Below are 72,089 nucleotides of genomic sequence, written 5' to 3' on the forward strand. Positions count from 1 at the left end.
CCCATTGCGACCTTTTGGTGTTGAAACTGCGGCGTATTTCAATTTTATTGTTTCTCCCCGAGAAATATTTTTCTATAAATTCTAAAAATAAGTAGAAAACAACAAATGTCATTTGGCACTGGATCAACATAGTTTCAGCAATAGATTACAAGTAGCACCCATATAGCAAAAAGTATATATATATATGTTTTCGGCATATCAGGAATCACCCAACACTTCCTTCTTCTTTTCTTGCTTTGGATCTCTCCTTGATGGAGTGGAGTCGAATGGGATGTTTGTGGAGTGGAGAGCTAGCAGTGAATGAAATGAGTGGGTGGAATGACTTGAGATATTAGTAAACGGTTGCAGGCACAAACAAGCATGGTAGAGATTATAGAGAGGTGGTGAGAGTAAAAATTCTACCGATTACTGAAAAGTAACAATGGGTCAGAAGCACAAGTAGAAAACTAGCCAAAACTACCAAATCAAATCAAATAATTTTGAACAACCAATAAAATGTTCAGGAACTAAATATAGTAATCGGAAGTACGATGGAAAAGTGAGCAGACATTCCAAACACAAAAATGTAGCATCTTTTCTATGAGGATAGAACAGCTCAGAAGTACCAATAAAAAGCAATTGCTCAGTACTACTGCTGCAAATAGAGCAGTTACTTGACTATATAAATTTTTAGAAAAAGCGCTAAGCCACAGCTCCGAAGTACCAGGAAACAAAATCATATGTACCGGACTTGTGCTATGACCCACAGAGAAGCACGTTGAGATGGCTCGGAAGTGCTGGTGAAGAATGTTGTGCACGAAAGTGGCACAACAAAGAGACCAAGTATCAAAAGGAATTCGCTCTGATGTTCTGGAACAAAATGAACGGTGCTTTCGAATTGTTGTAGCTGGATTTGATCTCTAACTCTAAGTATAAGTAACCTTATGTTTCTCTGTAGTACCTACAACAAAACTTCGGAGGTATAGAAACTTAGAGAAATACATACAAATTTTTTCTAGGGACTGGATTTTGCATAAGTTTGTCTTGGAATATGTTCTTGGAGTTCAAAGGAAAGTATTTGCTTGTGCCCCTCTTCATAGAACAGTTGTCCTATACTCAATGTGAATCTTTGATTAAAGCCTAGAAAAAACACACTAAGAACTTGAGGAGGAAGACAACTAGAATTTTTGTTTTCCGAGGGTCATTATTGACCTCTCATTAATAGCCAAGAACCTATAAGTGAAAATTAGTTGACATTTATGTAATAAACTAATGTAAATATTATTAGTCCTGTAAGATGGTTTTTCATAAACCATCAAAATTCACTATGGTACATAATGGAGATGCACTTTTAATAGTGTTAAAAAACCAATGCCAATTGTTCAACTTATACTCAAGAAGTTTCTGTAAACATGATTACCTGGTTATACACTAGAAGCAGCTATTAACATATTTATTTTATTATACACTTTACAGTTCTCCATTGTGATATTTAACAATATTAGAATACATATATGAACACACACACAATCGCACTATATAATATATATGCAAAGTTTTCAACAATAATGTCAGGAGAGTTTTGTACAAAATAAAACTTAAATCGAGCACAACGCAGGTGTATTTCATAATGACACACAATACACATGTATAAGAAAAAAACCTAATAACTAATATTTAGTAACAATATACTCACTAAGATCATAGAATTAAGTTATACATAAATATACAAGTTTAGATGAAATGCAACCTATGTTGAATTTCTACAATGTCTTTTGTTATGTGCGAAAATTAGCTTATAGTATTTTTTCCTTACAGTTAACAACCTGATATATTCAACTACACTTTCTGATGTAATATCTTAAATACAAGCACTGTTTTAGGTGGTTGACTAGCTGCATCTATGTGTCTAACCAATGGAAGTTAATTGGTGGAATTTGTCACTCTTTTGACACCACCTTGCTTGTGAAAAAGGCATATTAGTAGTGATAAAGTTGATAGCCATGTTATTTCAAAGAAGTTCATTGGTAAGGGTAGTGTGAATTTCGCCTCTGAGATTGATTTTAAGGTATTTTAAAGATCTCCTCGGGCTGCTGTATTATTTTTGTATCGTTGAGTTTGGTCAATTATGTTTTCTGACATCAATTTTACTCCAAACCAATTTTGTATTAAAGAGCGAACCCGAAGGAATTTCGACCCTGGTTTTACTCGTGTGAAGTATCTTATGGATTGTTTTGCTCATGTATATTAACTCATGGATAGTTTATGTTTTTATCTTCACGAGTCCTGGTTTTTATCTCAGCTAAGTTGAGTATGCACACATGATTATATGCACTCCACAAGATCTTAGAAAGTATGACTCTCCAGAATTTTCAAAATGACAACTCCCGATTATTGGAGTAGTACTACAATTGATAGAGCCTTAAATTTATTATGTTGATTGTCATAGTCCAGCAATGGTCGAGCATGGTGTGACCAATTATACAAACATGGAAAACCATGGTCTTTGGCTCGGTAGGCATGAGATGGACCAGAACAAACACGCATTGTCAGAAATGCTACACCGACGGATAGTTCCAGTGTTTTACGGGGTGAGTTTTAGCTGGCGACTCGTGATTGGATTAATGGGAGTGAGGGGCCCCACCCACCTGAAAATGGGGGGGGGGGGCGATGTTTAGTTGGTTAGGAAGGAGCCCGTAGAAGCATGTAATATACCGTATGTCTAGCATTTTTGCGCGCATTGTCCATTATTTTACACGATTGTTCTAGAAATGCCAGAAAGCAAAAAATATGCCACTATAGCTTCACGCTAGACCTGACAACCATCTCAAAACACTGACAAAATAGAAAGATCTAGAGATGCAAGGCATCACAATCTGAGGCAAACAAGAAGTTAATCCAATGGTTGCGGATGCTCGGATTTTCCGCCTGCCTGCCGTTGGATGGGAGTAAATCAATGGCTAGTATTCAAAGTTATTCCTACACTATATAATGGTATATATAAATGTGTCCCGGAGAACTATCACCATTTTAATCACCAAAAAGCTAACAAATTTGTTGCTAAAACCTATCACTTTTAGTTAGGTACCGGTTCAGCTGAGACAACCTCGATTGTGAAATGAATGGCCCACCAGCCAGAGCTGACATGGCACATAATGTCAACTTCGTTAGCTTGAACGTTATGTTAGAATAGGGCCCACACGTCAGCGTCAACACATGTCTGTGTCAAAGATATTTTTGTTTTGAGCACTCCATCAAACAAGTGGCGGGTAGGTCGCCGTCATTGCCTCTGTTCGCAGCAGCTCACCGGTCTTCGGCCGAGCCTCACCGCCATGGTTGTTATGACAAGTTCAAGGATGGGTTCCCCTCGCACCGCTACCTTATCGCCCCAACAACATCAAATGTCCGCAAACACGCCTCGACGTGTCCACAGACAGCAGGCGGGGAGCCAACCATCCAACCAGGGACACCAGTTGTCTTTTTTTACCATTGAAGACAGTAGGAGAGGCTCGATCCTACTATGCTATATTAAATCAAATAACAAGTTACACTGTACATGGTGGTATGTTACATCCTAACCAACTTTGTTGGTAGGTAGGAAGAGAGAAAAACTAGCTAATGTATTTATATAAGAGAGTTTGAAAGTTGTTGAGAAAGGAGGATAAAAATCCTCTATGCTTCTCCTTAGCTCAATAGGTGAGGAGGGAAGATCCTACAAGAATCTTCTAGACCAGGAGTCGGTCGTAGGGATCACTCCATGAAAATGTTTATTATTTATTTCTTTCACAAGCTCCAAGACGCTTGTAAGAAAACTTCCATGAACATAGGGTTGCTCCAATCCGATTTGGCCTTGTCAAATCCATTGCAACCTATCGCATGGCTCCATTGCATGTTCAGCTTTTCCCAGCAAGCAACACTAAAACTACATTGGAAGATCATGTGCTCAGTACTGTCGTCTCTTAAGCATGTTTCTTGTATTTAGGCCATCAGAGAGGAGTAGCCATCCAAAACCCTTGATTTTCATGGTCACTGAAGATTTCCACAACCATTTGTATGTTTTGTGTGCCTCTGCGTCTCGGAAGTAGAATTGATAGTAATGTTTGGAAGTATAGATTCCAGAGCCCCAAGCGTAGGTCCATACATCTTTTCCATTGTCACATGCGCCACTACCTATATGTGATGTCCCGGAGTTCTCTGACCTCCGCGTGTGCCTATGTGGAGAGAGGGAGGTGAAAGGCCTCTCCAAGTGTTGTGCTCCTTAAGAAATTTTTAGGGACACCAGTTGTCCACCCCATTTGAAACTGATTGAGCATAAACGCAAACGAATGGAAACTAAACAAACAAAATTCAACAGAGTTTGATATATTCACAATTAAATGGAGGAAATCTGTCAAGTTCAAACTAAAGTATGCGAGGTACTGGACCGTGACCTCCTAGGCATGGCCTCTGAGTCCACCAACACATCAGTCGCCCTCTCTGGCGTCCTTGCCGTTGTCTGAGTCATTGTTGTTGGCTCCGACGCCTTGAAGGTAGAACTCCGCACACACACACACACGTTTGCTAGGGGCGTCAACTAGCTCCCCTCGAATACGGAGCCGCACGACGACCACTAGTTGGACTAGTAGAGTGCCCGTGCGTTGCCACAGGCTCTTGAAATAGTTTGCAAGAGTTACATGTTAAATTTCACACGTACAAACAATATAACACAAACACAATTATTGAATAATTGAAGTCCATTTTTGCAATGTAAATTGATAACGAAAAGAAAGATTAACGACATGTCCATGTAACAAACTGAGCGATGTTCGACCTTAACATCTATTACAAAACTATCAATATCTAGATGATGTGCTTAAAAAATTCTTTCACAACATCAGGAAAGTTACCTTTAGCTTCATTCCCACGATGTTTTAGCAACTATAATAAAAATTGTTTCTTCAACTCATACCCATCCTGCACAACAGTATATGTAGTTAGTATGAAAATTTCACACTGAAGGTCTTAAAACATGTAACGGACAATAGTCATCCCGCAAACTGGCTTGACCAATTCTTTACCGTTCCACCAGAGTATAAAATGAAGAACAAAATAGCCAGACACATTCCTGCAGTTTTTTAAATTAATAATGTAAATAATATAGTGATAACAAAAATAAATGTTTTTATTATGAATTCATTACCCATCTATACACGTTGAAATACCAACCGGAAATAAATGTTGGGGTCCATAATATATAGATGACGTGCCTCTTTGTCGATGACGTATAAGATATATCGGCCGATGGATGCAAAGGGGAGATAAATCTACAAGTGAAGCTATTAGAAACAACAAATAAACCATGATAACAATAGAAAAAATACTTTACTTATCATGTTGCACAATGAGATGTCGTTGTCTATCCCAGGCCAGCTATCAAATAATGTTGCCAACGTCTGGATAGTTTCCTTCTCGCAAAACTTCTTACCTCGTGTTGATTCTAGCATCATGGACTAAGTAAAAAAAGAAATATTGTTTCAACATGTTGATACTAATGCCACATAGAATGAAGAGTTATGATAACTTACACAAAATCTTAGATCCATGTAGTGTATAGGAGGGTCTGTGAACAATACTCCCTCGTCACATGCCAACTTTTCAGAAAAAATGTGTTTGAAATTATATAGTAAGAATATGAAGAGAAATGTTACTCAGTTATGCAGTCAACCAAAACAAATTCAAGAATATTAACACCATGCAGAATGTTGAAAGCTTCTGTTGACCACTGACCACCAACATGTTTAAAAAAAATTGTGCCTCAAACAGTATATGCAAATACAATGGTAGTTTTTCGACCTGCTATGTGCATTACAAATAAGTTCATATCATTTTACTAAGTTGACAATGTTCAGCTAGTTCAGGAAGAGAACAAGTTTTCCTTTCTTAGTTCACCCGTTTGCTCATAAAAAGGAAGCTTAGAATATTTGATGTGCAGATTAACCAGAGACAATATAAGCTTCAGTATAACCCACAGATAACTTGGTATGGAGTGAAACAATAAAGCTCCTTAAACCATGGACGTTTATTTTCATTATAAGCAGTGATCAACATGTACTTACTAATAATTATTATTCAAAACTTGATGTACTACTAATAATTACAAAAATTCCGCAAAGAACTTGAGAGGTAAGCACGGAGTTAATCAATAGTTACTACCAATAATTTTTAAATATAGAGATTCATGAGGGACAAAAATAGGTATAGAACAATAAATGCACAATTGGCATTGTGGGATCAAAAGAATCTTCTATACAATATAATGCACCATCAGCTCGTCGCTAACTGCTTGCAAGAGTATTCTTTAACGTCGAGCATAAAACAATACAATCAGAGTACCATTGCTCTCTTTCCGATGGTAGATATTCACCTAAACAACATGTTTGATAATCTAGTAACATGCAACTTTGTCACAACAATACCCACTCTCCACCCCAGTTAAACTAAAGCAAAAGGCTTCTCTAAAGACATAGACAGAACATTGCTCATATCTAGCAACAACATAACCATCCCCTATCAGCCAATGCCCTCCATCCCTCCCTCTCTCTCTCTCACACACACACGCGCGTGCGCGCGCGCACACACACACACAACAAAGCTACCACAACAACAACAGGTAGCACGACGCGACCACATCCCATCGTCTCATCTCCCTGAGAAGGTGATAGTGCTGCATTGCCATGGAGCCCGTAGAAAGGTTTGACCGCACAACACACAAACACCACCAAATTGTGGGGCCATTCATGATCTACGCTTTCCTGGTTCCCACGGCATCAAGGTTAATTTCTTTTGTGGGTCAAGATTTGCAAGAGAAGATAACCTCACCTCCCAGCCACCATGTCCATCATACACGCTGAGCATCTCTCCTCCCGTGACTTGGCCTTTTACTATTGTAGTAACAACCATGTCATCCCAGTACTTGTCCTTCATGTTATTCTATCGATGGAATAATTTGAGTTTTTCGACCGAACGCTTGTCTGCATTTGAGGACAAATAAATTAGCTGAGACAACCAAGTAAATAAGTTCAAATTAATAGGATCATAAAATATAAATTGAGCACTGAGGCAAGTAATATCATTACCAATCTTGTCTCTTCTTCCGATGTCCAAGCCATATGGTGTGCGATCCTACCGGGCTCTGAATCCACTTCAAGACGGACGACAAGCCATGACCATCTAGACTCATTTAATCCTTTTGAAACGAGGAGCCTATCTGTTAAGGAACGCTAGGTTCAGACATGACTGATAGACTATTCCAAGAAACAATCGTAAAGGCGAAAAAAATACAAACAACTGCATGTTAGGATTAGATGGGAACCCGAGAAGCTACTAAACCTACATATCTACAACTAAGCAGGAATATTCATATGATTATACTGCACACAGTGATTTGTATCTCAGTAAACTCCTTGCAGTCCAAAAGGAATCTGCAGTACTAAGACCTACAGAGTCAGTTATAGAAAGTTGTTTAACTACATTATTATCTCAGAATTTCATTACATACTATAGCAGTAGCAAGAAAGCATCTTGGTTCAGCTTATGCAAGTACTATAATGTGATCTTAAGAAAGAAAAGACTAAATTGGTCAGCTTACGCAACTACCAAAATTTCACCTTACACAATTTTGTTATAGTTTCACGCAAAAAAATTATGGCACAAGTGCACAACCTTTAGGAGCTGAAAAATACTGGATAACATCTCAATGAAAACATGTTGTAACACAACTGCACAAAAAGTATTATGCTGAGAGCACCAGCCCACCTGCAAAAATTGATGTAGGCCAGCTTTAACATTTTAAGCAACACACACAAAACAAATTAACCTTGAAGTCTTGAATTGACCATTGGGCATGCATTTAGCTTCACTATCATACTTCATATGTATGTTTTACTAAAGCAATGATCAAAACATCATTGCTGTATCCAAAAAAACAGAACACGACTTTGACGCTCTTATAGAATATAAATACAATGAAAAAGTTCACGAAATATAAGTGAAGACTTTCAGCTTCAGATGTGTCAAGTATCTTACTGTTACCTCTGTCTTCGTCTTCGTCTACCTTTGTCTCGCTGCTGCCTCTCTCTGGATTCCCGATTTCCCCAGTAGCCGCCGCTCTCCAAAAGCGGTTTTACCTTCCCCTTCCTCACGTCTGGCGATCGCCGTGGCAGCGGGGTGTGACAAGGAAGAAGTCAATAGGTTGGTCTTGAAGATCGAGAGGCTAAATGGCAAATTGAATGAGATGGAGAAGAGTAAGTTGAAGCTCGAGAGCATGATATCCAAGTATGACAACCGTATCCTTGGTGAACAAAATATTTCTTCGGGTCGAACTATCAGAGGCTTCAGGATGGACTGAATATGTTAAAGGCAAATTGAAGTGGGTCTCCACATTGGTGACAAGGAAATGCTTGCAAGTCAACAAAAGAGAAAGGACCCAGAAACTATGAAGAAGCAGCAGTACTGTTCACTGGAACAAACATGAGATGGAGGCAGTAAACAAAAGAGCAGCAGTTGCTTGAGGAAAAAACATGTGACGTGGAGAAGCCATCAGAAGAGTATTTGATCTTGAAGAAATCATTTTCAAATGCAATTATTGAAACCGAAGCCCTGAAGGAGATCATAAAACAAGTGTCAGCTGGAGAGCACTAAACTGGCTATGAAATCTCTGGATGATGAGCATGCTGAACAGGAGACAAGCACTCGTCCTTGTTAGCAGAGAAAGATCTCTTGTGTAGTCAACTTGAGAATCTACAAGATCAGGTGGAAATTATTAGAAACTAACAACACTAAGCTTTGCTCAGGTTGCACCAAATACAGCTAAATGACTTTGAAGCTATACGTTCTTGGAACAATTCTTATAAAGATAGCCATTGACTTGGCAAAAGTGTCAACTTGCCAAGGAAGTGGACACAGGAGGGGCCGAATCGATCTTTTGGCAAAACGAAAATGACAAAGCTTATTGAGTTGAATGAACAGCTGGGGCATGCAAAGGTTGCAGCAAGGCAGTGAAAAAGGAGGAGAGGTTGAAGATTGAACTCCTCATCAGTGGCATGGCATGGCATGGCACGGTTAAAGCACAAGGATGATGAGCTACACAATCACTTATTGCATGAGACAAACCAACCAGGGAGTTGTCAGGGATGCAGAGAGGCTTCTTCTGAAGATGCAAAAGGGGTGAATAAAGGTGAAGTTGAGAAGAAAATAAAGAACGCTAACTGAATAGTTGTGCTGTAAGAGATAGATAATGCTCAGCTTCTTCTTCTTCTTCTTCTTCTTCTTCTTCTTCTTCTTCTTCTTCTTTGCGAGGAGAGGTTGACATTCATAAGCAAAAGGAAGAGAGGTTGACATTCATCGAAAACCGCAATCGGGCATGAGCTCTGGCGACCCACCGCCCTCGATATAATCCTAAACAACTCCACGCACTGGAGCGGTATTGTTTAGAAAACAAGGTACTTCCCGTACTCCGTTCGTTCTTCCATTCGATGTCCTTGGGCGAGCCTGGCTTTGACTTGTGTAAGTTGGCGAATATCGAGCCGTGCGTGTGAATACTTGGCCATTGAAAAGGCTTAGAAACTCCTAATATAGAATGACATACTCCCTCATTTCACTTTTGTAAGTCATTTCAGACAACTCAAAATGAGCTGTTTTGTACATTGTCTGAAATGTCTTCAAGGTCTTATAAAAGTGAACAGAGGGAGTACTAAGTTTCCTGCTCTCTTTTTTTTCCTTTCAGGGTGGCAACCCATTTGACCATGTAGCATTGGTCAGCATGCAATCCACTTGTCTCACAGATGAAATTCTTGAACAAATCGTGGCAAGGTAGTGATTGTTTCCTTTTTTATGTATCTTTTGATCACAGCACAGCACTTGTGATTTATTAGAAAAATATTGGGAGGAGATCCCCCAGATCCATCCATTACTCATGGGAAATGAAAGTCATACATCAGGTTTGCAGGCTGAAGAAGGCTGTTACGTTGTTCAAGGTTCAAAAGCGATCGAGCTAGGAAACAAAATAAACTCCCAACTATCCAGCAAAGAGCAGGCTCATGATCATGCGGAGTAGGCATCAGCACAGCAAGTAAAAACTGAAGAAAGTCTCGAACCTCTGCCTGCATTGCATTGATCTGGAGACAGAACCTGAAAGTCGTCTGAATGTTCCACCAAACCTGTTTGATTGACAGCCATGGAGATATTTGGCCTAGGATTTTGGTGCATGTTTGGTTCCCCTTGCTCCAATTCCTCACATCTCCATGTCTCCTGCATCTATCTAGCTTGTTGAGCCAACCAATTTCAAGTTTACATATCCATGGACTTTTCAAACTCAAACCGTTCGATGTGCGTGCAAGACGTGCAGTTCAACTCCCCTCTTTTTTTTTAAGAGTGTGGAGACGACGCTTTGATATCAAAATAGAGGTAAATACATCCGGAGTCATAGAACTTGCACCTGATGGTTAATTTGGTGTATAAACTTGTAAAATACGTGATTGTGGTCACACAACTTGTCCTCATGTGCACATACAGTCACTTCCGTATCCCGTGCTCATGTGACGTGTCAGCATGAATGTGGCCCACATGTCAGTGGCTGGATTGGTGAGGTATTGGGTGAGCTGCGCATTATCACTTTTTTGCATAAAACAATCTCGGCTTTTATTTAATTACGGACATGTCAGCACATAGTGGCTTGCAAGAAATAGGAATGAAAAATAGCGCCAAGGGATTCGAACCATGGTCCTCGCCTCAATTAGCTAACTGCCTAGCCATTGGCCCGGAAATAAACCAATGAAACAATAACAAACGGACAGTTCTTTAACAGAACGATCGCTCAGCCCAACAAAAATATAAACATGTCGTATTATTCCCCACAGGAATAAATTGATGTAAGAAAAAAATTATTATGTTGTTTGTGACATCTAAAAAATGTTCATGAGTTGCAAAAAATGAATGTGACATTTAGAAAAATGCTTAAACAATGTAGAAAAAAGTTGTGTGAATTTAAAATCATAAGTTACATTTTGAAAATGTTCACGCATTTTTTTATAAAAAGTTCGTGCGGGAAAAGAAATCTTTGTGTGTGTGTGTGTGTGTGTGTGTGTTGTTGTTGTTGTTGTTGTTGTTGTTGTTGTTGTTCTATTTAATTAAACTATGCAGGGACCAGAAATTCGCCACGACATACGCATATTCTCACGGGGAGAGTAGGATCATTCTTTGAGCGGTCTATGTTCTTTTACACATATTGCACATTCATTGTACACATAGAAAACATTCTATACACATTTAACATTTTTAAAATTTTAAATACATGATTAACATTTAGAAAAATATGTATTGGGATGTCTACTGTTTACACATTGTATATTTTTCATATATATCTGAAACGTTATTCTTATACATGCATTATGTTTTTCAAAATATGATTAATATTTTAAAAAAATATGTTTCATGTCTACTTTTACATACACATTTACATTCTATATACATTACAAATATTTTTATACATGTTAACATTTTTAAAATATGGTTAACACTTGCACGGAAATCAATACACCTTATATTCTGGAACGGAGAGATTATATGTTTTGATGTCTATCTTTTTCATGCACATTCTCCGTTTCGGGTATACATCTAAAATATTCTTATACATGTTTAATATTTTTAAACATATGATTACCATTTTTTTAATCAAGTTTTTGAAATGTTTTTCAAATACGTGTTAAATATTTTTTGGATGGTACGAAACATTTATGTAACTATGGGAACATTTTTCTACATTGTACACACATTTTTTTGAAATGCATGAGCATTTTTAAAATGCAACATAAGTTTTTTAAGTACACAAATATTTTTTACAATTTTTAAACATTTTTTAAAATGTCACATACTTTTTTTGTAATGCATGAACATTTTTTAAATATCACAAACAATAGAATATTAGTTGTTTTCTTACATTGAACAAAAGAAATAGCAAACATAAACAATGTTGATCCCTCAAGGACATCATGTGTTGTAGTTGCATGGTAGTTATCTTAGGGAAGAGAGTTCGTAGTTTTGAACTGTGGTGCTCTTTTTTGGGGGTTAGGTTTCGTCTTTTGTTCTTTCGACTGTGTTGATAGGATATAATCAATTGCCGTGCTTTGTAAACCTTAAGCATCATTGGTTCGGTGGTTGATCGTGTGATCCCTCTAGCGGTAGGTTGTGAGTTTGAACACCCACCGGGCTCTTGTTTTTTCTTTTTATTTGAGAGGCTCCGTACATAAATACAGAAAAACCGAGGGCTTTTCTTCAAATCTGTCATGCACGAACAACGGGCCCTTGCCACGCTAGCGGGCCTTGCATGCAGCATATAGGCCGGTGTACGCAAAATGTGATCGTATTTGCACGTCCGTGCGAGTTTGATGACTACAATCACGTGTTTTTACAAGTTTACTAGAAGCATGCAAGGTTCTATCTTTACTCTTTTTCTTCTTCTTCTTCTTAGGTGAACTGGATGCATCACTATTAATTCTCTGAGAATCTTACTCAATTCTTTTATGATGACCTTCAAGATATAGAGGACCCTGAGTCATTTTTTTGCGGGGTGGATCCTGAGTCATTTTATGTCCCCTAGTTATTACTCTAATAACATGATTGTTCATTTTATTGTTCTTTTCATTCAGCAAATCATTTTGTGACTTAGAAACTTGTTGTAACTGAGTTTGAACCATAGATGAATGTTTATGTAAGCCTTTAACGTCGTTTGCAATTCTAAACATCATATCACTCAAGCGTTCAATCATAATAGCATTATGTTTTAGTTGATCATTTATGTATTTATTAAAGTTTTCTTGCTTTATAATGAAGTTGTCAAAATCATCCAAGCACTGACTAGGAGATTTATTATAAGGGATATCACCCTAATCGAATCTAGCTATAAAGAGAATTTACCCCTACTACAGGTGTCGGGATATCGAGTCCATGTATTTCTTCAATAGTGGTAGATTCTTAACATCTTCAGATTTAATACCTTTCTCTTTCATAGATTTCTTTGCCTCTTGCATATCTTCTGGACTGAGGAATAGAATACCTCTCTTGTTTGGAGTTGGTTTAGGTGGTGGTTCAGGAAGTGTCCAATCACTGACATTTCTCAATAAGTTATTCAGTAATTCCTGAGCCCGCTCAACCGATCGTTCCCTGAAAACACAGTATCACAACTATCTAGGTACTCCCTAAAAACATCGGTTAGTCCATTATAAAAGATATCAAATATTTTATTTTAAGAGGATGATCGTGCAAATCATTTAATAATTGGAGAAGCCTCCCCCAAACTTGACGAAGACGATCTTCCTCAAATTGCCTGAAGTTATAAATTTTCCGTAAGTCAACTTGTTTCTTATGAGCTCCGGGATAAGAGGGGGGGGGGGGTTATCTCACGGGATGCTGTGGGATTTTGGTGTATGTTTGGTTAACCTTGCTTCAATTCCTCACATCTCCATGTTTCCTGCATCTATCTAGCTTGTTGAGCCAACCAATTTCAAGTTTATATAGCCATGGATTTTCCTAGGTTTGTTGGCACACGAGGGGGTGGTTCGTTTGCATGGAGCATTCAAACTCAAATCGTTCGATGTGCGTGCAAGACACGCAATTCAACTCCCCTCCTATTTTTTTTAAGTGTGAAGACAACTCACTGATATCAAAACAGAGGTAAATACACCCGAAGTCATAGAACTTGCACGTGATGGTCAGTTTGACATACAAATTTGTAAAATACGTGATTGTGGTCATATAACTTGTCATCATGTGCATGTACAGTCACTTCTTCAATATCTCATGCTCACGTGGCATGTCAGCATGAATGTGGCCCACATGTCAATGGCTTGAGTGGTGAGGCGTTGGATGAGCTGCGCATTACCACTTTTTTTTGCAGAAAACAACCTCGGCTTTTACTAATTACGAACTTGTCAGCACATAGTGGCTTGCAAGAAATAGAAATAAAAAATAGCACCAAGGGATTCGAACAACCTTCCTCGCCTCAATTAGCTAAGTGCCCTAGCCACTGAGTAACAAACGGACAGTTTCTTTAACAGACGATCGCTCAGCCCAACAAAGTATAGAAGAAAACTGGAAACCTGTCATATTATTCCCCACATGAATAAATTGATGTAAGAAAATATTTTTTTATGTTATTTGTGACATTTAAAAATGTTCACGGGTTACAAAAAGTATGCGATATTCTTTTTAAATGTTTAAACATTGTAGAAAATATTTTTGTAAATTTAAAAACGTAAGTTACATTTTAGAAATGTTCACACATTAAAAAAAAGTTCGTGCGGGAAAAGAAATGTTTGTGTGTGCGTGCGTGGATGTGCTTGCGTGTGTTGTTATTCATCTTGTTCTATTTAATAAAACTATGCGGGGAAAATAAATTCGCCATGATATATGCCTATTATCACGGGGATCATTCTTTGAGCGGTCTATGTTCTCTTACACATATTCCACATTCGTTGTATACATAAAAAACATTTTTATACACATTTAACACTTTTTAAAATTTAAAAACATGATTAACATTTAGAAAAATATATCGGGATGTCTATTTTTCACACATTATATATTTTCCATATATATCCGAAACGTTATTCTTGTACATGTTTAACGGTTTTCAAGGAGATGATTAATATATTTTTAAATATATTTTGATGTCTACTTTTACATACACATTCTACATTTTCTGTATACATTAGAAATATTTTTATACACGTTTAATTTTTTTAAAATACATGGTTGACATTTTCTAAAAAAAAAAGATGTTTATTTGTCTCATACACATTCTGCATTTTTGGTATACATCTAAAAACATTCTTATACATGTTTAATATTTTTAAGCATATGATTAACATTTTTCAAATCAAGTTTTTTAAACATTTTTGAAATACGTGTTCAATATTTTTTGGATGGTACATAACATTTTTTAAGTAGGGGGCCATCTTTTTGAAATGCGTGAACATTTTAAAAATGCAACATACATTTTTTAATTAGTCAAATATTGTTTTACATTTTTTTTAAATGTCACATACTTTTTTTGTAATGCATGAACGTTTTTTAATGTCACAAACAAAAGAAATAGCAAACATAAACATTGTTTATCCCTCAAGGACATCATGTGTCATAGTAGCATGGTAGTTATCTTAGGCAAGAGTAACCACAAGTTCGTAGGTTTGAACCACGGTCCTCTTTTTTTTGGGGGTTAGGTTTCGTCTTTCATTTTTTCGTCTATGTTGATAGGATATAAAGAATTGTCATGCTTTCTAAACCTTAAGCATCATTGGTTCAGTGGTTGACCGCGTGATCCCTCTAGCGGTAGGTTGTGAGTTCTAAACCCCATCCGTGCGGGAGGAGGGGCGCGGTGGCGGTGAGAGCGGCGGAGAGATTTGAAATTTGCGTTTTCGGGAGAGGGAAGGGTGGTTTTGGGTGGAGACAACTGGGGGATAGCTACAAGTTTGATAGTGGACAGGGCTACCCGTGGCGGGCGTGCTTAACTATCCGCCACCGCGATATGCTGTCAATAGTGGCCCCGTGGAAGGTAAACTTATGGCGGTCAGTAGAGCAAGCTCGCAATAGCAAAAGCACGTACCTCTGGCGGGTGCTGATGCTTGCCCACCACAAGTGAGTTATACAAAAAACATACGAAGGGACCGCATAAATTCGCCATTGCTTCTGCATAACTTGTGGCGGGTGCCCCGCCGTGCCCGCCACTAATTTGTGATCTCCTATAAGACCTTTCCCAATGTTGTAATGAGATCCGGGGATCCCCAACCCCGCTGGCATCAAACAAAGTTCATTCTCCTCTTGGCCGACCATGGCGTCACTGCTCCAAGCACAAAAAAATCGTCATGGTTGCTCACCATGCCCCGCCAATGAAAGTCGGCGACTGCAGCATCTCTATCTGCTTGGGTATCCCTCGTCTAATCCACCATGGTGAGGCTCGTTTCAACCCATATTTTTGTGTCATCCATCAATGGATCTTATCCTTGGGACTAACTGAATTTTGCTTGTATGGATTCAGATTGCCTGGCTCACAAGATGACCCATCTTTGTTGTTGAATTTTCTTGAGTGAATTTTGGATCTGATGGGTGTTCTTTCCCCATCCTTCAGGTCGCAGCTGTTTTGAACACTCGACAATGACATACGCCGTTCGCACCCAACACACGGTGCGTCACAGATCGTTTATGAACCTTCCCTATTGGTCTTTTGACCACTATGAAGCACTAGATGGATGTGAACTAGTGATGAACATCGCGGTGTTGGAAATATGCCCTAGAGGCAATAATAAAATGGTTATTATTATATTTCCTTGTTCATGATAATTGTCTATTGTTCATGCTATAATTGTATTAACTGGAAACCATAATACATGTGTGAATACATAGATCACAACATGTCCCTTGTGAGCCTCTAGTTGACTAGCTCGTTGATCAATAGATGGTTATGGTTTCCTGACCATGGACATTGGATGTCATTGATAACGGGATCACATCATTAGGAGAATGATGTGATGGACAAGACCCAATCCTAAGCATAGCGCAAGACCGTGTAGTTCGTTCACTAGAGCTTTTCTAATGTCAAGTATCATTTCCTTAGACCATGAGATTGTGCAACTCCCAGGTACCGTATGACCGTAGGAATGCTTTGGGTGTATCAAACATCACAACGTAACTGGGTGACTATAAAGGTGCACTACAGGTATCTCCAAAAGTGTCTGTTGGGTTGGCACGAATCGAGACTGGGATTTGTCACTCCGTATGATGGAGAGGTATCTCTGGGCCCACTCGGTAATGCATCATCACAATGAGCTCAATGTGACTAAGGAGTTAGCCATAGGATCATGCTTTACGAAACGAGTAAAGAGACTTGCCGGTAACGGGATTGAACAAGGTATAGGGATACCAACGATCGAATCTCGGGCAAGTAACATACCGATGGACAAAGGGAATTGCATACGACATTGATTGAATCCCCGACATCGTGGTTCATCCGATGAGATCATCGTGGAACATGTGGGAGCCAACATGGGTATCCAGATTCCGCTGTTGGTTATTGGCCAGAGAGATGTCTCGGTCATGTCTGCATAGTTCTCGAACCCGTAGGGTCTACACACTTAAGGTTCGGTGATGCTAAAGTTGTTATGGGAAATTGTATGTGGTTACCGAAGGTTGTTAGGAGTCCCGGACGAGATCCCGGATGTCACGAGGAGTTCCGGAATGGTCCGGAGGTGAAGAGTTATATATGGGAAGTCCTCTTTCAGTCGCCGGAGTAATTTCGGGGTAATAGGTATTGTACCGGGACCACCAGAAGGTGTCTGGGGGTCCACCGGGTGGGGTCACCTGCCTCGGTGGACCAAGTGGGCTGAGCAAGGGAGGGAACCAGCCCCTAGTGGGCTGGTGCATCCCCCCAAGGGGCCCAAGGCGCCTAGGGTTGGAAACCCTAGTGGGTGGGGGCGCCTCCCATCAAACTTGGGGGGCCAGCTCCCCCTTGGCCGCCGCCCCCCCCCTTAGATGGGATCTATGGGGGCCGGCCCCCTTCCCCCTTCACCCTATAAATAGAGGGGAGGTGGGAGGGCAGCAGCACCCCTTCCCTTGGCGCAGCTCTCTCCTCCTCCAACTCCTCCGTAGTGCTTAGCGAAGCTCTGCCGGAGAACCACGAGCTCCATCGCCACCACGTCGTCATGCTGCTGGAGTTCTCCCTCAACTTCTCCTCTCCCCTTGCTGGATCAAGAAGGAGGAGACGTCCCCGGGCTGTACGTGTGTTGAACGCGGAGGCGTCGTCCGTTCGGCGCTAGATCGGATCTTCCGCGATTTGAATCGCTGCGAGTACGACTCCGTCAACCGCGTTTTTGTGTCGCTTCCGCTTAGCGATCTTCAAGGGTATGAAGATGCACTCCCTCTCTCTTTTTGCTAGCATCTCCTAGATTGATCTTGCTGACACGTAGGAATTTTTTTGAATTATTACTACGTTCCCCAACAGTGGCATCATGAGCTAGGTCTGTGCGTAGATTCTATGCACAAGTAGAACACAAGTAGTTGTGGGCGATGATTTGTTCAATTTGCTTACTGTTACTAGTCTTATCTTGATTCGGCGGTATTGTGGGATGAAGCGGCCCGGACCAACCTTACATGTACACTTACGTGAGACAGGTTCCACTGTCTGACATGCACTTGTTGTATAAGATGGCTAGCGGGTGTCTGTCTCTCCCACTTTAGTCGGATCAGATTCGATGAAGAGGGTCCTTATGAAGGGTAAATAGCAATTGGCATATCACCGTTGTGGCTTTTGCGTAGGTAATAAACGTTCTTGCTAGAAACCCATAGCAGCCACGTAAAACATGCAAACAACAATTAGAGGACGTCTAACTTGTTTTTGCAAGGTATGCTATGTGTTGTGATATGGACGAAAGAATGTGATGAATTATATATGTGATGTATGAGATTGATCATGTTCTTGTAATAGGAATCACGACTTGCATGTCGATGAGTATGACAACCGGCAGGAGCCATATGAGTTTTCTTAATTTATTTTATGACATGCAAGTCAATGTAAATGCCATGTAATTACTTTACTTTATTGCTAACCGTTAGCCATAGTACTAGAAGTAATAGTTGGCGAGAGAACTTCATGAAGACACGATGATGGAGATCATGGTGTCATGCCGGTGATGATGGTGATCATGCCGCGCCTCGAAGATGGAGATCAAAGGCGCAAGATGATATTGGCCATATATTGTCACTTTATTAATTGCATGTGATGTTTATCATGTTTACATCTTATTTGCTTAGAACGACGGTAGCATAAATAAGATGATCTCTCACAAAATTTCAAGAAAGTGTTCCCCCTAACTGTGCACCGTTGCGTAGGATCGTTGTTTCGAAGCACCACATGATGATTGGGTGTGATAGATTCTAACATTCCATACAACGGGTGTAAGCTAGATTTACACATGCGAAACACTTAGGTTGACTTGACGAGCCTAGCATGTACAGACATGGCCTCGGAACACAAGAGATTGAAAGGTCGAACATGAGTCATATAGTAGATGCGATCAATATGGAGATGTTCACCGTTGATGACTAGTCCGTCTCACGTGATGATCGGACAGGGCCTAGTCGATTCGGATCATGTACCACTTAGATGAATAGAGGGATGTCTATCTAAGTTGGAGTTCATTGAATAATTTGATTAGATGAACTTAATTATCATGAACTTAGTCTAAAGTTATCTTTACAATCTATCCTATAGATCCAATGGCCCATGCCAATGTTGCCCTCAACTTCAACGCGTTCCTAGAGAAAACCAAGCTGAAAGACGATGGTAGAAACTATACGGATTGGGTCCGTAACTTGAGGATCATCCTCATAGCTGCTAAGAAAGCATATGTCCTTGAAGCACCGCTAGGTGAAGCACCCATTTTCCCAGCAACTCAAGATGTTATGAACGCCTGGTAGTCGCATAGTGATGATCACTCCCTGGTTCAGTGCGGCATGCTTTACAGCTTAGAATCGGGGCTCCAAAAGCGTTTTGAGCAGCACAGAGCATATGAGATGTTCCAAGAGCTGAAAATGGTTTTCCAAGCTCATGCCCGAGTCAAGAGATATGAAGTCTCTGACAAGTTCTAAAGTTGTAAGATGGAGGAAAACAGTTTTGTCAGCGAGCATATACTCAAAATGTCTGGGTTGCACAACCGCTTGTCTCAGCTGGGAGTTAATCTTCCAGATGACTCGGTCATTGACAGGATCCTCTAGTCGCTTCCACCTAGCTACAAGAGCTTTGTGATGAACTATAATATGCAAGGAATGGAGAAGTCCATTCCTGAGTTATATTCAATGCTGAAATCAGCCGAGGTGGAAATAAAAAAGGAACATCAAGTGTTGATGGTGAATAAGACCACTATTTTCAAGAAAGGCAAGGGTAAGAAGAAATTCAAGAAGGACGGCAAGGGAGTTGCCGCGCCCGGTAAGCCAGTTGCCAGGAAGAAGCCAAAGAATGGACCCAATCCTGAGACTGAGTGCTTTTATTGCAAGGGAAATGGTCATTGGAAGCGGAACTGCCCCAAGTACTTAGCGGATAAGAAGGCCGGCAACACCAAAGGTATATATGATATACATGTTATTGATGTGTACCTTACCAGCACTCATAGTAGCTCCTGGGTATTTGATACCAGTGCGGTTGCTCATATTTGTAACTCAAAACAGGAGCTGCGGAATAAGCGGAGACTAGCGAAGGACGAGGTGACGATGCACGTCGGGAATGGTCCCAAGGTCGATGTGATTGCTGTCGGCACGCTGCCTCTACATCTACCTTCGGGATTAGCTTTAAACCTCAATAATTGTTATTTAGTACCAGCTTTGAGCATGAACATTGTATCAGGATCTCGTTTAATGCGAGATGGCTACTCATTTAAATCCGAGAATAATGGTTGTTCTATTTATATGAGAGATATGTTTTATGGACATGCCTCGCTGGTCAATGGTTTATTTTTATTGAATCTCGAACATGATGTTACACATATTCATAGTGTGAATGCCAAGAAATGTAAGGTTGATAATGATAGTCCCACATACTTGTGGCACTGCCGTCTTGGTCACATTGGTGTCAAGCGCATGAAGAAACTCCATGCAGATGGACTTTTGGAGTCTCTTGATTATGAATCATTTGACACGTGCGAACCATGCCTTATGAGCAAAATTACCAAGACTCCGTTCTCCGGAACAATGGAGCGAGCAACCAACTTGTTGGAAATAATACATACTAATGTATGCAGTCCAATGAGCGTTGAGGCTCGTGGTGGCTATCGTTATGTTCTCACCCTCACTGATGACTTAAGTAGATATGGATATGTCTACTTAATGAAACACAAGTCTGAGACCTTTGAAAAGTTCAAGGAATTTCAGAACGAGGTAGAGAATCAACGTGACAGGAAAATAAAATTCTTGCGATCAGATCATGGGAGAGAATATCTGAGTCACGAGTTTGGCACACACTTAAGGAAATGTGGAATTGTTTCACAACTCAAGCCGCCTGGAACACCTCAGCGCAATGGTGTGCCCGAACATCGTAATCGCACTCTGTTAGATATGGTGCGATCTATGATGTCTCTCTTACCGATTTACCACTATCTTTTTGGGGCTATGATTTAGAGACTGCCGCATTCACTTTAAATAGGGCACCGTCTAAATCCATTGAGACGACACCGTATGAATTATGGTTTGGGAAGAAACCTAAGTTGCCGTTTCTAAAAGTTTGGGGATGCGATGCTTATGTCAAGAAACTTCAACATGAAAAGCTCGAACCCAAACCGGAAAAATGCGTCTTCATAGGATACCCTAAGAAACTATTGGGTATACCTTGTACCTCAGATCCGAAGGAAAGATCTTTGTTGCCAAGAATGGATCCTTTCTCGAGAAAGAGTTTCTCTCGAAAGAAGTAAGTGGGAGGAAAGTAGAACTTGATGAGGTACCCCCTCTTGAATTGGAAAGTAGCGCAGCTGAGGAAGATGTTTCCGTGGTGCCTACACCGACTAGAGAGGAAGTTAATGATGATGATCATGAAACTTTGGATCAAGTTGCTACTGAACTTCATAGGTCCACAAGGACACGTTCCGCACCAGAGTGGTACGGTAACCCTGTCCTGGAAATCATGTTGTTGGACTACGGTGAACCTTCGAACTATGAACAAGCGATGGCGGGCCCGGATTCCAACAAATGGCTTGAAGCCATGAAATCCAAGATAGGATCCATGTATGAAAACAGAGTATGGACTTTGACGGACTTGCCCGATGATCAGCAATCCATAGAGAATAAGTGGATCTTTAAGAAGAAGACTGACACAGATGGTAATGTGACCATCTATAAGGCTCGGCTTGTCGCTAAGGGTTATCGACAAGTTCAAGGGGTTGACTACGATGAGACCTTCTCACCCGTAGCGAAGCTGAAGTCCGTCCGAATCATGTTAGCAATTGCCGCATTCTATGATTATGAGATCTGGAAAATGGACGTCAAAAAAACATTCCTTAACGGTTTCCTTATGGAAGAATTGTATATGATGCAGCCGGAAGGTTTTGTCGATCCTAAGAATGCTGACAAAGTATGCAAGCTCCAGCGCTCCATCTACGGGCTGGTGCAAGCATCTCGGAGTTGGAACATTTGCTTTGATGAAATGATCAAGGCGTTTGGGTTTATGCAGACTTATGGAAAAGCCTGTGTTTACAAGAAAGTGAGTGGGAGCTCTGTAGCATTTCTCATTTAATATGTGGATGACATACTATTGATGGGAAATGATATAGAACTCTTGGAAAAGGAGCTTTTATATCGATATTTATCACATTATGGGCTGTTATTTCACATTATGTCACAATACTTATGGCTATTCTCTCTTATTTTACAAGGTTTACATGAAGAGGGAGAATGCCGGCAGCTGGAATTCTGGGATGGAAAAGGAGCAAATATTGGAGACCTATTCTGTGCAACTCCAAAAGTCCTGAAACTCCATGGAATATCTTAAAAGAAAAATCGTCGCCAAAGATGAAGGCCAGGGGGCCCACACCCTGCTCATGAGGGTGGGGGGCGCGCCCCCTACCTCGTGGGCCCCCTGGTGGCTCTCCGATGCCCATCTTCTCCTATATGAAGTCTTTTGATGAGAAAAAAACATTAAGCAACCTTTCGGGACGAGACTCCGCTGCCACAAGGCGGAACCTTGGCGGAACCAATCTAGGGCTCTGGCAGAGCTGTTCTGCTGGGGACACTTCCCTCCGGGAGGGGGAAATCATCGTCATCATCATCACCAACGCTCCTCTCATCGGGAGAGGGCAATCTCCATCAACATCTTCACCAGCACCATGTCATCTCCAAACCCTAGTTCATCTCTTGTATCCAATTCTTGTCTCCAAGTCCGGGATTGGTGCTAGTAGGTTGCTAGTAGTGTTGATTACTCCTTGTAGTTGATGCTAGTTGGTTTATTTGGTGGAAGATCATATGTTCAGATCCTTTATGCATATTATTACCCCTCTGATTATGAACATGAATATGCTTTGTGAGTAGTTACGTTTGTTCCTGAGGACAGGGGAGAAGTCTTGCTATTAGTAGTCATGTAAATTTGGTATTCATTCGATATTTTGATGAGATGTATGTTGTCTAGCCTCTAGTGGTGTTATGTGAACGTCGACTACATAACACTTCACCATTATTTGGGCCTAGAGGAAGGCATTGGGAAGTAATAAGTAGATGATGGGTTGCTAGAGTGACAGAAGCTTAAACCCTAGTTTATGCGTTGCTTTGTAAGGGGCTGTTTTGGATCCATATGTTTCATGCTATGGTTAGGTTTACCTTAATACTTTTGTTGTAGTTGCGGATGCTTGCAATAGAGGTTAATCATAAGTGGGATGCTTGTTCAAGTAAGAACAGCACCCAAGCACCGGTCCACCCACATACCAAATTATCAAAGTACCGAACGCGAATCATATGAACATGATGAAAACTAGCTTGACGATATTCCCATGTGTCCTCGGGAGCGCTTTTCCTATTATAAGAGTTTGTCCAGGCTTGTCCTTTGCTACAAAAAGGATTGGGCCATCTTGCTGCACTTTATTTACTCTTGTTACTTGTTGCTCGTTACAATTTATCTTATCACAAAACTATCTGTTACCACTTATTTCAGTACTTGCAGAGAATACTTTGCTGAAAACCGCTTATCATTTCCTTCTGCTCCTCGTTGGGTTCGACACTCTTACTTATCGAAAGGACTACAATAGACCCCCTATACTTTTGGGTCATCACTTACATTTAGGCATCAAGATCTATAGAGATAGATCGAGATGCCTCATTGGTCTTTCACAAAGCACATACCTTGACAAGATATTGAAGAAGTTCAATATGGACCAGTCCAAGAAGGGGTTCTTGCATGTATTGCAAGGTGTGAGATTTAGCGCAGCTCAATGCCCGACCTCGGCAGAAGATAGAGAAAAGATGAGCGTCATCCCGTATGCCTCAGCCATAGGCTCTATTATGTATGTCATGCTGTGTACCAGACCTGATGTGAACCTTGCCATAAGTTTGGTAGGGAGGTACCAAAGTGATCCCGGAATGGAACACTGGACAATGGTCAAGAACATCCTAAAGTACCTAAAAAGGACTAAGGATATGTTTCTCATTTATGGAGGTGCCGAAGAGATCGTCGTAAAGGGTTACGTCAATGCTAGCTTTGACACATATCCGGATGACTCCAAGTCACAAACCGGATACATGTATATTTTGAATGGTGGGGCAGTCACCTGGTGCAGTTGCAAGCAAAGCGTCGTGGCGGTATCTACATGTGAAGCGGAGTACATAGCTGCTTCGGAAGCAACACATGAAGCAATCTGGATGAAGGAGTTTATCACCGACCTAGGAGTAATTCCTAATGTGTCGGGCCCGATGACTCTCTTCTGTGACAACACTGGAGCTATTGCCCTTGCCAAGGAGCCCAAGTTTCACGAGAAGACCAGGCACATCAAGCGTCGCTTCAACTCCATTTGTGAATATATTCAAGATGGAGACATAGATATCTGTAAAGTACATACAGATCTGAATGTTGCAGATCCGTTGACTAAACCTCTTCCACGGGCAAAACATGATCAACACTAGAACTCTATGGGTGTTTGATTCATCACAACGTAACTAGAATATTGACTCTAGTGCAAGTGGGATACTGTTGGAAATATGCCCTAGTGACAATAATAAAATGGTTATTATTATATTTCCTTGTTCATGATAATTGTCTATTGTTCATGCTAGAATTGTATTAACCGGAAACCATAATACATGTGCGAATACATAGATGACAACATGTCCCTTGTGAGCCTCTAGTTGACTAGCTCGTTGATCAATAGATGGTTATGGTTTCCTTAGCATGGACATTGGATGTCACTGATAACGGGATCACATCATTAGGAGAATGATGTGATGGACAAGACCCAATCCTAAGCATAGCGCAAGATCGTGTAGTTCGTTCGCTAGAGCTTTTCTAGTGTCAAGTATCATTTCCTTAGACCATGAGATTGTGCAACTCCCGGATACCGTAGGAATGCTTTGGGTGTATCAAACGTCACAACATAACTGGGTGACTATAAAGGTGCACTACAGGTATCTTCGAAAGTGTCTGTTGGGTTGGCACGAATCGAGACTGGGATTTGTCACTCCGTATGACGGAGAGGTATCTTTGGGCCCACTCGGTAATGCATCATCATAATGAGCTCAATGTGACTAAGGAGTTAGCCACGGGATCATGCGTTACAGAACGAGTAAAGATACTTGCCGGTAACGAGATTGAACAAGGTATAGGGATACCGACGATCGAATCTCGGGCAAGTAACATACCGATGGACAAAGGGAACTGCATACGGGATTGATTAAATCCATGACATTGTGGTTCCTCCGATGAGATCATCATGGAACATCTGGGAGCCAACATGGGTATCCAGATTCCGCTGTTGGTTATTGGTCGGAGAGATGTCTCGGTCATGTCTGCATAGTTCCCGAACCCGTAGAGTCTACACACTTAAGGTTCGGTGACGCTAGAGTTGTTATGGGAAATTGTATGTGGTTACCGAAGGTTGTTCAGAGTCCCGGATGTCACGAGGAGTTCCGGAATGGTCCGGAGGTGAAGAATTATACATGGGAAGTCCTGTTTCAGTCGCGAGAATAATTTCAGGGTTATCGGTATTGTATCGGGACCACCGGAAGGTGTGCGGGGGTCCACCGGGTGGGGCCACCTGCCTCGGTGGGCCAAATGGGCTGAGCAAGGGAGGGAGCCAGCCCCTAGTGGGCTGGTGCACCCCCCAAGGGGCCCAAGGCGCCTAGGGGTGGAAACTCTAGGGGGTCGGGGCGCCTCCCACCAAACTTGGGGGGCAAGCTCCCCCCTTGCCCGCCCCTAGATGGGATCTAAGGGGGCCAGCCCCGTTCCCCCTTCACCCTATAAATAGAGGGGTGGTGGGAGGGCAGCAACACCCCTTCCCCTGGCGTAGCCCTCTCCTCCTCCAACTCCTCCTCCGTAGTGCTTAGCCAAGCTTTACCGGAGAACCACGAGCTCGATCGCCACCACGCCGTCGTGGTGCTCGAGTTCTTCCTCAACTTCTCCTTTCCCCTTGCTGGATCAAGAAGGAGGAGACGTCCCCGGGCTGTACGTGTGTTGAACGCGGAGGCGCCGTTTGTTCGTCGCTAGTTCGGATCTTCCGTGATTTGAATCGCTGCGAGTACGACTCCATCAACGGCGTTCTTGTAACGCTTCCGCTTAGCGATCTTCAAGGGTATGAAGATGCACTCCCTCTCTCTCATTGCTAGCATCTCCTAGATTGATCTTGGTGACACGTAGGAATTTTTTTGAATTATTACTACGTTCCCCAACACGCGGGCAGTCTACTTTGCATCTTTTAGAATCCACTGAGATTCATTTAACGTTTTATAATTGCTATGAGGAGTAAACATTTTTTTATCATGGCAAGAAAGAGAAGAAAACATATAATTAAAAATAGAAATGTAAATATTTAACTTTTGAGTATATACTTTGATATTTATTTAACAATGTGATCAGTAATAGGTATTTAGGTGAGCATTTTCGTCATTTCAAAGCTATTTTCCTGACATCAAGTTTTAACAGCACAATTCTTATACAGTTCACTTTGTCCAATTTTCTATCCAAAGATGTCAAACATCTAAAAAAGCTAAAAGCATTAACCTGAAGACCTCCATAGTTTGTGTACTTGCTTCCCTGTTTGCGATGAATTTACATTGTATTATGCTAAGATGCACTGAACTTTATTTTATATCGTATTGCCACTACATAATGTCCAAATTCTTTGCCCGTAAAAATATAAAACTGATGCACTTTTTGTACATTTTCCGGCCAATGGAACTTCTAAGTTGTTTCTCTGTCCACTAAAGAGCTCAATCAATTTAAGCAACAACTTGATGACCTTCGGAAAGAAGTGAAGATTAAGCTAAAGACTCCTGCTGAATTTGATGCTAACATTTTTATGACAGTCCACCGGCCCTGGTAGGGTGTTGTTTTGAAGTCAGGCATTGCCTTTATTGTTCCTATGTCATCTATGAAAGGACCAGGTGCAGTTCATATGCTTTAGAAACTTAGCTTTACTGCCATTGATGTAGCCATGGACATTGAATCTATAAATGATAAATATGTTAAAGTGCTTGAGGAGCTCACTTTGAATATGAAAGCTATAATTGATTATGCTCGAGAGAATGATGAGATTCCTGCCGAATGTGCTAATAAGTTGCTTAATACTGTTGACAAGTTCAACACCAATGTTTCAATGCTATTATCTCGGGATTGCAACCGTTTCTTTTCTCTAAATGTCCTAATGTTTCCTTCTTACAACAGCTTTTTAACATACTTTGTGAATTGACATTTTTTTGTTTACAGTAACCAACATGGGCAATTGTACTAAAATTTTATACTTTTTATACTCGATTTTACTTAAAATATATTTACATACTAAAATTTGATACTACTTGATTAATCATATTTAACACAATTAAGTCGCTAAATATCAATTATAGTGTTGTTTGTTATGAAATTTTAATGCCTCTTAAAAACATACTTGTGTTATGATTAATTGAAATTTTATTTTGTGAAAAATTTCATGTCTCTCTGTAGATGGGTTATGAGGTGTATAGATGTTTGCACCAATTTAGACAAGATCATTAAATATATTGCCCAGAAGCTATACAACCTATGACATAAAAATATCTTTAGAGAGGTTTGTAGAACGCACGATTGTTTACGTTGTGCGTAGCTACATAGAAAAATAGATGGTGTATGTAACATCCTGGTTTTTTGTGCTTATGAAAATTGAAAACAAATGAGGGTTAATAAAAATCCTAACAGGAGATTTTAGTCCGGAATTTAAAGTGAATTAATATAAAATGGAAGTAGTAGTTGAGTTTGCCGCAAATTTTCACTTTGATGTACATGTTTAGATTTAGATTTTCACAAAAAGCATTTCACGCGCTTTGTTGCGCCTGTTCCACAGGTGGACTATGTCATCCTCATTTGTATACGCGAGACAACCTATCACACTCAATGCAGGGACATGCATCAATATTGGCCTACTCAGATAAACATTAGCGACATGTCAAAATAGGTTTGCAACTCCCTATTGTGATTGTATCAGGGGCAATAATATTTCATCATATCACCATGGAGAAACTACAAGTGATCATTACCACACATCGGCACGAAAAAATGCAACACATCAAACCAAAATTAGAAAATGAAAAACAAGTATTCCTCTCCATGCCATGGCAAAAAACTAGAAAGAACACCACGGGTTAAAGAGAAAAGGTTGCCCACGAGTGAACGACCGTCATAAGAGTAAGCACCAATAGTTCACGATAAAAGAAACACCCAACAACCAATTAAGAAAACATGCAACATCAATCCAGGCCAAAATTGTGAAGCATGTGAACAACAAGCTGCTCTAGTGCACCAACACACTCTTAAGAAACAACTAATAACATCCATACAATCAAATGTAGGAGAAACACAACAGAGAAAAAACTACGTACTCAAAGGGAAGTGAGGGTACACCCACCCCATGGAAGAAAAAAATAAAGGAAAGGAAAAGGCACTACTCCTAGACGATGAGGTCTCAACCACAGGGCGTCCAATCAGAAATGACCATCCCAATTGGCGAGATTGCAACCACCGAACATCCAGGCTGTTCATGTCCTGGATTAGGGGGTGTTTGCCATGTCGGTTCGCTAGCTACATGTCGGGCCGAGGACCCACAGAAGACTGATGAATGGGCCGTGCTAGCCCTGGCCCTCGGCTAATCAAGATGAAGATCTCATCGAGGCTTGGCATACACTTCAAGCATATTTTGATTAGTTGACATGTTTATCCCTACATTGTAATCGACATGTGTAAACCATAGGTACCCCCGACGTCTATATAAGCCATGGGGTTTAGTCCATAGAGGACACACATTCACCTTTGCAAGGTTTAGAGCTTAGACAAATAGTCATACGATCTTGAGGTAGATCAATCTATACCCTGTACCCCATCATTATCAATAACTAGATGATGCCCCGCACGTTGTTGCAGGAATGTTCTGCAATATTTCAATGAGGTTTGGGTTATATGAAACATGAATATTTGAAATAATAGTTTTTGTATGAATATAAGAATTAAATGTAAATAGCATTATACAATGGAATTTTCATGCATGCATGTTTGCATATTGAGAGGGCTTTTTATTATGCATAGTTGCATGTTGAGGTGGGCCTTTTTCATGCATGTTGAATGATGAGGTGGCATGCTTGCATGTTAAGAGAAATATGTTAGTGGGGGCTAGCTATTTAGATGTAAAAGATAAGAAGCATGACATAGGATTTTTACCTCATCAAGAGGGTCTGAACCTAGATAAGACATCATGTTACTCTCCCTACTACTATCTAGATCTGATCATCAAGCTTGGGACCCACTACCCGAGATCTGTCAGATTTAGCACTAACATTGGTGGCCCATACAGGTCCTGCCAGGTGATCAAGAGAGCTCGATGGCAGATCTTCAGATCAACGACAACAGCGGCTGTGGGGACATCTTTGTTCCCAGCCAACTCTTTGCTTTCCACAACATTGTGCTCCATGCCGACCCCATTGGCCATTGATACGTCTCCGTCGTATCTACTTTTCCAAACACTTTTGCCCTTATTTTGGACTCTAACTTGTATGATTTGAATGGAACTAACCCGGCTGACGCTGTTTTCAGCAGAATTGCCATACTGTTATTTTATGTGCAGAAAACAGAAGTTCTCGGAATGACCTGAAACTCCACAGAACATCTTAGAAAAAATAATAAAAAATCCTCGCCAAAGATGAAGACTAGGGGGCCCACACCCTGTCCACGAGGGTGGGGGGCGCGCCCCCCTACCTTGTGGGCCCCCTGGAGACCCTCCGACGCCAATTCCAACTCTATATATTGGCTTTCGGAGAGAGAAAATCAGAGAGAAGAAATCATCGCGTTTTACGATATGGAGCCGCCGCCAAGCCCTAAAACCTCTCGGGAGGGCTGATCTGGAGTCCGTTCGGGGTTCCGAAGAGGGGGATTCGTCGCCGTCGTCATCATCAACCATCCTCCATCACCAATTTCATGATGCTCACCGCCGTGCGTGAGTAATTCCATCGTAGGCTTGCTGGACGGTGATGGATTGGATGAGATTTATCATATAATCGAGTTAGTTTTGTTAGGGTTTGATCCCTAGTGTCCACTATGTTCTGAGATTGATGTTGCTATGACTTTGCTATGCTTAATGCTTGTCACTAGGGCCCGAGTGCCATGATTTAAGATCTGAACCTATTATGTTTTCATGAATATATGTGTGTTCTTGATCCTATCTTGCAAGTCTATAGTCACCTATTATGTGTTATGATCCGACAACCCCGAAGTGACAATAATCGGGATACTTCTCGGTGATGACCATAGTTTGAGGAGTTCATGTATTCACTAAGTGCTAATGCTTTGTTCCGGTTCTCTATTAAAAGGATGCCTTAATATCCCTTAGTTTCCATTAGGACCCCGCTGCCACGGGAGGGTAGGACAAAAGATGTCATGCAAGTTCTTTTCCATAAGCACGTATGACTATATTCGGAATACATGCCTACATTACATTGATGAATTGGAGCTAGTTCTGTGTCACCCTATGTTATGATTGTTACATGATGAACCGCATCCGGCATAATTATCCATCACCGATCCAATGCCTACGAGCTTTCCATCTATTGGTTTACGCTTATTTGCTTTCTCGTTGCTATTGTTACAACTACTACAAAACACCAAAAATATTACTTTTGCTTTCATTACTCTTTTGTTATCGTTACCACTACTATCATACTACTTTGCTACTAAATACTTTGCTGCAGATATTAAGTTATCCAGGTGTGGCTGAATTGACAACTCAGTTGCTAATACTTGAGAATATTCTTTGGCTCCCCTTGTGTCGAATCAATAAATTTGGGTTGAATACTTCACCCTCGAAAGCTGTTGCGATCCCCTACACTTGTGGGTTATCAGCCATCTCGGCCAGGTGGAGAATCTCCCCCTAGGCCATGCCCTTCGGTCTGGTAATTTGTAGTATGCCGCGGACGCACGCATCACACTCATCTTCTTGGGCTGGGTTTCAGACCAGCTCGAGAATTCCCCGGGCGTCGTCAACCACGGGCCAGATTCGATCTTCGAACGAGCCCATGATGATACCCACTCCCCAGTCCTGGCCTCAAACCCGGATCCAAGCACTACCCCATTAGTTCGGACATCGAGCCTCTCTGGCGAAACTCCAGAGGCAGCGGTATGCCACGCCTCGACGGTTCTGTAGGTTAGCACACCCTACCGGCAGGAGATGGCCGAGGCCGAAGTCTCCGATCTAAATGAGATGTTGAACATGATCCAAAATTCTTAGCCTCTCAGACGGTCAAGCCTCGGTCTACAACCAGATCGGATGTAAAGCCGAAAATTCTGAAATTTTTGACTGACCTACCACCCATGAGGTAGCTACCGTCGAAGATTTAACCGATGTATCGGAGCAAACCCCCGAAAAACAGTCCCTCGGATGAAGTGCCTATTGATCCATCATACGACACACAATCACCAACCGCCGATGAGGCCGAAAACCGGGAGACTGCCCATACCCTGGATGTCTGCATGCTAGACAACATAAGGGATGAAAATGAGCCCGACGATTCCTTTCCGGTTTATAGGGCTTATCTCAAAATTTAAGTTTTTTCATTTTATAAGGCTCAATTTGGTTGTTCTCCATCACATGTTCATATTCCAAGGTGCATTTAATCATTGGATGCAAGTATTAAGAAAAAATTGACCAGTGTATGTACTTTATGCATGCATGCATTGCAGTTAATGCATTGGTAAACATAAATTTTTGAGTAAAACAAGAGCATTAATTGAATGTTTTTGCAAACTACAAAAAGTACCACCACTCACCATCTATCTTGGTTGGTGAAACTTTTAAGTTGAACCCTATAAACCGAAAATGAGAGAGTATTATCAAGAGACCGAGGAGGACTCAAGCCTAGGAAGCACTCAAAGACCCATGGCTGCAGGCGGTTAATTAACACCGCTAGAAGAGTGAATCAAAAGCAAAAGTCCGAATAGTTTCGAGCTAAACAGGACATACTAAACAACAAGTGGGCAGTGGTGGGCCCTCTCTCCTGCGTGCGGTGGTTGGTCTTGTGTGCGACCTCGGTGGTGCGTGCGCAGCGGCGTTGCTCTGGCCTCCAAGGCGTCCTGTGCTCGGCGGTTGGTCGTCGCGTGGCCCTGTGCCCCCCTGGTTGCTGGGTGGGCCGGCGTCGGGCGCCCCTGCGCGGCGCGGGTGGTGGATCTGGGCGGTTGCGCTCCCTGGTATGTGTCGTGCGAGGCTGCGGCATGCGGGGCCGAATCCGGCAGGCCCCTGCCCGGATCTGTTGGGTGGCGCCAGTTCCCTTGCTCCCTCGGCGGCAGATCGGATTTTCCCCAACTTGGCGTTCGCGTTCTCTCGGCGTGGTGGTGCTCTGCTCTGTATTGCGCCTGGTTGTGCCTGGAGCTCCCCGGTGTGGTGCTGGCCGGCGTTGTGCCGTGCTACATCGTTGACTGCATCTTCCTCCACCTATCGGCCTAATGTGGTTGCACAGGTCAGCAAATCCTTGGCCTGCAGATGGTATCCATGGATGCGGCTTGCTCTCCACACGGGGGGCAGCCGTGGGCGGGTTGTAAGGGCCCCCTTGTTCCGCTGTCAGCATTGATGGGTGCTGTCTGTCGAGTTGGCGAGCTCCATGGCTTTGCTGTGGCGGCCATGGATGTGGTTCCTCTCACCCGGGAGGGCCGTGGCTTGGGGGTTGGCCATCTTCCCTTTTCTTCATCAGTGTTCTTATTTTTCGTGCTCAGGTACCCCCTCATGTGTCTCTGTTGTGGCGATGCCTATGCGACTACACTGGTGGCACACAGGTGTTGTGGCGTCGTCTCGGCTCATGTAACCTTTCGATTGCGCCCCACGACACAGGTGGTGTCGCGGCGTTGGGCAGTCTCGGATGCGCGGCGCCTTTCGATTACGTCGACGGTGCAGTGTCTTGGTTTGGTCTACTAGGTGATGCTCTTTGGCCTTGTCGGTGGCACACAGGTGCCGTGGTGTCGTCTCGGCTCGTGTGTCCTTTCGATTGCACCCCACGACATAGGTGGTGTCGCGGCGTTGTGTACTCTTGGATGTGAGGCGCCTTTTGATTGCATTGATGGTTGGTCTCGGCTGGCCAATGGCGTTCGACTACTTTGGCGGTGCTCTTATTGTGTAGTCTGTTCTTTCCCTGTTTGTTTCTCTCCTGTATTGTGTGTGTCTTTTTTTATCTCTTCTTACGTGCCCCCTTGTATTTCTGGTTCACTTGAACCTATCTTGTAATAGGCTGCAAAGCCTTATAGGCAATATGAATACAATTCAGATGGGGAAATCTCCCCCGGGTGAAAATTCAAAAAAAAGTGGGCCTAGGTCCTCATCGCCGAGCAAGAGTTCGAACGGCGGACCACCGACATCCAACATCGACACCCCTGGAGAAGCTCCTTCTCACAGAGAAAAGCGAGGAGGTCACAGGCTCCCAGGCCCCAGCGGTCAATGTTAGGCTGGGTTATAGATCTGGATGGCCCTCCTCAAAACCAAATAAGGCAAACCGATCAATGCTATAACCCTCCTGGGGAAGGACGCCGTCACAGCAAGGAACCAATCCACCTCGTAATATTTACGATCCAGCGAGACATGTCGGATGTGATAGAAGGAGTTCCTGTAGGCCCTACTCACGGGTCCCTGTAGGCCCTACTCACGGGTCCCAGGAACACCCGCCGTCTAGACAGGCGGGATGCCTGGCCTGGATGGCCAAATACGGCCAAGAGCAGACCACACTTGCGATAAAGCAGAGATGGCCTGAATGGGTGAATTTGATTATGCAATGTGTTTCAACTATCGAATACAGAGTAAGGATCAATGCAGAGGAAAGTGAGAACTTCAAGCCTACTAGAGGATTGAGGCAGGGTGATCCGCTATCACCATACCTCTTCTTGCTATGCACAGAGGGGTTGAATGCATTGCTGACACATGTCGAGGAAAACGAAAACATATCAGGAGTTAAAGTATGTAGGGACGCCCCGCCAGTCACAAATCTTCTCTTTGAGGATGATTCATTGATCTTGATGAAAGCCAATCAACATAGTGCGGCGGCCCTGAAATCAGCATTAGATTTATATTGTGCGGTGTCGGGACAACTGGTAAGTGTGGAAAAGTCTAGCATCTTCTTTAGTCCTAATACAACGGTTGAGATCAGAGAAGAAATGTGTACAACGCTGAATATAATGATGGAGGCAATGAATGATAAACACCTGGGTTTACCAGCCAACATGGGTGCTGACAAATCAGACTGCTTTAAATTTCCGATTGAACGAATTGTTAAGAAAATTAGTGGTTGGAAGGAAAAACTACTGTCCGCCGGGGGGAAGGAGATCCTACTCAAGGCTGTGATCCAAGCCATACGTACCTATGCAATGTCGCTCTTTAAAATTCCTAAAAAATTTTGTAAAGGAATCATTGACGCGAGAGCGCATTTCTGGTGGGGTGACGAGGAGAACCAGAGGAGGATGCACTAGATGGCCTGGTGGAAAATGTGTGTACCAAAAAACCAAGGTGGAATGGGATTCCGTGATATCCACTGTTTCAACCTGGCTTTGCTCGCCAAACAAGCATGGTGTCTTATTGATAATCCTGATTCCTTGTGTGCCACTTTTCTGAGGGCCAAGTACTACCCTGATAGCGATTTGCTGAAGTCTAAGCCAAAGCGTGGTGCTTCTTTCACCTGGCAGAGCATTATGGCAGGTATAACTACTCTGAAACGTGGCTATATTTGGCGAGTGGGTAATGGACATAACATCAATATCTGGAAAGATGCCTGGATCCCAAACTGTGTCACTAGGAAGATTGTGACCCCTAGGGGGAGCCATTTGCTATCAAAAGTGAGTGACCTGATTGACCCTGCTTCCAACAATTGGGACGAGGAACTGATTAGACAAACTATGTGGCCCATTGACGCACAACGAATTCTTTCAACCCCACTTTTGCAATATGATATGACAGATTTCATTGCCTGGAGTTACACAAAAAAGGTATGTTCTCGGTAAGGTCTGCTTACTCGATGGAATGGAATTATCAGCACGGGGGTAGACTCAAATATTCTAATGGGATGAGGCGGAGCATACCAAATCCTATTTGGTGTCAGATATGGAAGTTATCCTGCTCAGCAAAAGTTAAAAATTTTATATGGCGTACATACATGGCACTCTCCCATGCCGGGTAACACTCGCTAATAGACACATGAAGGTCTCGCCCTCTTGCCCGACTTGCTCTCGGGGTTTAGAAGATACGAAACACATGCTTTTCCTCTGTAGTAAAGCAAAGGAGGTTTGGAAGAGACTAGGGATGGATGTGATTATTGATAAAGCTTGTGAGGTTGATCTTGCCGGGGAGGCAATATTGGAATACCTTCAACTTCTTCCAGACCAAGACTTGAGTATTATGGGGTACCAAAATGTACGTGAAATGATAGCTATTTCAGCTTGGTACCTATGGTGGGAAAGACGAAAGTTAGTGCATAAGAAATTAACTCAGAATGCAAATCAGATAGCAATGGGGATCATAGCTCTCACATCCAACTTTGTAAATGCATCATCTCCAAAGGCCACGATGAAAAAGGGGGGTTGGTACTGCCCTCCTAGGGGTTTTGTGAAACTTAATGTTGACGTCTCTTTTGATCATGATATGTTGAAGGGTACGATGGGGGCAGTTTTAAGAGACCACAAAGGTAGGTTCATTGCAGGAGGAAATGGAAAGATTGACAATTGTGCGGATGTTTTGATGGCTGAAGCTTTAGCTCTCAAGTTTGGCCTAACAATGGCGCAAAGGGCGGGGTGTAACCGCCTAATCATCAACTCAGACAACATGGAGGTGGTTGAGACCATGCAGGAAGGAGGACAATCAACGGGGGCGGCGGCAGCAGTTTTCGAGGATTGTTACCACTATGCCTGTGATTTTGTCACGAGTAGATTCGAACATTGTAATAGAGAGGCAAATAAAGTAGCTCATGAACTTTCTAGATTAGCTAGATTTTCTTCGACTTTCGACTGGTTTGAGGAACCTCCAAATAAAATTGTAATGATCCTCACAAACGATGTACTAGTTATTTCAAATGAATAAAGTTTCCTTTTAAATCAAAAAAAAGCAGAGATGGCATTAGACGTCCGACACGCGGTAGCTCGGGTCCAAGGAGCAGCACACCCCAAGTGTTCTAGTTTTACTAACAAGGTGATGCAATATCCACTCCCAGATGGATTTAAATTCATCAATATCGAACGTAACCATACGACGGGACCATTGACCCAGCAGTGTTAGAGCAAATTCTCTAGTGATCCTTCATCGTCCATGGTTGTAGCATTTGTCACCCTGGTTGTAACATCTGACAAAATGAATGAAAAAACAATAAATCGGCGACAGTAGAGTCCTATAGACCTACACTATGCCTATGTCGCAAGGGATGGTGGACCGATCTGGAGATTATGCTGCCACCCATGTTGGGTAAAAACCACCGTAGCCAGCTGCTCCAACTGCATAAACACCGTCTTGAATAGCGTTTGGTACTCCACTCGTTGTAGCGTAGACCACGTACGAAGCGAGTGTGTACAACAGAAAATAACCTGCAAAGGAGAAGCATTTTTATCATTGAAAACCAAATCATTTCTACATAGCCAAAGCGACCATAGTAAGGCGTATGCTCCCACCCGTATTAGCGTTTTGAATTTATTTGGAATACTGTCCAACCAATGACCAAAAATATTGGCGACCCTTGTGGGCGGATACAAATTTGATGCTATTTGGATGATTGATCACGTAGTGCGTGCAAACTTGCGTTGGAAAAAGAGGTGTTTGATTTTCTCTTCATGAGTACAAAAACAACACTTCTTACTCCCTGGCCAGTTGCGTCGTGCGAGGTTGTCTTTGGTTAGAAGAACTCCCCTACGAAGATACCACATGAAGATTTTAACTTTTAGTGGAATCTTCGACTTCCAGATTTTCTTGTTGTTACTCACCGGTACCTCAGAATGCATGAGTGCACGGTACATAGAGTCTACTGTGAATGACCCTGATGTAGTAAGGTTCCAGCGAAACACATCCCGGCCTTGTCTAATATTAATCGAATCCAGACGGGATAAAAGATTGTGCCATGACATAAGTCGGGGGCCAATCAAATCCCGCCTAAACGAAATATTGGGTGGGGATGAACTGAGCACTTGCGCAATAGTATTATTCTTTTCGCGAGAAATGTTGTACAGGGCTGGATATTGTTCTCGAAGACTGGCATTGCCTAGCCAGATGTCTTCCCAGAAACGAACCTCCGACCCGTCCCTTATAGTGAAAGACCCAAAGCGAAAGAGATGTTTCTTTGCCGCCATTAGGCCAGCCCAAAAGTGCGAGTCGCCAGGTGTCCAATATGCCTGAGACACTGCCTTTTGGCCTAGATACTTGTTGTGCAGCATGGTTTGCCAAACACCATCCTCGGTAAGAAGTTTGAACAACCATTTACTAAGTAGGGCCTCATTCTTGATTTGCAAGTCATGAATTCCAAGGCCACCTTGGTCTTTCGGCCTACAAACCACACTCCATTTGGCCAGTCTATATTTTTTCTTTTCACCATCTCCTTGCCAAAAGAATCTAGATCTAAAATAGTCCAGTCTTTGCAGGACCCCTTTTGGGAGTTGGAAGAAAGAAAGCATATAGAGAACCATATTTGTGAGGACAGAGTTAATCAAAACCAGCGGTCCTCCAACTGAGAGCAATTTGCCTTTCCAACTGCTCAATCATTTCTCTAACCGCTCCTCTGCATGCTTCCACTCCGCAATGGTGAGATGCCGATAATGAATCGATATTCCCAAATATTCAATAGGGAATTGGCCATGTGCGCAACCTAACATGTCAGCATATTCGGCCGCCGCCTGAGTGGCTTCTCCAAAGCAGAAAAGTTCACTTTTATGGAAGTTTATTTTAAGACACGACATTTGCTCAAACACTGACAACAAGAGTTTAAGATTTCAAGCCTTGTACAGGTCATGTTCCATAAAGAGAATCGTGTCATCGGCATATTGCAGAATAGAGAGACCACCATCCACAAGGTGTGGCACTACTCCTTCAATCTGCCGTCCTGCTTGGCGCGCTCAATCAGAATAGCCAACATGTCAGCGACAATGTTAAATAACATTGGAGACATGGAGTCACCCTGTCGTAATCCTTTTTTTGTTTGAAAGTAATGGCCTACATCATCATTGACTTTGTGGCCACACTACCTCCAGTTACAAAATTATGGATCCACTCGCGCCATTTATCGGAGAAACCTTTCATCCTTAGGGCCTGTTGGAGGAAAGACCATTTGACCTTGTCATAGGTTTTTTCAAAGTCGATCTTGAATACTACTCCACTCATGTTTTTTCGGTGCATCTCATGGACGGTCTCATGAAGGATTACTACGCCATCAAGTATATTTCTTCCTTGCATGAAAGCCATTTGAGATGGCCGGACAACATGGTTAGCTACCGAGTTTAACCTATTCGTAGCCACTTTGGTGAAAATTTTGAAGTTGACATTAAGGAGGCATATGGGTCTGAACTGTTGGATCCGTTCAGCCTCCTTAATCTTCGGCAACAAGACAATCTCACCAAAATTAAGTCTGAATAGGTCAAGTTTGTCGGCGTGAAGGCAATTAAACAACTCCATTAGGTCAGACTTGATTATATCGCAGAAATTATAGAATTCTGTGGGAAAACCATCTGGACCTGGAGCTTTGTTATGTTCCATTTGGAACACCGCATCTCTCACCTCCTCTTCAGAGAATGGTGATGTAAGGATATCGTTTTCTTCAGCCGTGACTTGTGGGATATCATCTGTACGGGTCTCATCAAGGGTGAAGTTCCCTTCTGCGGTCGCCTCGAATAGAGATTTGTAGTAGTTGGTGATATACCTTTTGAGCTCCTCCTGACCTTCGATCCGCCCCTCATCTTGTTGGAGACTGTAAATACATTTCTTCCTATGCTGCCCATTGGCTACCAATTGGAAGTATCTTGTATTACTATCACCCATCAGAATGAAATCAGCTTTGGATCTTTGGTAGTATTTGATCTCTTCTTCTTGCAAAAAACGTGCAACATTCTCATTAGATTGATTTTTCAATTCAATCTCTTGTTGAGATAAGGTACGCGCCTCAGCAATTTTGTCGAGGTCATCAATGATGGTACAGAGTCGTTGTTTTTCATTTTTATATATCCCGTTGGTATGTTTTGCCCATCCAGTGAGATGTTGCCTCATGGCCCTCATTTTAAAGTTCCATCTGTGAATAGGTGTACGACCAACAACAGGCCTCTCCCAAACATTCTTGATTATGTCTACAAATCCTTCCCGATGCATCCATCCCAATTCAAATTTGAAAGGACGAAGTGCAGCTAGGTTCGTAGATTTAGAATCTAGAATGATGGGTGCATGATCCGGTAACGCCTCGATACGCTCTAGGGCTCGTACATTTATCAGAGGAAATTTTAGTTCCCATTCGGTATCCGTGAGTACCCTATCAAGCTTGTCATATGTCGGCACAGATCGGTTATTAGCCCATGTGAACTGATGCCCCGACATACTCGCCTCCCGAAGATCCAGACTGTCTATCACATCGTTGAATAGGAAGGGCCAATGAGTGTCGAAACGGTCATTATTTTTCTCTTCCTGGTATCTAAGGATATTGAAGTCCCCTCCAATAAGCATTGGGTACGGGTTATCCTTCGCCAGGTTTACCAATTCCCAAAGGAAAGCCGGTTTATGCTCATCTTGGGCAGCCCCATAGACTACGAATTCTCAGCTCTGTTTCTTAGGTGATATTTTACATGAAATTCACCGATTGAAAAGGCCAACAAGTCCATTACTGTTGTCAGAATATCAAGAAGAATTCCTCCAGAACTTCCACGAGCTGGTTGACTATGCCATGCATAGTCGAAACCACCTGATAGGTGATCGAGGACATGTGGGCGAAAATCACACTTACCAGCCTCGGAAATTGCCACAAAATCCAATCCATGTTCCCTTACACAATCACCGACGTGTTTATGTTTAGCCAAGTCCGAGAGACCTCTGCTATTCCAAAACATGCCTTTCATGGGGAAACTCGGATTGGTGTGGAACTCTTCGCCTTCTTGGGCGGTTTTTGTTTCTTTTTAGAGGAGTGTGATTTAGATTTCCACGAGGACGCTGTGAAGTCACAAAACATGGACCCAGGTCTTGTGTCATCCAATCCAACCTCGATAACCTCACCAACCAAGTGGGATATAAGCGGACCATCATATTTGACATCTGCTTCATCCTCCTCCTCGGTTTCGCGGTTAGGTATGGAGGCATTACACTTCGGAGAAACCTTTAATCGGTCAATCTCCATATGTTTCAGCACCCCAACCGATAAATTAATTTCATTATCATTCTTTCCAATAGAGCATCCAACATTCTTTAAGCTAGAAGAAATACGTGAATCTGAAAAGGAAAGAAAAGATTTTACGGATAAGTTACCTGGAACGGTGTCCAAATTACGTGCAGCCTGACGTCGCATTGCCTTATCCATAGCATGTTCGTCGGTCGGAGAAGAACCGTCAACGGAGACGGGGTGACGGTTACTACGCCGAAGGGGAGAGCTTCCCTCAAACATAAGAGCCACTGGTGTCATCGGGCGATCCGTCGACAATGATGAAGCAGTAGCGAACATGGTAGGTGTTGAAGACGAAGTCGGTGCAGAGAGATGAACACATGGCACCATCTGTGTAGCATCGTGAGACGGCTTGGAAGACTGCAGACCAGCCTGCGTGGGTGGGCTGAGCAGAGCAACAGCCGACTGCTGAACCGGCACGTCCATTCACTGGCGGAGATCTGTAGCCTCATGCATATCAGCTGGACATGTAGATGAGTCGACGGTCTCCGCTAGGCCAGCAGCTGGTGGACCAAACTCCCCATTAATCTGATGCATGGCAGCGACTCGGCTGGGAAGGTCCAGGCCTCGTGTGCATTGCCATGGTCAGCAATGCTTGCGTCCAATTTATCTGCATGCATCGCATCAATGGATGGAATGGTACTTGTACGTGACACTTCAATGGTGCTCATGGGTGTGTGCGAGCAAACTCTCTGTGCATCCGAAAAATGAACATCTGTGTTCATTGGGACGGTCCCACTCCGATCAGACTAAGATTCAGACGAAGCTGCATCGGAGACTCCAGAATTTTTTGCCTTTTAATTCGCATCACGATCAGGCAAGTCATCCTCGCGGTTAGCCCTATGGTCGGGACCATCATCATGGTGTTCCCAAATACGAGGGATAAAATCATCATCGGGCTTGAAATCATCGTCCTTGAGAACAAACTAGAAGTCATAACCATTTAATTTGATATACACCCCAGCCGACACTGAGGCACTCCCTGCATTATCCTCTTTCTTGAATATATTTAGATTCAGGACAACCACCTGAATACACACAATGCCACGACGTCGTAAGCAAATCAAGTCAACATCTTGTGTTGCACCGATGACGGATCCCACTGCCCACAAACCAAGAAAGTGGCGAAGTGGCGGTGGAACTCTAGTGACATGTACCCAAACTGTCTTCAGCGGATTATATGCAGGCTTGACATCATTTTCTGATTTCCATTCACTAATAGCAATCTTGAGCTGGATCGTGAAGACTTTCTGAAGCCCTTCTTCTTAGTGAACTTCTGAAACTTCTTCACAAGCATAGCGAGCTCCTTTCCAATGTCTTCAGCATCACCAGAACTGCAGTCAGATTCATCTTCAGATGAGGAAACAACCTTTGCCTTCAAAGCGCGAGTCCGGCCATAGTTGGGACCATAGATATCTCTTTTCTCAGATAGCTGGAACTCATGTATGTTGAGCCTCTCAAGTATGTCAGACGGATCGAGTGTCTTGAAGTCAGGGCATTCTTGAATCATCAGGGCAAGGGTGTCAAATGAGCTGTCAAGAGATCTCAGTAGCGTCTTGACGATTTCATGCTTGGTAATCTCAGTGGCACCGAGAGCACAAAGCTCATTCGTGATGTCACTGAGGCGATCAAACGTGAGATGAACATTCTCATTGTCATTTCTCTTGAAGTGATTGAACAGGTTGCGGAGAACACTGATCCTTTGATCTCGTTTTCTTGAGACGCCTTCATTGACCTTGGAGAGTCAGTCCTAGACTAGCTTTGATGTTTCCACTGCACTCACACGGCCATACTGCCCTTTGGTCAGATGACCACAGATGATGTTCTTTTCATTAGAATCGAGTTGAATGAACTTCTTGACATCAGCAGGGGTGACACCTTCACCAGTCTTGGGAACGCCATTCTTGACAATGTACCACAGATCGACATCAATGGCTTCAAGATGCATGCGCATCTTATTCTTCCAGTAGGGATATTCAGTGCCATCGAAGACAGGGCACGCAGCGGAGACCTTGATTATCCCTGCAGTCGACATAGCTAAAACTCCAGGTGGTTAAACCGAATCACACGGAACAAGGGAGTACCTTGCTCTGATACCAATTGAAAGTGCTAGTTATCGACTAGAGGGGGGGGTTGAATAGGCAATTTTTATCAAAGTCTTCAAAACATGGGAGTTTCGAAGACAAACAATAGAAACGAACCTATAAACATGAAGCAGAAGGTAGACTACACTAGACAAGCCATAGTCAAGCAAGCATGAAGTTAAAGCATCAAGACTAATAGCAGTCAGATAGTATGGATCAGGATGGAAGATAGTATGAAGCCAATCAGAACAAGTGGTCATTCAGTGAAGTCAAACAAGTAGAGCAATCAGGCAATGACTTCACAAAGACAAACAGTAAGTAAAGGAGTGCAAGAGATAGAACCGGTGTGTTGTGAAGACAAGAATTTGTTCGACCAGTTCCAGTTGCTGTGACAACTGTACGTCTGGTTAGGGAGGCTGAGATTCAACTCAGAAGACCGCGTCTTCACTTTATTCCCCTTGAGCTAAGGACACCTAGTCCCCGCCCAATCACTCTGGTAAGTCTTCAAGGTAGACTTCCAAACCTTCACATACTTTGTTCACCGGCAATCCACAATGACTCTTGGATGCTCAGAACGCGACGCCTAACCGACTGGAGGATTCACAGTCCTCAAGTGTAACAAGTCTTCAGATCATGCGGACAGAAAGACTTCAGTGATGCCAAACACTCTTTGGGCTTTAGGTGTTTTGGGCTTTGTCCTCGCAAGGATTTCTCTCAAAAAGGCTTCGGAGGTGGGTTGATCTCAAATGACAAAAGCCGTGCACTAACTCTAAGCAGCCACCAATTTATGGTGTAGGGGGTGGGCTATTTATAGCCACAAGGCAACCCGGCCTAATTTGTTCGAAATGACCCTGGGTCACTAAGGAACTGACACGTGTCACAACGGTCAGATTTCAAACACATGTGGCTGCTTGACTTGGGCTATAAGTAAAGCTGACTCATCCGACTCTGGATAAGATTTGTTCTCATTGTCTTCACTCGAAGACATAGGATTTGGTTGAGCATCACTTCAGTCACTCTGACTTTTTTCACTTGGACCCCACTTAACAGTGCGGTGGTTCCTATGACTCAACAAAGAAGAAAAGGGAAACATCGAAACAACTAAGTCTTCGCGCTCCACAGTCTTCACTCAACGTCTTCTCATGTCATAGTCTTCAGTGTGAAAATCTTCACATACCACCATTGTCTTCACTGTCTTCATACATTTTTAGGGGTCATCTCCGGTAGGTAAACCGAATCTTGAGGGACCATTACCTGTGTTATCCTGCAATTCTCACAAACACATCAGTCCCTCAACCAGGTTTGTCGTCAATACACCAAAACCAAACTAGGGGTGGCACTAGATGCACTTACACATTCCCATGGGGGTAGCTTCTCCACCATATATTTAATTGTAAAAGTTTAATATTTGAATTATGAACATAGGAAATGTCGTACTCGGACGACAAAAATCGCCTGGGGGAGTGCGACTGGTGCCACGACGACCGAGGTATGTGCGACATGCCTCACCTTGACGAAGATCGGCGCTTCAGCATTAAGCTGGAGGAGACCTTCGATGTTGAAACGGTATGCAACGACGACAAGTGTTATTTTTTCGTAATTAAGCACGACTTCAAATATTTCAACGTGTACTTTTCATCTTTTACAATTCGACTAGCTTATCCATGCCATGCAATGTCTTGGAGAGGATGGGTTTTGAAGACCATGAAAGTTTCGTAACAAAGAAAATTCACCTAAGGAGCCATCATGATGTGGATTTTGAAGTAAAGCTGTATAATTCTGAGAGCGTAACCCATTTTGGTTGCAAAAAATAAGAAGCACTTTGCAAGATGTATGGTTTTGATGAGGGTATGCTTGTCACCATGGATCTTGGTGATCCTGACATCGAGCAAGACAATATGGACATTTGGGTCCGTGTTGATACGCCTCCAATTCTACCGCTATGTGAGTTTCTCAAACATAGTTATTAACTAATTTATATTGTTCATTTCAAAATAGTTGACAGCTTATTTCCATTGACAGCTTATTTTGATTGTTCAAACAATGTGCGGAACATGGTAGACCGAACCTACTACACCAATGGCTCTAAGTTAACTTATAAGGAGAAAAATCATCTGGTCGGATTTTGTACTGATCTTGAGAATTACAATATCTACAATCGAACTCCTCAACATTATGGTCAATACGTGCCACTAGTGCACATGTTGAACTACGGTAACTACTATGGAGATACTATGGTAAGATATTTTACTATTATGACATCCGTACATATTTTGCATACTTTTCTAAAACTAGTAAATCATTTCTAACTATGAAGTTATTACTATGTTTTTCAACAGATAATCCCAGAGGATTGTGTGCCTCATTTGATGTATCAGAGTGGTCGCCTTAATGTTTTGAACATACGTCCAGGTCATCCTACGAATCTCAACTGTCCATATCGGATTTCTAAAAGAAGTGGAGACATGCAAATCAAGGAATGAAAAAAATGTATGTACAATCGTAAGGAGGTTCTTGGAAGCAAAAGGAAGCAAAGTGCAAGAATTGGAGACAGGATGATCTCCATTCTCCATAATGGAGAGTCGGGGTCTATATTGTTTTATGCTATTTTACCTTAAAGAGGGTATTTCGGTCATACCTAATACTGATGATCATGGTGTAAGAACAATTAAGTAGGGTTGGTTCAATGACTAGGAGGATGATGATCGTATGACTTGTTATAAATAACGAGTAGAAGTTGTATGATGATGATTAGTAGAACTTGTTATTACATATGATGATGCATGATGTGATCGAGCATGAAGAGTTATTATATATCAGCGGGTAAAATGAACATGGATTGGATTGAAGTAAAGGCAACATGCATGTGGTGCATGTCAAAAGTAGTACAATCCAAACTTGATCAAGTTAGGATTAGTATTACTTTTGACATGCACCACATGTTGCCTTCACTTCAATCTAAGCCATGTTTAGGCATAGCAGTACGTAGCGTTGGTAAACCAAGCACGGAGATATAGGAGAGGACACTTATCTCTAGCTAATAGCTACCTAATAACAACCTAAATTAACCCCCCAAACCCCTAAATCAGCCCCTTAAAAAACAAAAACCTCAGCTCCAGCCAGATGCTGACGTGTGGATGCCTATTGGTCCCGGTTGGTGTCACCAACCTGGACCAAAGGCCCCTCTGCCTGGGCTGGCCACAGCGGCCACTTGGAGGACCATCTGTCCCGGTTCATGTAAGAACCGGAACTAAAGGCCAAGGGCATTAGTAACAACCTTTTAGTCCCGGTTCAAAAACTGGGATAGAAGGCCCTCACGAACCGGGACAATAGGCCCTTTTTCTACTAGTGCGCGTCTCCAACCTCGGGCTACTAGGTCGCATCACTGGATATCGCTCGGCACGCCGCCTTGTTTGCTGGTCATAGTAGCCGGTGCTCGTCCCTCGTCATGCACGGCCGTGGCGTCCTTACACGGGCCATGTGAAGAGCCCAAAAAAATAGCAGTTGGTGTTGGTCTACGGCGCAGGGGAGAGGCGGCTGGTCAAGGGCAGGGGTGAGAGCCGCGGCTGCGCGAGCTCATGGGGCGGTGATGGTTAGGTGGTGTTAGAAGGGATAGAGAGGGAATGGTGCAATCGATTGTATGTTGCTTGAGCTTTGTAGGTGTATATATAGGAGTACATGACCATCTTGAAGTACACACTACTAGGAAAAGGCCTACTAATGGCGCACCAGTTTTGCCTACTAATGGCGCATCACTGGTGCGCCATTACTAGCACGCCATTAGTAATTTTTACTAATGGCGCACCACTGATGCGCATTAGTATCTGGTATACTAATGGCGCACCACTGGTGCGCCATTAGTATAGGCCACAGTGCGCCATTAGTATAGGCCACTGGTGCGCCATTAGTATAGGCCACGGTGCGCCATTAGTATTTTTGAATTTTGAAGGCGGGAAAATAGTAGTGGCGCACCGTCTAACCCCCACCGTGCGCCATTGCTATTTTTGAATTTTGAATTTGGATCTGGATCGTGATTTTTTTGCCCATTTTTTGCTAGTTTTTTTGCTCAGTTTTTGGCACGATATTATTTCAAATTTTGTTCCTGTTTTTTGGATCTTGTACGTTCTTTTGCCGTGTTCTTTTGCCGGAGAGGAGTTCACCGGAGAGGAGGAGGAGGAGGTCACCGGAGAGGCGCTCGCCTACATCGCCGGAGAGGAGGAGGAGGTCGCCGGAGAGGAGTTCACCGAAGCATCGGAGAGGAGGAAGGAGAAACCATGAGGGAATGGGAGGAGAGGAGGGAGGAGGAGCTCACCGGAGAGGAGGGAGGAGAAACCGTGAGGGAAGGGGAGGGGAGGAGAGGAGGGAGGAGGAGGTTCCTGAAGAGGAGGAGGTCGCCGGAGAGGAGGAGGAGGTCGCCGGAGAGGAGGAGTAGGTCACCGGAGAGGAGGAGGAGGTCGCCGGAGAGGAGAAGGAGGTCGCCGGAGAGGAGGAGAAGGAGTGGAGGAGAGGAGAGGAGGAGATGGAGTGGAGGAGAGGAGAGGAGGAGATGGAGTGGAGGAGAGGAGAGGAGATGGAGTGGAGGAGAGGTGGAGTGGAGGAGGTGCGCCCAGCCATATATACGACATAGTAATGGCGCACCGTGGGCAGGTGCGCCATTACTAACTTTTTTTTTATTTTTTTGACTTATTTTGAATTTTGAAGGCGGGGAATATACTAATGGCGCACCATGGGCCGGTGCGCCATTAGTAACTTTTATTTATTTATTTTTACTTATTTTGAATTTTGAAGGCGGGAAGATACTAATGCCGCACCATGGGCAGGTGCGCCATTAGTAACTTTTTTTTTTGACTTATTTTAAATTTTGAAGGCGAGAAGATACTAATGGCGTACCATGGGCAGGTGCGCCATTAGTGAGTTTGAATTTTTTGCCTCTCCAGATATTAAAAGCCCCGTATCTTTTTTTCTGTTAGGTTTTTGAGGATTTTGAAAATGTTTAACGGGGTTCCCCAAGTTAAATTTGGATGTAACTTTTCGAGTAGATGATTTTTCATATAAAAAACTTTTTCATCCGAGTTAGTATGCAAAAGTTATGCCCATTTTTACAAATTCTCGAGAGATTTTGCAAATGAAGTCGAAATTCATATTTGCAAATTTTCCCAACAACTAGACCACATATCACATGGGAAACTTATTTTCTTTTATTTTTTTTGACATTTTCATCATTTTCTTTTATTTTTTAAAAAACTGAAAAGGCGATCCACCGTGGGGGGGTGCATTCGGTGGAACTGGTGGCCAAGTTACTAATGGCGCACCGTGGCATCGTGCGCCATTACTAGTTCAACTAGTAATGGCGCACCACTCCCACGGTGCGCCATTAGTAGTTTTGACAAAAAAATTTTAAAAAAAATTTACTAATGGCGCACCCGCGATGTGGTGCGCCATTAGTATTTGGACACTAATGGCGTACCAACACATGGTGCGCCATTAGTATATAGTAATGGCACACCACATGTCTGGTGCGCCATTAGTGTCAATTCCATCTATAGCCCTTTTCCTAGTAGTGACAAGACAAGCTAGAACACATCCTAGTCTATCATATCTTTCCTAAACAAATCATGATACTCAACATCCCCCCACGGTCACAACGGTAGCGACGTAAACGGTGAGTCCGAAGAAAAATCCGAAGGTAAGCTGATGGACATCCCCCGATAGTCAAACGGTCGATGCATCGCGGAAGTCGTGGTCAGAGTGAAAACCGACAAGGTTGCTCAAGCAAGGCGGTAGCCCTTTGTGCCGATGTCGAGGTAGCCGTGTGAGAGACGCCGTGGTCGATGTCGGGTCGGGTTGGCCGGTGTCGAGGTAGTTGCCATGGACCAGGAAGAAGAGCGGCGGCAGCGGCCTGTGGAGGAGGCGGCGGCGGCTAGGTAAGGAGCGTGGCGGCGGTGCTCGAAGTAGGCGAGGAAGAACCCGATAGCATGAAGAGGTTCAGCGCAGACGATGGTGTTCCCGCGCCTAGGAGGGCGGCGCGGCGCATACCACACAAAAGTCGACGAAGTGGACCCCGTGTCGTGGCACTACGACCCGAAGGGACGATGCGCAGCAGCGCGCAGGTCGGGGCGATGACGGGGAAGACCTTAGGGAGGCGGCAGGGCAGCGTGCCACGCTCACTACGGCCCGATAGGATGATGCAGCGGTAGCGCGAGGGTCAGTGCAGCCGCGGGGCGGCCTAGAGCGGACGGCCTCGGGGCGGTGGTGGACCACGGGTCGCGGCACTACGGGTCGAAGGGGCGACGCAGCGGCAGCGCGCGGGTCAGTGCAGCCGTAGCCGTGGGAAGAACCACGGGGCGGCGGAAGGGACCGCATGCCACGCTCGCTACGACCCGATGGGACGACGCAGCGGCCGTGCGAGGGTCGGTGCAGCCACGGGGATGCCCTGGAGCGGACGCCTCATGGCGGCGGTAGACTGCGAGCCGCGGCACTATGACCTGAAGGGCAACGCAGCGACAACACGCGAGTCGGTGCATGCCGCGGGAAGAACAATGGGGCGGCGATGCTGTGGTCCAAAGAGACGACGCAGCTGCAGCCCGTCACTTCATGACACTGTTCATGGAATCCTAGAAAGACGTGCGTGTATGGTTGATCATACCGAGCACATGACGGGCAGGACCGAGAAGACACGGACAAGCCATACCGGATGCGATGTTGATGCAGAGCGAATCCATCACACGTCCAGGACGTTCCATATGAGCATTTAGCCACATGTGCATGCAGCATGAACATGGCACGGAAGTCTGGATGCAGACGGCGGATGAGCAGCATGGCTAGGTGTGCGCCAGCTTAATTGGCGGCCACACAGCGCATGTGCGGGCATCACGTTGGATCACGTTGAAATAGTTCCTCGCGCAAATTACGGCCCGTTGGGTCGCTCTTTGACTTATCCAACGGCGTCGCAGCTAGATTGCAGACGTCACACGTTTTCACCGCCGGTCCATTGCCCCTTCGATCGGGAGTGGTAAAAGAAAATGGGAAAGAGAAAAAATTTCAGTATCATTCCAATCCGCCGAAATCGTCGTTTCCCATTCTCCACCACCATCACCATCCTGCATCCATGGATGCGCCGCCGCCGTGGCGCTACAGGAAGAAGCGCAAGTCCGAGCGAGTGCACGACCAAGAATCACCACCGGGGGGCGGCCTCGATCTCATCAACGCCCTTCCCAACGCCGTCCTCTACACCATCATCTCTCTCCTCCCCACCAAGGAAGGAGCCCGCACGCAGGCTGTCGCCCGCCGGTGGCGACCCCTCTGGCGCTGCGCGCCCCTCAACCTCGTCGCCGACTTCTCCCTCTCCTGGAAGGAGAAGATCCTCGCCGAGCACCCTGGCCCAGCCCTCCTCTTTGAGCTCCCCGACATCTGCCAACGCGATCACCACAAGCTCGACGACTGGCTTCGTTCCCAGGCCCTCACCGGTCTCCAGATCCTCTACTTAGGGTACAATGCCGATGATGACAAACACGGTCTGCTGCCGCCGCCCGCGCTCCGCTTCGCGCCCGCACTCCACGTCGCCACATTCCGCCACTGCCATTTCCCGGACCTGCCCGGGCAGTCTCTGAATTTTCCATGCCTCAACAAGCTCAGCTTGTATAATGCATCTATGGCTAGACTGTTCTGTTTGCTACAGACTGTTCTGTTTTTGACAGATTCTACTTTTCATGTGTTGTTTGCTTATTTTAATGCATCTATATGGCTAGTATTAAGTGGTATGAACCATAGAAAACTTGAAATATAGTAGGTTTAACACCTATATAAATAAATAATGAGTTCATTACAGTACTTTATGTGGTGGTTTTGCTTTCTTTCACTAACGGAGCTTATGAGATTTCCTGTTGAGTTTTGTGTTTTGAAGTTTTCAAGTTTTGGGTAAAGATTTGATGGACTATGGAATAAGGAGTGACAAAAGCCTAAGCTTGGGGATGCCCATGGCACCCCAAGATATTCAGGCATAGCCAAAAGCCTAAGCTTGGGGATGCCCCTGGAAGGCATCCCCTCTTTCGTCTTCGTTCATTGATAACTTTATTTGGAGCTATATTTTTATTCGCCACATGATATGTGTTTTGCTTGGAGCGCCTTGTATGATATTAGTATTTGCTTTTTAGTTTATCACAATCATCCTTGTTGTACACACCTTTTGGGAGAAGCCCACTTGATAGGAATTTATTAGAATAATCTATGTGCTTCATTTATATCTTTTGAGCTAGATAGTTTTTGCTCTAGTGCTTCACTTATATCTTTTAGAGCACGGCGGTGGCTTAATTTTGTAGAAATTGCTAGTCTCTCATGCTTCACTTATATTATTTTGAGAGTCTCTTAGAACAGCATGGTATTTGATATGGTTATATAATTGGTCCTAGAATGGTAGACATCCAAGTTGGGTATAATAAAAACTATCATAGGAAGTGAATTGGATGCTATGATCAATTTGATACTTGAAAATTGTTTTGAGATATGGAGGTAGTGATATTAAAGTCATGCTAGTTGGGTGATTATGAATTTAAAAAATGCTTGTGTTGAAGTTAGCAAGTCCCGTAGCATGCACGTATGGTTAAAGTTGTGAAACAAATTTGAAACATGAAGTGTCCTTGGATTATGCATCCTTATGAGTGGCGGTCGGGGACGAGCGATGATCTTTTCCTATCAATCTACCCCCCTAGGAGCATGCGTGTAGTGCTTGGTTTTGATGACTTATAAATTTTTGCAATAAGTATATGAGTTCTTTTGACTAATGTTGAGTCCATGGATTATACGCACTTTTACCTTTCCATCATTGATAGCCTCTTCGGTATCGTGCATTGCCCTTTCTCACCTTGAGAGTTAGTGCAAACTTCGTCGGTGCATCCAAACCCCGTGATATGATACGCTCTATCACACATAAACCTCCTTATATCTTCCTCAAAACAGCCACCATACCTACCTATTATGGCATTTTCATAGCCATTCCGAGATATATTGCCATGCAACTTTCCACCGTTCCGTTTATCATCATGACACGCATTACTTTTGTCATATTGCCATTGCATGATCATGTAGTTGACATCGTATTTGTGGCAAAGCCACCATGCAGAATTTTTTATGCATGTCACTCTTGATTCATTGCCCATTCCGGTACACCGCCGGAGGCATTCATATAGAGTCATATCTTGTTCTAGTTTCGAGTTGTAATTCATGGGTTGTAAATCAATAAAAGTGTGATGATCATCATTATTAGAGCATTATCCCCAAAAAGAAAAAAATGAAAGGCAAAAAAAAGGTCAAAGAAAAAAAGAAAGGCCAAAAAGAAAAAAAAGAAAGGCCCAAATAAAGAAAATAAAAAAGGGGGCAATGTTACTATCTCTTTTTCCACACTTGTGCTTCAAAGTAGCACCATGTTCTTCATATAGTGAGTCTCATATGTTGTCACTTTCATATACTAGTGGGAATTTTTCATTATAGAACTTGGCTTGTATATTCCTACGATGGGCTTCCTCAAAATGCCCTAGGTCTTCTTGAGCAAGCAAGTTGGATGCACACCCACTTAGTTTTCTTTTGTTGAGCTTTCATACATTTATAGCTCTAGTGCATCCATTGTCGTGGTTCTAACTCTGACAGTAAGGTAGGGGGGTAGGAATGGAGAGGCAAGATCCTAGCTATGGAGTAGTTGTATACACACGAAGTTTACGAGTTCAGGCCCTTCTCGGAGGAAGTAACAACCCTACGTCTCGGAGCCCGGAGGCGGTCGACTGGATTATGTGTGTATGGATTACAGGGGTGCGAACCCTTTACACTGAGGAGGGGGGTGGCTTATATAGAGTCCGCCAGACCCCTCCGGCCCTCAGTTATGCAGGGTTAAAGGTACATTAAGATCGGGCGTTACTGGTAATGCCACTAATAAAGTGATATAATGATCATGAAAGCTACTCAATGACCGACCGTTTGCGTACAGAGTGACTTATCATCTCCTATCTGTCGAGTGGTTGGCTTCATGGTCGAGTGTCTTCGAGTCCGTCGAGTGAACACTTTTGAGTCGATTGAAAGGTGGTTTCTTCTGGAGATGTCCTTGGGGAGAGTAGTTTGGACAGGTCCATGACCCTACCCTAGGTACATAGCTTCATCATTAGACCCCGAATGGATCGAGGTTTGAGTGGGGAAGGAGTTGAACATACTTCCGACCCATTTTGCGCTACGAGTATAGCTTGCTCTGGATCAATGAACCTAGGTGTCGATACCAACTTATTTTTCAGTCGGCTTGATCCATTCTTTGTTTTCGTCGAGTGAGTTTCTTTACCTGAAGAGCTCCGACTGACAGAGCAGAGGAGATCTTCCATCTGACAAGTTGTTCTGCGTCCCACGGATTTCACGGGATTTGAATTTCGGGAAGCGCGCGGGGCGGAGGAGACCGCAGTACTCAGATGGGATAAGGCAGGGACGCCTCGATCTCCACGCCACCTTTTTCGCCACGTATCACGCGCGCGACTGTTGCGGGATTTGGCAGGATCACCTGGGCCTACAGGTCAGCCACTCGGAAGCGACTCCATATAAGCCGCTAGCCCAGGGCTTTTGAACAGTGCGCCCTCATTTTCCCCCTTTCTTCTCACACTCCTCCGCCACCTCTACTCTCGTCCCGGTGCCGCCGGTCCGTTCAAGCTTCGTCTATGGCGATGGTGAAGGAGAAGACGGCGCCCTGGAGCGCGAGAAAAAGGCGACGGCGCAAGCGAAGGAGAAGAAGTCCGGTCGGGGCGGATCTTCCTCGAGGTCTGCCTTGCCGCTGGGCTGGATCCAGGGCGATTGGATGCCTTCGGCGATTCGACAGGACGACATCGATGACCTGACCGAGGGGGGATTCATTCCTCACAAATATGCGCGCCTCCCGGGGAACAAGATCGAGCCGCAGCCTCCCGAGGGTGAGTGCGTCCTTTTCGCCACCCATGTTGATCGCGGATTCTCGCTGCCCCCTCATCCTTTTTTCCGGAGTTTCTTGAACTTTTTCGGAGCGCAACTCCATCACTTTACTCCGAATTCCATCATGTATCTTGCTGCCTTCATGTCTTTATGCGAGAATTTCCTGGGTTGCCGTCCTCATTGGGGCCTCTTCAAGCACATTTTCACTTGTCGTTCTCAGTCGGTTAAGAAAGCCAAGTCAAGTGACGATAAGACACAAGTGATTCAGATGTGCGGGGGTCTCGGGATCCAGATGAGAAGCAAAAGTTCTTTCCTAGCTATGACCCTTCCTGACTCAGTCCGCGGGTGGCAGTCGACCTGGTTCTACTGCAGAGACCAGCCGACTCCAGGATAGGAGATGGGTGTTCCACCTTTCTCCTTGAACCGGGCAGAAAAACCTTCTTCTCTGAAAGTGACACCGGAAGAGAAGGCACAAGTCAAAGTGTTGGTTAGTCGAGTGGTTCAGCTTGTCCGCGACGGGGTGACCGGCATGGATTTGCTAGAGGTCTTCCTCCAGAGACGTATCCAACCGCTCCAAGCTCGTGACCATCCAATGTGGATGTATTTGGGTCTCGATGACACCACTTGGATTCACCCGGAGGAGGTCGACGAGGCTACGTTGGAGGGGTGGTTGTCAAGTATCACGGGGAACAAAGACAACCCCCGAGGAGCTAGGAGGATTCCTCCACTCGACCAATCATACGAAGTAGACCAGGTCCAATTCTGCATCTCTGACTGTGACCTTGCTTCCTTCATTTTGTTTGTTTAAAATCAGTCGACTGACTTTTGTCTTGTTTGTTGTCTTATAGACCATTACGGAGATGTACTCGATGCCCAACGGGGCGCAGGAACAGGCCGAGGAGGGTGAGGCGAGCGGAGGCGAAAGTGAGGAAGAGTGGCAATCTGATGGTGAGGGAGAAGAAGACGACGACAACTCCAGTGGAGAGGAGGAGGAGGAAGTCGATCCTCCTTGCTCGGAAAGGCGATCCAAGCTCACCCACGATCCCGCGGGCGCGCGTGGCAAAGCGAGTGCGCCTGTTGGGCAGTCATCGAAACACCCTCGGACGACTTCTCCGGTGCCGACTGAAAAAGCGTCAAAGCAGCCCAAAGTTGCAGTGCAAAAGCCTCGGAAGGCGTTACCGAAGATTAAGATCGACATCCCCGTCGCTTCTGCGTGAGTGCCTCCCTTTGTTTTCACTCGACGCTCTGTGCTGTTTTATTTTTTCCTTGATTTGACCAGATAAATTTTGGAACTGGCAGCGCTGCTACTTCTGGGACTTCGGCCTACAGGGATGAAGATGAGGCAATGGAGGATGCAGTCACCTCCAATCCGGGTATGATTTCTGTCGTTCTGTCCTTATTTGGTTGACTCGACTGTACTATACACCCATTGCGTGATGCAAATTTTGGCGACTAATCTTTGAACAGCTCCCAATGTTATTGACCTCCCCGACGATGACGAAGAAGATCCTGAGAGGCCTTTGATGAGGAAAAATAGGAAAACTCCTGCCGTCAAGGTGCCACAGTCGACGCCGATAGCTGAACCAGTCATTCAGGACGCTGGTGACGCCAATCGGGCTTCTGTTACTTTCACCGTACCGCTGTCGAGTGCTCGGCCTTCTTCATCGACTGCTCAAGCTCCTGCCGACCAACCTTCGGTTTTTTTACCCACCACGTCCCAGAGGACGAAGTGAATGCTGCCAAGGAAGCCATACGCCAAGCAGGAATTATGATGGAGAAGATGAAGATGGTGCGTGATGTCAGTCAAGCCGCCTATGACGCCAGCTCGGCTCTCCAAAGCAATGTTCAGGTCAGCAACACGTCAACTGCTTTTCTTGGCTTGTTCTGTTAGGATATGCTACCTTAAAACTCTCTTTCCAAAGACCTTTGCGTCTGTGCACCCAGTGGGTGTTTTGACTCGTCACTAAGTAAATCCATACTTTGAGCTGAATTTTGTCATTGAAGTTTTGGACTAGTGGGGGCACGCTGAGTGCACCCACTGGGTGTAGTCCCCAAGACTATGGTGGACTGCGGGCAGTCGACTGTAGTCTTGATATTTTAATTGCATCACTCGGTCTGGTCTGGCCATGTCGAGTGTAAACTGAACCAGTGGGGGCACGCTAAGTGCACCCACTGGGTGTAGTCCCCGAGACCGTGGTCGACTGCTGGCGGTCGACTATGGACTGAAGAACTCGCTTGCTGCTGTCTCTCTTTTTTTTACGCACTCGCGTCGAAAAGGTCTCGTCGAGTGTTAACTGAACTAGTGGGGGCACACTAAGTGCACCCACTAGGTGTAGTCCCCGAGACTATGGTGGACTGCGGGCAGTCGACCGTAGTCTTAGTGTTTATTGTCTTTGTCGTTTTTCTCTATAAAATAACCCATCCTCTCTATCTACAGAAATCTTGCGACCTTGGAGCTCGCTTTGCCGACATGGAAAAGCAGCAAATTCAACTCAATCTTGATCTGGAGTTGGCCAAGTCAGAGTTTCAGAAGGCCAAAGATGAAGCCAATGGTAAGGAGGCTTTGTCGAATGGTTTGTCTTAGATCTGGATTTCATTCTGCTCTTCCTGAACCGAGCATTGTTTCTTTTTAGAAAAACTGAACCAGGTTCTGGCAAAGAAGGATCAAGATTTGGCTGCTGCACAAAAGAAGGCCGACGACCAAACTGCTCTGGCTGAACAGAAGCTGGCTTCAATCGGCGCGCTAGAGGAGGAGAACGCGAAAATGAAAACCTCTCTGAGCGAAGCCAACAAGGATGTTACCCTCTTAAAGAAGGACAAGGTTAGCCTGAACGAGAAGATGGACAGCATTGCTCGCAGGAGGGACGACCTGAAAAGCTATCTGAGGAGCCTCGCCAAGACGTTATTCATCAAGCTTGAAGGTAAATACCTCGCTCTGACTGGTTCACCTTTGTCGACTCGGCATACGAAGATTGACTCATCCTTGGACTGTGCATGCAGAGCTTTGCCGATACTTCGAGGAAGAGATTGGGCGAATCGAACTGAATTTGGACCCCATCAATTCTCCTGTGAAGGACGACACTGCTATGAACCTGCTCCGACTGGAATCCCGCATCGACGGCGTTGTTGACTATTTGGCTCGACTGAAAGTCGCCACGTCGCGGATCGACACAACACTTTGGCCAAGGGTGACACTCCAGAACGATCTCGAGTCTCTGATGACTCGACTTAACGAGATCCCTGGTCGAGTGCAGGAGTGGAAGAAGTCTTCCGCTCGGTGTGGTGTTGATGTGGCTCTGTCTTTGGTTTGTGTCCACTGTAAGGAGGCGCGAGAAGATAAGCTGGCAGCTATCAAGGTTGCCAACACCAAGAAGCACGATTTTCCGATCCTTTATGGAGACATTCATCGCTGCCGCCACTCGGATCGCCGATGGCATCGACCTGGACGAGTTCGTCGAGCCTGCCAGTCCTCCTCCCGCGGAGTGAACAAAATTTCATGCACCACCTTAAATTTGCTTCGGAATGCCGAGTGGATTTTCTAACCGTTAAACTCTTTCGGGCTGAGAGCCCGAGTACTTTGATCTGCGGTTTGAAACCTTTGAGATTTATCTGAACTTGTTTTACTTCTGAATATGCTTGCATTTGCCTTCGAGTGGTTTTTACCCTTCACTCGGAACAGTCTTTGTGCTTGAGATGCAGCTCAGAGGTGGAAAACCCATTCGTCTTGCATCTCGTCGTCCTTGTGGATCGGAAAGGCACATACGTTGTACTTGTGGCGCAGCTCCGAAGGAGAAGGTAGCAGTCGACTTGTACCTCGTCGTCCTTGCGGATCGGGATGTAGCGCATGTTGTACTTGCGGCATGGCTCCGAAGGAGAAGGTAGCAGTCGACCAGCACCTCGTCGTCCTTGCGGATCGGGATGTAGCGCACGTTGTACTCGTGGCGTAGCTCCGAAGGAGAAGGTAGCAGTCGACTTGCACCTCGTCGTCCTTGCGGATCGGGATGCAGCGCACGTTGTACTTGTGGCGTAGCTCCACAGGAGAAGGTAGCAGTCGACCTGCACCTCGTCTTCCTTGCGGATGGGGTTGGGTTCGAACTTAGGCGAGTACTTGGACTGCAGCTAAGCCCCCGAGTAAGAGGATCGCTCTTCACTCGGTAGGATTTTTCAAACTTAGGCGAGTATTGGACTGCAGCTAAGCCCCCGAGTAAGAGGATCACTCTTCACTCGGTAGGATTTTTTAAAACTTAGGCGAGTACTGGACTGCAGCTAAGCCCCCTAGTGAGAGGATCGCTCTTCACTCGGTAGGATTTTTCAAACTTAGGCGAGTAATGGACTGCAACTAAGCCCCCGAGTAAGAGGATCGCTCTTCACTCGGTAGGATTTTTTTAAACTTAGGCGAGTACTTGGACTGCAACTAAGCCCCCGAGTGAGAGGCTGGCTCACCACTCGGTAGGATTTTTTAAACTTAGGCAAGTACTTGGACTGTAGCTAAGCCCCCGAGTGAGAGGCTGGCTCACCACTCGGTAGGATTTTGAAGTACTTAGGCGAAACGGATTCGCAGCTAAGCCTCCGAGTAAAAGGCTGGCTCACCACACGGTAGGATCTTTTTAAGTACTTAGGCGAAACGGATTCGCAGCTAAGCCTCCGAGTGAAAGGCTGGCTCACCACTCGGTAGGATTTTTTTAAACTTAGGCGAGTACTTGGACTGCAGCTAAGCCCCCGAGTGAGAGGATCGCTCTTCACTCGGTAGGATTTTTCAAACATAGGCGAGTACTAGACTGCAGCTAAGCCCCCGAGTAAGAGGATCGCTCTTCACTCGGTAGGATTTTTTTAAACTTAGGCGAGTACTTGGACTGCATCTAAGCCCCCGAGTGAGAGGCTGGCTCACCAATCGGTAGGATTTTTTAAACTTAGGCGAGTACTTGGACTGCAGCTAAGCCCCCGATTAAGAGGATCTCTCTTCACTCGGTAGGATTTTTTTAAACTTAGGCGAGTACTTGGACTGCAGCTAAGCCCCCGAGTGAGAGGCTGGCTCACCACTCGGTAGGACTTTTTAAACTTAGGCGAGTACTTGGACTACAGCTAAGCCCCCAAGTGAGAGGCTGGCTCACCACTCGGTAGGATTTTCAAGTACTTAGGCGAAACGGATTCGCAGCTAAGCCTCCGAGTGAGAGGCTTGCTCATCACTCGGTAGGAATTTTTTTACAAACTTAGGCGAAACGGATTAGCAACTGAGGGAGTCCTGGACTAGGGGGTGTCCGGATAGCCGAACTATCATCATCGGCCGGACTCCAAGACTATGAAGATACTAGATTGAAGACTTCGTCCCGTGTCCGGATGGGACTTTCCTTGGCGTGGAAGGCAAGCTTGGCGATACGAATATGTAGATATCCTACCATTGTAACCGACTTTGTGTAACCCTAGCCCTCTCAAGTGTCTATATAAACCAGATGGCTTTAGTCCATAGGACGAACAACAATCATACCATAGGCTAGCTTCTAGGGTTTAGCCTCCTTGATCTCGTGGTAGATCCACTCTTGTAACACACATCATCAATATTAATCAAGCAGGACGTAGGGATTTACCTCCATCAAGAGGGCCCGAACCTGGGTAAAACATCCACCTAGACGCACAGTTCGGGACCCCCTACCCGAGATCCGCCGGTTTTGACACCAACATTGCTGCTTTCATTGAGAGTTCCTCTGTGCCGTCACCATCAGGAAGGATGCCTTTTCCCGTCTTTAAAGACAGCACCGTCGTCAAGGGAGCTTTGGCCGCCGGCCAGACTATCCGGCTAGGCGGTTTTCTTATGACCGCCTGTTCGGCCACCGCTCCGACAATGACCTCTCAGGTCATTAAAAGCGATCTTCACGTCAGCTCGGAATTCGCCGAGCAGCTAGATCCGATTGAGCTCTCCTACGTAAACAAGCTCTTGGATCGCATCGCCGCCCTGGGAGTCGCTACCGACTATGATCAGATTGGGCTTAAAACCGATCTGAGAGAAATTAACTCTCCCCAGGTTACCCACCACGTTGTTGTGGTAGAGGAACAATGCGGCGACTCTTCTTCTATGTTAAAGACCAACTATGTCCGGATTCCAGATCCCTCCATGCCGGATTCCCGCGGAGGGACGGACGCTAATCAAATACTGAACCTAAAGTCAGGCATCGGACCAGATTTGTTGGAAAGCGTCCAGCAAACCAAGCTTCCAAATCTGGAAGCTTCTTGGCCTTTGAGCCTCAGATCGGGCGGGGTTCCGAACTTGATTCCACCCGCCCACCCAAACATAAGCGATCTATCTCAAATACGGCAAGAGCCCGATGAAACAGTACATCATTACTGGGCCAGATTCCTCCTGGTTATGAACAGGATAAAGGACTGCCATGAAGAAAGCGCGATTTCAATCTTCTACAACAATTGCACGGACAAGGGAATCATAAACGCCATCAGTCGTCGCGAAGTTACACGCTTCGTCGACCTAGCGACCATTGTACAAAAATACTGCGCGATGGAGAGTGCCTGGAAAATCGAAACTAGGTTTTGGGACAATCCGGCCCTGAATACAACCCCAGTCCGAAATAAAAGGGTGCGTCATACTGAAGCACCTGGGTTAAAAACCAAAAAGCAAAAACCCCCTAAAGGGTACGGAACCGTACTGGAGGGATGGCTCAACGGACCCTGCAAAATCCACAGTACGGAGGGCGCCACTCCAACACATAGCCTTCGAGCATGTTGGATATTACGGCAGGTGGCCAAAAGTGGCGAAGGCTTTTTAGCCCCGGGCAACCAGCCCAGCAGCACCAGTACGGTATTAACAATCTTAGAGACTTTCGCATCAAATAACATGCGGAAACGAACAATCCGCAGCCTCGCCGAAGTCTACCAAGTAGCAACAACAAATCCATGGAGTGACACGGCTATCACCTTCAATGCCAGCGACGAACCTAAATTCCGAATAGCTAGAGCACCAGCCGCATTGGTCCTCAGTCCGATAGTGGATGGCTTTCGTCTTACCAAGGTACTCATGGATGGCGGCAGCGGATTAAACCTCATCTACGAAGAAACTCTTCAAAAAATGGAAATTGACTGGATCCGCATCGAGCGGAGCAGCACAACCTTCAGGGGAATAATCCCTAGTCGAGAAGTACGCTGCACAGGAAAAATCACACTAGATGTAGTGTTCGGCTCGCCGGACAATTACAGGTCCGAAGAGGTCACGTTCCAAGTGGCCCCATTCGGCAGTGGATATCACGCCTTGTTAGGGCGAGAGGCATTCACAATCTTCCAAGCTATACCCCATTACGGGTACATGAAGCTCAAAATTCCCGGACCCAATGGAATAATCACTCTCGCCAGTGATCCAGATACAACACTCCACGCTGAAAATAAGACAGCCGCACTGGCCCTAGAGGCATTATCCAAAGCCCTAGCAGCAGAGGAACTAACTATGCTGCGCTCCATGGTGGATAGGGACGATGTGATACTCAACAAGAGGTCCAAGTCCACCTCTTTCAAACCAGCAGACGAAATAGTCAAATTTCAGGTCCATCCAACGGACCCCACAAAGACGGCATCCATTGGGGCATAATTAAATCCTGATGTAGAAGCCGCACTACGAGAATTCCTCCGGGAAAATTGGGACATTTTTGCCTGGCACCCTTCAGACATGCCAGGAATCCCACGTAGGCTGGCAGAGCACAGCCTAAATATCCTAAAAGGATTCAAGCCAGTCAAACAAGTTCTTCGGCGATTTTCCGAACCCAAAAGATAGGCAATGGGAGAGGAGCTAGCCAAGCTCTTAGAAGCCGGATTCATCAGAGATATCAAACATCCGGACTGGCTAGCCAACTTAGTAATGGTACCAAAAAAGGACAAATCCTGGCGCCTCTGCGTCGATTTCAAAGACCTTAACAAGGCCTGTCCAAAGGACCCTTTCCCTCTCCCTCGCATCGACCAAATCATCGATGCTACCGTAGGGCACGATTCATTGTGCTTCCTTGATGCATACTCCGGATACCATCAAATCAAGATGGCGGAAAAAGACCAGGCCGCAACGGCATTCATTACTCCATATGGGCTCCATATGGGCCATTCTGCTTCAACACAATGCCCTTCGGACTCAAAAACACCGGCGCAACATATCAGCGCATGATTCAGACATGTCTGGCTACCCAGATAGGCAAAATAGTAGAGGCATACGTAGACGATGTCGTCGTCAAGACCAAACACGTCGAAACTCTAGTAGACGACTTGAGGGTAACATTTGACAACCTCCGAGCATATGACATTAAGCTCAACCCGGAAAAATGTGTCTTCGGAGTACCAGCCGGAAAGCTTTTGGGCTTCATTGTATCCGGTAGAGGAATTGAAGCAAACCCAGCCAAGATCCAAGCTCTGTCACAATTGGATATCCCAAAAGACCTCAAGCAAATACAAAAACTAACTGGATGCGTAGTGGCTCTAAGCTGCTTCATCTCCCGTTTGGGAGAAAAGGCTCTGCCCCTCTATCGCCTCCTTCGGCGCACCGAACACTTCGAATGGACGGATGCCGCCACGGCCGGACTCGAAGAAATCAAGGCCATACTGGCAACAAATCCGGTCCTGGCCGCGCCCAACCTGGGCGAACCTATGTTATTATATATCGCAGCAACACATCAAGTTGTCAGCGCGGTACTCGTCGTCGAACGAGAAACAGAAGGGCACAGATTCCCTCTTCAAAAACCAGTGTACTACATATCCACTATCTTAACTCCATGCAAGTCCCGGTACCCACATTATCAAAAGATAGCATATGCGGTGTTCATGGCATCCCGGAAGCTGCGACACTACTTTCAAGAGTGTTCCATAACGGTGGCCTCCGAAGTACCTCTCAACGATATTATAAACAATCGCGACGCAACGGGCGGGATTGCAAAATGGGCCATTGAGCTCTTACCATTTAACATAACCTACAAACCACGGCGAGCTATAAAATCGCAAGTTCTGGCCGACTTCGACGCCGAATGGACCGAAGCCGAACTCCCTAAAGAGTATGGCGCGTACTCCAATTGGATCATGCATTTCGACGGATCCAAAATGTTGGTTGGCTTGGGGGCTGGCGTCGTCTTGACGTCCCCAACTGGAGACACAGTCCAATACGTACTTCAAATAATGTACATGGACTCCAACAACGCAGCCGAATACGAGGCCCTTCTACACGGCCTCCGGATGGCAATCTCCATGGGCATTCAACGCCTAGAGGTGCGCGGGGATTCAAACCTCGCAATATCCCAAGTAAATGGAGACTTTGACGCCAAAGATCCGAAAATGGCAGCTTACCGCAACGACGTCCTAAAAATGTCAGCTCGGTTTGAAGGACTCGAATTCCACCATGTAGCCCGGGATAATAACCAGGCAGCAGACGTGTTAGCACGCATCGGCGCAAAACGCGACGCCGTCCCTCCAAACATCTTCCTGGAACGGCTCTTTAAGCCATCCATATTATGGGAAGAGGAGTCCGGAAATAACAATCTGGAGCCAGCTACAGCACCTAACTCAAACAATTCTAACACAATCGGCGGCTCAGCAAATGAAATAACACCTTTAGCCCACGAAATAATGGCAGTAATTGCCCCGTGGACGGAACCATTCCTAGCCTACTTAATTAGGCAGGAACTCCCCGAAGACCAAAATGAGGCCCGCTGCATAGTTCGGCGATCTAAAGCCTACAAGGTCCATGAGGGAGAACTTTATAAGAAAAGCACAACCGGAGTCCTTCAAAGGTGTATCTCCGAAGAGGAAGGGCGTAATCTCCTGGCTGAAATTCACGCCGGACTCGGCAGGCACCACGCTGCAGCCCGGGCCCTTGTAGGCAAGGCCTTCCGTACAAGATTTTTTGGCCGACAGCCCCGGCAGATGCTTAGGACTTAGTCCAACGATGCGTCGGTTGCTAGCTCTTTGCTAATCAGAGCCACATGCCACCCACCGCCCTCAAAACTATACCCATCACCTGGCCGTTCGCGGTCTGGGTGCTTGACATGGTTGGACCCCTTAAAGGGGGAACCCACAAGCACAAATACTTATTGGTCATGGTGGACAAATTCACCAAATGGATTGAAGCCAAGCCGGTTAAAACGGCAGAATCCGGACCTGTGATAGATTTCATATCTGGGGTAGTACACCGTTTTGGCGTCCCCCACAACATCATCACTGACAACGGCACGAATTTCATGGCCGACGAGGTTAAACTCTGGTGCAAAAATATGGGCATCAAGCTCGACTACGCTTCAGTCTATCACCCCCAAACTAACGGTCAAGTCGAGTGAGCAAATGGTCTAATCATGAGCGGCATCACACCCAGACTAGTGCGATCCCTCAAGGAATCTAACACGCACTGGATAGAGGAGCTCGACTCCGTACTTTGGGGGCTGCGGACCACGCCAAACCGAACTACCGGATTCACACCATTTTTTATGGTGTACGATGCAGAGGCAGTTCTGCCCTGCGATATAATTCATGACTCACCTCGCGTGCGCATGTACGAAGAAAGAGAAGCCGAGCTGGATCGGCAGGACAATTTGGACGCCTTAGAGGAGGAGCGGGACGTGGCAAAAGCTCGTTCCGCATTTTATCAACAGCAGGCTCAAAGATATCAAAGCAGAGAAGTACGGGCCAAAGCTTACAATGTTGGCGAACTTGTTCTACGCGTGCCGGACAAGAAAAAGGACAAACTTAAGCCCAAGTGGGAAGGTCCCTTCATCATCGACCAAGTCCTGACCGGCGGAGCATACCGTCTATGTAACGCATCTGACAACCGACTCGAGCCGAACCCATGGAACGCAGCCCGTCTCCGAAGATTCTACGCCTAACGCCGGACTCAGAGTTCGTCTCACTCCTCCGTCCACCTTTTTACATTTTCACTGTCTCTTGTCCCCCTCCTTCTTCCCACTTTTTTCCAATACCTTTGATAGGCTGATTTGCGCATTGTTCCCACACACTTGATGTGCTCCTAGCACTCATTATACCTGGGGGCTTCTTTAACAGAAGCTTATTTATACGGGCTTCATGCCCAACACATGTGTCATACTTCCGCATGTACCTTTTATTCACCATTATATGCATCGATATGACTTAAGTTTTGGCCAAGCTGGGTTGCCTGCCTCCTGTGCTTACCCCTACATTCCCGATTGTTCGGCTAGGAGGTAAAGGGAGCACCTCTGTGATTGTTACTGCCGGGTCAGCCGGATGTGTACCTCAGACTGGGTGAAGCCGAAAGCTAGCGTTCTTAAGAGAATATTCAGTCGGTGACTTGAAAGATGATTTATTACTTACTTATTTATTTGCCCCCAGATGCTTTTTCTGCTATTTTTGCAGTCCGGGCATGCACTTTAGGGCATTGCCTCCCAGGGAAAGGAACCCTTAACGGAACTATTCTCCCTGGAAGATGTTTCTTACTAACCATGTAATATAACATAGCTAGTTGGGCACTTGTATGATAAAGCAATTATGACCCCGACGCCTTGTCTCCACGCATGCCCCGGTTCTTCTATAACCGTAAGGGTATTCGGACACACTCCGGACTGTTGGGTCCCGAGGTTGAAGCGAAAAGGTCCGCAAAGACAACAGATCTACGATCCGGCTAGAAGGCATTTTACATGTCATTTTAATTACATCGTCAAACTGACTGATTGTACTCCTCTTCAATCCCATCTAACAGGCTGTCTAATTTACAGTCCTGTTGGGAATATTTCGCGGCCAGCTCTACTTGGCTGTACATCCAGCTCACAGGGATATCCTTCCCATCAGACCCCGGAGGTCCGACCTCGGCCATGTGGTTTGGGTCAGCCTTCGGGTACCGCGTCTTCACCATGGCCCAGGCTTCCCTGGCGCCTTGACGGCAGGCCGATATCTTCCACAGACGGAGGCGTCGCCGTACTCCCTGAAGATTCTCAGCAAGCCCTCCAAGGCCCTCGAGTAGGGAGACGGAAGGCCATAAGGCCTGAACAACGCCACTCATCGCCTGCCGAACACGTTCGAGCAGTTGCACCAGCTCGGGAAGTTGGTCACCCGTTGAACCGGGCATTTCCTCCGCATGGCGACCTGTGAGCACACCTAAAGACACATTTCTGTCAATCGACTTCCTCGCCAAATTCTTCTTTTCAAAGGAATTTGCTCAAGCACTTTCTATAAATGCCGCGATGAAGCCGCTGATTCTCCTTCACGGAGCCAGACAGCTGGGCCCGAACATCTTTCAGCTCTTCTCCTAGCTGGATGTGGGCATCTTGGAGCTTGTTCCTCTCCTGCTGCACCTTCATAAGCACCCTCTCGCCGGCCTTTAGCTGATGCAGTAGCTGTTGCTTGTCCGGATCTAGTCTGGCATCCTCTGCAATATTATTGTCAGATTTACGCACACGCCGCACTTTGTTCATTACTTATCTTTTCGAAGTACGTATTACCAGCGGGGGTTTCTATGGCTCCCCCTGTGGCGGCCAGTGCGGCCTCAACTTGGGCCTTGCACTCTTGGAGCTCCTGGGACAGGTGGGTATTCTTCTCCGTAAGATCCTGCATAATAAATGATCCTTAAATCAGTTATTTTAACTATTTTAAGTCTCGGGGGCTACTGGCATATATAACTATTAAAATTACTTACACGTATGTCTTTCACATACTGCTCCGTGGCTCTGGTTAAACCATCTTGAGCGGCACGGAGGTGCGCGTTTCCCGCATCAAAGGCATTTAACGCCTCCGGGGAGAAACACGCGTCACGAAGAATTGTCCGGCGACGCCTGTGATTCATGGCGCTCTCCACCTCAGAACAGGTGGCGGACAGCCTATCGGCATCCTCCGTCGGAGGAGCGTCCGGCTCATGCCTTGTGTTCACCTCCCCTTCCGGACCACGCGTTGGAGCATGGCTAGCGGAGGCTTGATTGGCAACCTCTCCGGACACTGTCCGGCGAGCGCTCTCTCTGGAAAGGTTATGAGCATTAATTTACCTCCTAGGGATCCTTCCCTTAAAAATAGCGGTGCTCCGTACCATTGCGGCGACGTTTCGGTTCGCGCCGCACTCCTCTTCCGCCTGCTAGGCCGAACTGACCCTTGTTAGTCAGCCGCCGCGGGTTCGGCTTCCCGCCTTAAAGGCACCTCCTGTGATGCACCATCAGTATAAGATGGTCGGAATTGAGCATGGATCAAATGATGGTGTCAAGACCTCGATCGCAATCACCTAGGAGGCCGGAAATAAACCAGGGTAGTCAGCCGTAATGGCGACTAGAGCATTGTCCATGCTAAGTTGGTGGAACACCCCGTCAATCAGCTCCACCTTTATGTCCGGATCCTCTTTGGAGGCCGGATCAAGGGATCGTTCCGGATCCTCGGGCTGTGGAGTTAGGCTTTGTATGCCCTCCACGTCCCGGCGCAGCTCCTGCATCGAAATCACAAAGTAAGATACTTGACTTTGAAAGTATGGATTGGGTAGATAAACGTCCACTTACCCAGCTCCGAGGGTTATTCATGGAGAATCCATTCAATGGATTCGTGCGGAGGAATTCCTCCTCCTCCCCCTTGTACAAGCCGGACAGGATCTTTGCCAGATCGGCTGCCGAGCCCGGCCCTCTGCAGCCATGACGGGTGGCGTCATCTTCCCCGTTGAAATCCCACATAGGGTGGCCCCTATATTGGAGAGGCTGCACCCCTCGCATAATGCACGTGGCCATGATTCCAATCATGGTCAATCCGGAGTGGGCCAGTAACCTAATCCGGCCCATCAGATAACGGACTCTCCCATCATCTTCCCGTTGAGGGCTCCGCGGGCGCCAACTCAGGCGTTTCTTCAAGGGAGCATTGCTGAACTCCGGGAGGCCGATCCGAACTGGATCCGGCAGAGGGGTGTCCTCCATGTAGAACCATTCCGAAGGCCAATCTTCGGACACCTTCTTCGGGGTGCCGGATAGATATCCGGTCCCGGCGATGCGCCAAATTTCAGCTCCGCCCACTTGATATATCGACCCCACGTGAGAACGGGGTACGAGGCAAAACAATCTCTTCCACAGCGCAAAATGGGGCTCGATGCCCAAGAACAGCTCGCAAAGAGCTACAAAGCCCGCGATGTGCAAAATGGAGGCAGGCGTGAGGTGGTGAAGCTGGAGTCCGTAGAACTCCAGGAGCCCCCGGAGAAACGGGTGTATGGGAAATCCGAGTCCCCTTATTAGATAAGGGACAAAGCATACCCGCTCTCCCTTGGATGGGTTGGGGACGCTTTCTGCCTGCTTTCCACCCCTGAAGGTGGCCAGTCCGGCTCGAACTGGAACCATGAAAGCTAGTGGAAGATATCCCTCGGTTTGGAGCGCCACTAGCTCGTTGTGTGGAACTGAGCATCTCCCCAATCTCCTGGCTTAGGGCTGGGAGCGCGAGAGGAGGAGACGCGTCGACTATCCATGATGGAATGGATTTTTGTCAGAAGCGCTTCGATGAGTACTTGCGGAAGGAGGATGGTGTGAGTTGGATCTAGATCCTCGCCCCTCTTATAGGCGGCTCGTTCGCACGGCTAGGGGGTAAAATGTAAAAATACCCTAGCTTTTCGCATTCATACGACACGTGGAAGAAGGCCATTATTGGGCGTAGAAGCCAAGGAGCGCAACATTTATAAGGAAGCCGGACACTATTCAGCAGGAACATGAAGTTTGAAGGAGAACCCACCTTGCAACGCCGAAGACAATATACGCGCCAGACTCGTCGTCGCTGAAGCCTGGTTCGGGGGCTACTGAGGGAGTCCCGGACTAGGGGTGTCTGGATAGCCGAACTATCATCATCGGCCGGACTCCAAGACTATGAAGATACAAGATTGAAGACTTCGTCCCGTGTCCGGATGGGACTTTCCTTGGCGTGAAAGGCAAGCTTGGCGATACGGATATGTAGATCTCCTACCATTGTAACCGACTTTGTGTAACCCTAGCCCTCTCCGATGTCTATATAAACCGGATGGCTTTAGTCCATAGGACGAACAACAATCATACCATAGGCTAGCTTCTAGGGTTTAGCCTCCTTGATCTCGTGGTAGATCCACTCTTGTAACACACATCATCAATATTAATCAAGCAGGACATAGGGTTTTACCTCCATCAAGAGGGCCCGAACCTGGGTAAAACATCGTGTCCCTTGTCTCCTGTTACCATCCACCTAGACGCACAGTTCGGGACCCCCTACCCGAGATCCGCCGGTTTTGACACCGACAGCAACCAAGCCACCCACTGGGGGAATTTCACACGTAAACAAAAGCAACAACAATCACTGAGAAAATTATAATACTTTTGTCTTTGATAAATAAACTACAGAGATACATCTCATCCGAGTGAGTACTTAAGTATAAAAGGGGCGGAGCAGTTCCGCATTCCAAGCTCGAGGCTCATCAATCTGGCGATCGACGTTGTAAAGATGGTATGCTCCATTGTGGAGAACTCTGGTGACGATGAAGGGACCTTCCCAAGTGGGAGCGAGCTTGTGTGGTTTCTATTGATCCACTCGGAGGACCAAGTCTCCTTCTTGGAAGGCTCGACTCTTCACATTTCGGGCATGGAATCGACGCAAGTCTTGTTGATAGATAGTCGAGCGGATCAGGGCCATCTCTCTTTCCTCTTCTAGGAGGTCGACTGCATCCTGCCGGACTTGTTCTGCTTCTTCTTCAGAATAGAGCTCGACTCGGGGCGCATTGTGAAGCAAGTCGCTCGGCAGAACTGCTTCAGCTCCATAGACCAGAAAGAATGGAGTTCGTCCGGTTGACCGATTAGGGGTAGTCCTCAATCCCCAAAGAACTGACGGAAGTTCGTCGACCCATGTGCCGGCTGCGTGCTTGAGATCATGCATCAGTCGGGGTTTCAGTCCTTTGAGAATTAGACCGTTTGCTCTTTCTGCTTGTCCATTCGACTGGGGGTGAGCGACTGAAGTGTAGTCGACCCGTGTGCCCTAAGAGGCGCAAAAGGCTTTGAATTTGTCGGAATCAAAGTTCGACCCATTGTCAGTGATGATGCTATGCGGAACTCCATATCTGAATATCAACTCTCTGACGAAACTGATAGCAGTGCACGCATCGAGATTCTTGATAGGCTTAGCTTCGATCCATTTAGTAAACTTGTCGACTGCTACTAGCACGTGAGTGAAGCCGCTTCTGCCAGTCCTCAGTGGTCCGATCATAGCCAATCCCCAAACAACAAAGGGCCAGACGAGTGGAATGGTCTTCAAGGCCGACGCGGGTTTGTGTGACATATTGGAGTAGAACTGACATCCTTCACACTTGTCGACTATCTCTTTCGCCATTTCATTTGCTCCTGGCCAGTAAAATCCCGCTTGGTATGCTTTGGCCACAATGGTTTGAGAGGACACATGATGACCACAGGTCCCCGAGTGGATATCATCAAGAATTATCTGACCTTCTTCTGGTGTTATACACTTCTGTCCGATTCCAGTCACGCCTTCCCTGTAGAACTGCCCCTTTATCACAGTAAAGGCCCTGGATCGACGGACGATCTGTCGAGCCTCTTCCTCATTCTCTGGGAGCTCTTTCCTTAGGATGTACGCGATGTATGGCACCGTCCAGTCGGGAGTGATGACCAAGACTTCCATGATCAGGTCGACCACCGCGGGAACCTCAACCTTAGTTGGATCCGTGGCACTTTTTGGTTGCGGAACTTCTTCAGTGAAAGGATCCTCTTGAACTGATGGTGAGTGGATGTGTTCCAAAAACACACTGCTGGGAATGGCTTCTCTCTTGGAACCTATTTTTGCTAAATCATCAGCTGCTTGATTTTTCAGTCGGGGTATATGATGAAGCTCTAACCCCTCGAATTTCTTCTCCAGCTTTCTCACTGCATTGCAGTAACCAATCATGGCCGGACTTCTGACATCCCACTCCTTCATCACTTGATTAACCACTAAATTTGAGTCGCCATAGACCATGAGGTGACGGACACCGAGTGAAATGGCCATACGCAACCCATACAAAAGCACTTCATACTCTGCTTCGTTGTTGGAGGAATCAAAGTGAATTTGGAGAACATATCTGAGCTTATCTCCTCAGGGGGAAACTAACACAACCCTAGCACCAGAACCATTCAGCATATTCGAACCGTCAAAGAACATGGTCCAGTGCTCCGAGTGAACTTGAGTCGGCAGTTGTTGTTCAATCCACTCGGCGACGAAATCTGCTATTGCTTGGGACTTGATAGCTTTCTTTGCCTCAAACTTGATATCTAGGGGAAGGAGTTCAATCGCCCGTTTTGCCACTCGACCAGTTGCATCTCTGTTGTGCAGAATCTCTGACAATGGAGCGTCGCTGACGACTGTAATGGAGTGGTCAGAGAAGTAATGAGAAACCTTCTTCGTGGTCATATAAATCCCATATACAAGCTTCTGATAATGAGGGTATCTTTGCTTTCATGGGGTCAAAACTTCAGAAACATAATATACTGGGCGCTGAACTTTAAAGGCTTTTCCTTCTTCTTCCCGCTCGACCGTAAGCACTATACTGACAACTTGTCCTGTGGCTGCAATGTAAAGCAGCAAAGGCTCTTTGCTGATTGGGGCAGCAAGCACCGGCTGGGTGGAGAGCAGAGTTTTTAACTCTTCAAACGCTGCATCAGCTTCAGGAGTCCACTCGAACTTGTCTGAGTTCTTCATCAGTCGGTAAAGAGGCAATGCCTTTTCACCGAGTCGAGAGATGAATCGACTTAAAGCGGCCAAGCAACTAGTAAGCTTCTGGACATCATGCACACGCACAGGACGTTTCATTCGGAGTATAGTACCAATTTTTTCTGGATTGGCGTCGATCCCTCGTTCGGAAACAAGAAAACCGAATAACTTTCCGCCAGGAACTCCGAATGTGCACTTCGATGGATTAAGATTGATATCATACCTCCTAAGGTTGGCAAATGTTTCAGCAAGGTCAGTCAACAGGTCGGAACCCTTCCGTGACTTGACCACAATATCATCCATGTATGCTTCCACATTCCGACTGATTTGAGTGAGTAAACACTTCTGAATCATCCTCATGAACGTGGCTTCGACATTCTTGAGGCCGAATGGCATGGTGACATAACAGAAGCACCCGAATGGAGTGATGAAAGTTGTTTTGATCTCGTTGGGTCCATACAGACGGATCTGATGGTAACCAGAATAGGCGTCTAAAAAAGACAGACGCTCACATCCCGCAGTCGAGTCGACTATTTGGTCGATGCAGGGGAGAGGAAAATGATCTTTCGGGCTGAAGGAAATATGCCCTAGAGGCAATAATAAAGTTATTATTTATTTCCTTATAATCATGATAAATGTTTATTATTCATGCTAGAATTGTATTTACCGGAAACATAATACATGTGTGAATACATAGACAAACAAAGTGTCACTAGTATGCCTCTACTTGACTAGCTCGTTAATCAAAGATGGTTATATTTCCTAACCATGAACAATGAGTTGTTATTTGATTAACGAGGTCACATC

The 72,089-nt window shown here is 45.2% G+C and overlaps 1 long non-coding RNA gene across 1 annotated transcript; it reads left to right on the top strand.

Annotated features, from left to right (window-relative positions):
* Positions 1–32,128: 32,128 nt before the first annotated feature.
* Positions 32,129–33,516, top strand: LOC123101858 (uncharacterized). Its single transcript, XR_006448609.1, has 2 exons — positions 32,129–32,709; positions 32,963–33,516. It is a non-coding gene; the product is annotated as an uncharacterized lncRNA (long non-coding RNA).
* The last annotated feature ends 38,573 nt before the right edge of the window (positions 33,517–72,089 follow it).

Source organism: Triticum aestivum, chromosome 1B, assembly GCF_018294505.1.
Source record: "Triticum aestivum cultivar Chinese Spring chromosome 1B, IWGSC CS RefSeq v2.1, whole genome shotgun sequence".
Taxonomy (NCBI): Eukaryota; Viridiplantae; Streptophyta; class Magnoliopsida; order Poales; family Poaceae; genus Triticum; species Triticum aestivum.